This window comes from Sus scrofa, chromosome 14 (assembly GCF_054392235.1).
Source record: "Sus scrofa isolate SSC_HxYL_T2T_F1_AM1 chromosome 14, Sscrofa_HxYL_maternal_Yorkshire_Landrace_v2.0, whole genome shotgun sequence".
NCBI lineage: Eukaryota > Metazoa > Chordata > Mammalia > Artiodactyla > Suidae > Sus > Sus scrofa.
This window is the reverse complement of record NC_139396.1, coordinates 12,404,422-12,474,617: the sequence shown is the minus strand read 5'-3', so window position 1 is coordinate 12,474,617 and position 70,196 is coordinate 12,404,422. Positions and strand designations below refer to the sequence as shown.

The 70,196-nt window shown below is 51.2% G+C and overlaps 2 protein-coding genes across 2 annotated transcripts; both read right to left on the bottom strand.

The window, feature by feature from the left end:
* Positions 1 to 11,773: 11,773 nt before the first annotated feature.
* On the bottom strand, positions 11,774 to 16,024 carry LOC146396312 (NUT family member 2G-like). The gene is made up of 5 exons (XM_084993358.1): positions 15,698 to 16,024; positions 14,513 to 14,685; positions 13,789 to 14,084; positions 13,209 to 13,325; positions 11,774 to 12,818 (listed from the first exon to the last, which is right to left on the bottom strand). The coding sequence occupies exons 1-5, from the start codon at positions 15,787 to 15,789 to the stop codon at positions 12,033 to 12,035; spliced, it is 1,464 nt and encodes a 487-aa protein (XP_084849484.1). The 5' UTR covers positions 15,790 to 16,024; the 3' UTR covers positions 11,774 to 12,032.
* A 16,567-nt stretch (positions 16,025 to 32,591) lies between these two features.
* On the bottom strand, positions 32,592 to 46,815 carry LOC146396311 (NUT family member 2G-like). Its single transcript, XM_084995469.1, has 5 exons — positions 46,799 to 46,815; positions 44,890 to 45,222; positions 43,824 to 43,952; positions 42,641 to 42,813; positions 32,592 to 32,635 (listed from the first exon to the last, which is right to left on the bottom strand). The coding sequence occupies exons 1-5, from the start codon at positions 46,813 to 46,815 to the stop codon at positions 32,592 to 32,594; spliced, it is 696 nt and encodes a 231-aa protein (XP_084851595.1).
* Positions 46,816 to 70,196: the final 23,381 nt, after the last annotated feature.

Sequence of the window (70,196 nt, the reverse complement as noted above, 5' to 3'; positions counted from 1 at the left end):
AGAGACCAGCTGATAGATGCACAGGGTTAACCAGCTTCAAAGGGTTTAGCAAAACGTTGATGATCTTCACATGTGGAATGTACCATAAGTACAAACTGGAATCCCGCACATGAGTTTAACTCAGGTCACATCTGGCCTGGATGGATGAGGATGCTGATGATTTTGGAGAGATGGCAGAGAGTGATGGCTTGAAGTGAGATCTTAATTCTCTGCTCAGGAATGGAAGCTGGGAAGCCTGGGTGAAACAGGAATATTAGCCACTCGACCAGCTGGGGACTACCAACTGAATTGCCTTGATTCTCACCCCCTGTTGAAGGCAAGAATATTTAAAGCAAGCAAAGTCTGTGAAATCAGGTACAGAGTTTATTGGTAGAAACAGAGTACACTTAGCTATGTTGTCTGTTTGTCTAAGGCAGAGGCAAAGCAGTAGGATACACACAAAGGAGGAGTGAGAATGCAATCATCCCCATCATTGAGGAGTGTCCCAGAGAAGTGATTTAAAACATTTAGGGAAGTTCATCTGGGTCTTTGTTTCCCATTGGCCAAAGTTCTTATTTCAGTTTGCACACCTGATCGGACCCAGGCCCTCCCCAATATGCGTGCACATCTTTGGGTCAAGATGGATTCCTCACTGGCAGTAACATAGCCTAAGTTTTTATTGGCTGGTGACCCCTCCCTTTCTGACCCAGAGGAGTCTTTCTGTGCATGTGAAGTTGGTTCTCCTTTGCCCTAAGGATAGGAAGTGTGTGACCTCTTTATCTTTGACCCAAGCAGGGCTTAGGCCCTAAATGCCCATGATGTGTTCATTGCTTTAAGTGTCCAAAAAGGCCAATTCCACTTCTTTAACTTGTTCTTTGCATTTTTATCTTCAGGTATAAATAGGTGGCTGATAGGAAATGTTTATGCTCGATCCCATCTATCTCCTGACTCTTGGAGAGGCTGATTTGGGAGGAAAGTGTCCTCCATACTCCCAGAGAGACACTGTGAATTCCCCTATAAGGGATATGAGGCTTTATTATCTTCCCTCAGTAGAGCATTGGCATGAATCTACAAAGGCATAAGGCCATTGTCCTTAGTTACTATCCTCTTAGTTATTATTACCCAGGACTAAAGGATGACCTGGCCAGTGTCTGCACTTCATGGACAGTTACTGCTGAAGCACACCAGAGGTTAGGAATACTCCATACAACATACCCATGGAGTCATCCTTGCTTGTGTGCTAAAAGGTGATCCATTTCTAGAATTGCATGTGTTTCTTAGGACTCTTCTCATACCCAGTGCATTAGAGCAAGATCACCAGAAGCGAATCTTATAGATGGGGACACTTGGGAAAATCCTTGAAAATGTGCTCATGAACTGGGGACTGAGGAAAATAGGATAAGGCAGGGGACGAAACAGAACCTTATCCTGGTCCTCAAGGGACCTCTCTCTGGAACATGAAGAACACAGAGTTGGTCCCCCTGGAGATGAAAGGGCTCAATTTGACCCTACCCCCTGCCAGATACCAGTTTCTGCTGATAGCATAGACTTGTGACTTCTTGAATAAGGAAGTCTGTGCCTGGGTGTGGGTAATGCCCTGTGAAGGAAGCAGCTGTGAACCCTTAGCAACAACACTCAGCCACCAGGAAAGAGGCACCCCAGTGAAGGAAACCAGGTGCCACCAAGAGCCTCTGCCACAGACCTTTAAAGGGAAGGACAAAAACCATGGAGTTTGGAGTTCCCTCAGGCTCTGCAGGTTAAGGATCTGGTATTTTCACTGTTGTGGCCCTGGTTACAGCTGTGGCCCTGGTTACAGCTGTTCAGGTTCAATCCCTAGCCTAGGAAATTCCACATGCCATAAGAATGGAAAAAAAAAGTGAAGGAAAGAAAGAAGAAAAAAAGTAAATTCCCATTGTGGTTAAGCTATAAGGAGCCAGACAGGTATCTATGAGGAGGTGGGTTCCACCCCTGGCCTCCCTCAGTAGGTAAAGGACCAGGCATTTCCATGAGCTATGGTGTAGGTCACAAAGGCAGCTTGGATCTGGCATTGCTGTGGCTGTGCTGTAGACCAGCAGCTGTACTTCTGCTTCAACTCATAGCCCGAGAACTTCCATATGCAACAGGTCTGGCACTAAAAATAAAAATAAAGTAAAACAATGGAGCTCAAAAAACTTAGAGGAAGGGCTAAGGGCAGGACTAGAAGGAGCAAGCACTGTCTCAAAGTTAGCTTAAGCCCCCCATTCTCAATCCCCACTGTGGGCCTGGGCCTCTCATGCAAAGAAATGGTTCAGCCCCTGTAGCCATTGGAGTAAGAGATTCATGGTCTAAAAGCATAAATGAATACCCAATTCTTTCTCCAAAGCCTGCTATTCCCCCTTGTGGGAAACCCATGGGCCTCCTATATACTGGAGCTACATGTCCCTCTGTACCACCTCTTCTCCTCAGACCATTTCTTCAGAGGAGCCATGGAGGTAGGTGGCAGGGCAGGGTAGGTGCTATTCCTAACCCCCAGCCTCCCAAGAAGGAATAAAATGTGGCTTGGTGAGGAACCCAGAAACTTCCTACATAGACTGACCAGATAGACTGTTTATCCTGCCCTTGGCTGGGCACAGCCATAAACCAGGCATTACAGTGCCTCTAAAGGATTCTGCATATTTAACAGAAGAGTGTTGTTTCCTTTCATTCTACCATTTTAACAATGAAGTTGACAGGGTTTTTGTTCCTTTGCTTGATTCCATATGGAAGACAATTATCACCACTTGCTTAGAAGAAAGAGGTGCCACTTTCTCTTTGTATTGGCCCCAAAACACACCACACCACACATGCACAAGTATATACTAGCAAAGGGGTTCAAGTGCAGGTATACATGCATATAAGCGCGCACACACATACACATCCCTTCCCTTTTAGCTCTGGCTCTGGGAGACATGACTAAAGCCAAGAGGCTTCATTGGAAACAGGGTGCCCCAGTCTCCATCTCCAGGTATTCCCAAGCTGCCCCCACCAAAGCTGGCCAAGGTCCACTCAAATTCTCCACAACTCCAGTTGAGGTACTAGAACCAGTGTTTCATCTGTTCTTCTGAAATCCATCCAGTCAAGATTTTCTAATTTCCCCAAACTACAAACTCTGCTTTTATTCCATGCAAATCCCCCTGTACCACCAAAGCCTTCAGGCCTGTGGAGATTGATCGTGCATGATCATTCAGGGCCCAAGGCAAAAGAAAGTGGCCAGTCCCAGACTGAGCACTGGGGCACTGGCTGAGGAGGCATGGCCTGAGCTGGATATAGGAGTGGGTATCCAGCTCCTTAGCCTGTGACTAGATGACTGGGGAGGGTTTGCCTGAGGTCCTGGGTCTGGGTGGCTGGCACAGGGGCAAGACTCACAGGATGAGGCCAGTGATCACAGGGCTGGCAGTGGGGGAAGATGTCCTTCACTTGTGTTGTGGGAACATGAGTGTGCAGCTTCTGGCTCTCATTTAGCTGTTGGAAGACTGAGGAAGTGTTGAGAATGAAGGCCATTTTAAGACATATCTCCCTTCACACAGGGCCAGCAGTCAGAACAAAAACCCACTGATTCTTTTCATGTCTCCCAAGACAGCAAATACCATGGTGTTCTCCACAGTTGAGGGAATGAGTTATAGCAGTCTAAAAAAGGTGCTGAGAGGTGCGTGTTGGAAATGACCTGGAAGGTTTTTCCTCCATCCTTAACAAGTATTTCCTAGAGGATTACATCCTCGGTTCTCGATCGTGGCGTGTGGACTAGGTAGAGAAACTCAGAGACACAGTCTAGGCCAGCAATCCCTTTAAGGATTTTGGTTCGTGGTGACCCCAGTCAATCTAAGATCCTCTCTTTTCTTTTGTTCCCTTTACAAATTATTGTAAATGGGAGAATTTCCAGGAGTCACATTGTGGCACAGCAGAAATGAAGCTGACTACTATCCATGAAGTTGTAAGTTCCATATATGGCCTTGCTCAGTGGGTCAGGAACTAATGTTGCCATGAGCTACTGTGTACGTCTCAGATGTGGTTTGGATCCTGCATGGCTGTGGCTGTGGTATATGCCAGCCTCTGTAGCTCCAGCTCAACCCCCAGCCTGGGAGCTTCTATATGCCACAGGTGCAACCCTAAAATATAAAAAAAAAAAAAAAGAAAAAGAAATAATATTTTCACCCAAAAAAGCTCTTAAAGATATCAGATTTGCAGGCCTTGTTCCATTACACTGCTTTTTTTCACCCTAAGATGAGGAAAAATACTGTGAACTATAAGTGCAATATACCAGGCCTTGGCAGACCTACCTGACTCACCAAACATGATATGTGTTTAATAAACACTCTACAGAAGTGGTCAGCAAAGTCCAATTAACCACGGGTTTTGTGAGTGGAGTTCTGTTGGACCACAGCCACACTTGATCTTTCTGTACTGTTTATGGCAGTTTTCATATACAACAGCCAAGGTGAGTGCTTGCAACACTGACAATAAAGACTACAACACCTAAAATGTTTACAATCTGGTCCTTTACAGAAAATTACTCCTCCCATCTGGGGAAAGACCCTAGCTACCAATACTAACAAGAAGAGCTTCCAGGAAACCCCTTCCTCCATTACCTCCTCGGCAAGCCATCCAGTAAACTTAGTTTGTGTCCTCTCTCCTCCCTTCCTCAGTGATCTCCTCTCTCTCTCTGTATATGTGTGTAGGTGTTGCTAGATCTAGAGGCTCCTGAGAAATGGCCCTGATAGTCATCCATAAGTGCTGGCCCTGCTGGACTTCCACTGGGACTGTGCACGTCCTTTCAGTCTTGGTGTACAGATCTGGCCATCATGGGTCCCACCGTGGCTGGTCTCTCAGCATTGAATGTGCTCTAGTTCAGCTCACTGAACTCTCAGGGAATTTCCTTGTTAAGCATGGCTGCCCACGTGTTCAGAACTCATGGCGGGTGTGTGCATTTCTGACCAGCAGGTTCCATACTTAGTTGTGATGCTAAGGTTCTGACAGCTGATCTTTCAGCATTTCACTCTTGTCTCCTTGTCTGTGATGTGATGGGAAGAGAAGAGCACCCACTGCCTTCCTCTTGGCTTGTTTTTATTCCCAGCTGGGTTACCAAAATCTAAGGTTAGCAAGAAATTACACATCATTGCAGACGCCCTGTTCAGTGTCTTCTGTATTAAATATGGTGATGGGTTTAAAAACAGCTAACACTGCCCTTCTGGGAGCCAAAGCTTCTAATCAGACTCTTCACTCCTCATCATTTTTGTCCTTACTTCACAGTGTGGCAAAGTTTATCTAAAAGTGATTAAAAATGACAATATCCACTTTGAGAAACCCTAAACCTTAACACGGTTTTCCACATCCAGAAATTCCTCAATAAAAAGAGACCTAAAAATAGTTTTCAGTTAATCATACCATTTTCCAGAATGTAGGAAAAAATCAATTTTTAAACTCTGTTAAATAATCTAAAGCTGTTCTTGTACCAGTTGATATTTTCAAACCAATACGTACTTCAATAATTATACATAATCTCTAATGTTCCAAACAAAAAGCAAAAAATATCCATGCGAATTGGCTCCTTAAAGACACATCTCCTTCTCTAGCTGCAATTGTAATTGTGAGGAACTGTATAGCAGTGAGTTAAATGAATGACCACAGCACTAGGTTACAATAAAATCAAGAATGCTGTGCATTCACTGCTGTAAAACAATTAAAAAATTTTAAGACTTGGTCTATAAAGGGAAACATTTTTAGTACTAGACAACTTTCATAATATATCTTCATGATTATATCATAGTGTAAAATATACTGAGCATAATATACGTTATAATTGATTCTGACCTATTCTCCCATGAAAAGCCTAATTAACTGAAATATATCAAATTTCCAACATATGTTTTTTTGCTCAGATAAAACAACAGCAAATTTAAGATAAAATGCAAATATGCCTTATAACTGATCAGAAAATCAGTGGTTCAGTGATTTGCAGTGAGTGGTACAAATCATATGACCTTATACAGCTTCTCTATAAACAGTGTATATGAATTCTAAAAGTGTGGCCTTAAAGATTTTAACAGCAAAATTGACGTGTTGTTCTTTAAAAACTTTTTGAATTTGGAGATCCCTCTGTGGCACAATGGCTTCGGGATCTGGCATTACCTCAGCAGGCATAGGTTTCCTGGGAACTTCTGTAAGCTGTGGGAGTAGCAAACATGTTTTTTTTTTAATTTAATATGAAAGGTTTTAATTGAAACCTTGAGAAATCCCTAATAAATGTATTTTAGCTAACGTTTCTTACGGAAATCAGAATTTTTAAATTTAGTAAACAAATATATGTAGTTGCCATGCAATCATTTTACTTCTATTCTTTCCTACAAATATCAGGGGTCAGCAAAAATGTTCTGTAAAATATTTTAGGCTTTAAAGACGATACCTTACCTGTCACAAATAATCAACTCTGCTGTTGCAGCATGAAAGCAGGCCCAGGCAACACCCAAACAAGTGTGACCATGTTACAGTAAAACTGTATTTACCAAAACAGATAGTGGGCCAGACTAGACCCACAGTCTGGCCTGTGCCAACCCCTATGTGCATCATCTTTTGTCTTTTTTTTTTTTTTTTCTTGTCGTTTTGCCATTTCTTGGGCTGCTCTCATGGCATACGGAGTTTCCCAGGCTAGGGGTCCAATGAGAGCTATAGCCACCAGCCTACACCAGAGCCACAGCAACGTGGGATCCGAACCACATCTGTGACCTACACCATAGCTCAAGGCATTGCTGGATCCTTAACCCACTGAGCAAGGCCAGGGATCAAACCCACAACCTCACGGTTCCTAGGTGGATTCACTAAGCACTGCGACACGACGGGAACTCCCATAATCTTTGTTCTTTAAAAGCTTAAATTCTGGAGTCCTACATTCTCAATGCAGAATTTACATTTGCTTAATAAGTTTAAGTTTATTTATGATTGAAAATTAAAGTTTTACATATCTTACATCATTTATGCATGATTATAAATGCCTACATACACACATACACAGGAATGATGATAGAAGAAAATAAAGGTGGCATATGAAAAAAGGGAGGACATGAATACTGTGACTTTGTGTATACTAGCTGTTCCCCATATGAAGAAATTAATATTGTCGGCTTTTGTACACTCAAGGAAAATAAGCTTAATTGTGGCTCACAGGCATACTTTCAATTTCCAAGAATTGTTTTGGACTTTGATTCTGCCTGTAACCATATGCCTCAGAATTTGTGTTAGGTTTTCTAGCAGTATACTTTGCATTGGCTATGTTCCCAAGTTAAGAAGTACAGTTTCAGCAAGGTACAACCCTTGGCTCAGTTTTGCAGGATGAAGTCAGGAGTGACACAATGTCAACATGATGAAAAACACCGAATTGGCTGAGGTTTATTGGAGCATCCTTACATCAACCACATCTTCAAGAAATGCAACTGAGATTTGTTCTTGTGGAAATGGTAAGTAAGCCCACCACCTGTTGTGGCGGGGAGATCAGTGGTCCAAACACTCTGGCACCCAGCTATTCAGTTACAGAGGATGTCCATGTGTCTTGGGGATTCCTCCAGGTGATGACCTCTCTGTCTGCTTCCAGCTAGCTGAGGTCTGTGTGCTCTTATCATAGCTTCAAACCCTCATTATATTCCAAAAGCCATACAGCTCTGATTCCAGTCTGTAACCCATGGATTGTGGAGACAGCTGATGTATGGAGAGAGCACTTAACTTGCTATCACCTAGCTGCACCCTTGTAATTTCCCTCAAGGGTAGGGATAATTCGCACACTTGACAAAACTTGCAACTACTACCACCTAATTCTTTTCATGATGTTTTTCACAAATCGAAGAACATGGGACTGAAAGAAAGGAAAAGAGGAGGGAGGGAGAGAGAGACCAAACTTATTAAGACCCTAGAATGTCAGTGCATCTCTATGCAGAGGGAGATAAAGCAGTGAGTGTTTCTGAAAGGGAAAGGAAAGAAAAAAGAGGGGGAAGGGCAGAAATATGAAGTGTATTGGTCAGGGTTCTCCAGAGAAGGTTCAACCAATAGAAATGTGTATAGGGATAGATATTGGTTCATTTTAAGGAACTGACTCATGAGATTTTGGAGGCACAGTTAACCCAAAATCTGATGGGGAGTCCAGCAGGCCTGCAGACTCAGGAAAGAATTTTGATGAGTCCAAAGGCTGTCTGCTGGCAAAATTCCTTTTTGCTCAGGGAAGATCATTCTTTGTTCTTTTACAGCCTTCAGCTGCTTTGATGAAACCCACCCATATCATAGAGGGTAATCTTTTTTACTTATAGTGCCCAAGGATTTAAATGTTAATCTCATCCAAAACATACCTTCACAGAAACATCCAGGACATCTGATCATGTATCTGGGCACTGAGCCCCAGCCACATTGACACCTAAATTAACCATCATATAAAGAGAACTCGTGGTGAGGAGAAAGGCATGTGCACAGAGAGAGATGAAGTATGTTTTTCTTCGTTTCTGGTTACTCTGTTCCATCATGTTGTAGCAGGTATACTTGAGTTCCAACTAACTCAAATACTGTAAAATTTACACAAAGAAAATTTCCTGAAATATGTCATAAACTTTCTTTTCTAACCCTAAAGGGTTGGAAGATATGCAAGATCAAAGCAGGAGTCTCTATCTAGTTTTCGTACTTAAAATGTACCTTTCCTCTTTGAGAAATTTAAACTTAATTTTGAGATAGTTATACATCCACATACAATTGTAAGAAATTATAGCGCTCCTGTGTACCCTTCATGGTTTTCACCAGTGGCAACATCTTGCAAAATTATAGTACAAGAGTTTAACAAAATTAGTCACGTTGATACAGTCCATCGATTATATTCAGGTTTCCAAGTTTCTCATATATGAATTTTGTGTGTGTATATGTCTGTGTGTGTCTGTGCATGTATTTACCTCATGCAATTTTATCATATGGATTCACCATCAAAGTAAAGGCACAAAACAAGAGTTTCATTCCCATAAGGATCCCTCATGTTGCCCTTTTAGTCACACCCACTTTTCTTCTGTCCCCTTAACTTCATCTTTAATCAAAGGTAACCCTGACTATTTTCTTCCTAATTTTATCAGCTCGAGAGTATTATATAAGTGGAATCATACAGGATGTAACCTCTCGGGGTGGGCTTTTTCATTCAGTGTAACTTGCATGGTAATTTACCTAAGTTGTTATTTTTAGCAGCAGGGGACTCTTTTTCATTGCTGAGTTCCTAATATTGAATCAACCTTGCATATGAAGAATTAATTCTACTTGGTCATAAGGTATCATTCTATATATACATGATGGATTTAAAATGCTAAATGTTTTGAGAGAGCTTGTGTGTATCTTCATGAGAGATACTCATCTATACCTTTACAGTTTTGTACTTTCTTTGTCTGCTTTTGGTATCAAATTAGTACTGGCCTCATAAAAGATTAGGAAAAGTTTCCTCTTCTAATTTCTGGAAGAGATGATGGACAGTTCTACTTCCAATGTTTTGTAGAATACTTCAGGGGAATCATCTGGACCAGGACATTTCTTTTTCAGAAAAATTTAAATTATGAATTTAGTTTCCTTAATGATTATGTAACTTTTCAGATTATCTATTTTATAGGTATGTTGGTATCTGATTTTTGAGGGGTTGTTCCATTTTCTCTAGGACACAATTCATGAGAACAGTAAAACTGTTCATAGTAATCTCTCACTGGCATTTTAATGACTACAGGATCTATCATGAGAGCCCATTTCCCGCCTGATATTGATGATTTGTATCATGTCTATTAGTTTTGTCATAATTACAACAGGTTAATGAATTGTATTTTACCATTTGAAGAATGAAATTTTTTCCATATTTGCTGTTTTTCTGTGTGAATTACAGTGATTTCTGCTTTTATCTCTATTATTTCTATCCATCTCCTTTGAGTTTATTTTGCTCTTTCAATTTTCTTGAAGTACAAATTTAAACTACAGATTTGAAACATTTCTTAATCGCATAATGTGAGCATTTAGTGCTATAAATATTCCCCTCATCTTGGCTTCAGCAGGGTTCTACAAGTTTGATATGTTGCACTGTTTTCACTTAGTGCTATGTATTTTTTTGTTATTATCTTTGAAATGACTTCCTGCTTGGCCCATCGTTTATGACTATGTGGTTAACTTTCAACGTTTTTAGAGGTTCTCCTGTTGTGTGTTATTTAAAAGTGTAGTTTGATTCCATTGTGGTTGAAGAATGTATTCTTCATGATTTCATTTCTCTTGAATGGGTTGAAGTGTGTTTTATTGCTCAGGATAAGGCAGAAGATTCATGAGTACATTAAACAAAACATGTAGAAGTTCCTTCATGGCTCAGGAGGTGAGAGGATCTGGCATTGTCACTGTTAGGGTGTGTAGACATTCTATAATCATGCATAAATTATGTAAGCTATTTAAAGTTTACTTTTCAATCATAAATAAATTCCAACATAGGATATAAAGATAATGTAAATTCTACATTGATAATGTAAGATGCCAGAACTTAAGTTTTAAAAGACCAAGGATTGTGCATGTATGGGTGAGTGTATACCAGCCTTTGTGTCCAGTCTGGCCAACAGCCTGTTTAGGTAAATACAGATTTGTTTTCACATGGTCACACTTAAAAATAAGTGTTGCCTGTGGCTGCTTTCATCCTACAACAGCAGAGTTGACAATTTAAAACAGATGAAGTATAGTCTTTAAAGCCTGAAAATATTTACATTGTGATCCTTTACAAGACATTTTCGCTGACCCCCAATATTTGCAGAAAAGAATAGAAGTAAAGTTACTGCATTGCAAATACGTACATTTGTTTACTAAAAGTAAAACTTGATTTCCACAAGAAACATTAGATAAAATATATTCAGGTTTCACAAAGAATTGATCAAAGACCTTATGTATTAAATTAAAACCATTTTTTTCCCTCACTGACACTGTGGCATATGAAAGTTCCCAGGAAAAACCCTAGATCCTCAACCCTCTTCACTAAAATCAGAAAATTATCACTGGTTATATAAGGTCTTAGGACTTCTTCATCAAAAGCTACCTGGGGGTGGAAGCCAGTGGGCTGGTGAGGTTGGGACCACTGAGCTCAACATGATCTAAGTCTCCCCCAATACATTAACGGGCCATGAAATCTGAGTCACCCATTCCCCCGATTGTTTTGTCCTCACTGGGGTGAAGAGGAAGCTGCCTCCACCATTTTGAACATTGCAACAACACAACTAAGATGATAGGATGCTCCCCGACCCACAAGGCACTGAAGCAGAAAGTCCTATTCTTACAGCCAAGCCTTTTCCTCTCTGACCAGGCAAACCACACAGGACACCCTGGAGGAGTGGAGGATCACCCCAGCCTGTCATGTGGCCACTTCAGAGAGGCAAAGAGAAACTCTCTAGAGGTAAGGGCTGCCTCCAGCCTCCATTCTCACGACTGGTGAGTGTCCAGATGGCTGAACGGCACAAAAGCAGCTCTCCATCCCCAGAGTGTTCAGGGATGCAGAGCATGGAACCGATGCCCCAGAAGCCCCCTAGCCCAGCAGGCTGGAGAGACAGGGATGATGAGGCTGTCCCTGGGGCTAGTGAGAGCTGTGTACTCCCAGGAGCAGCCTGGGCATCCTTGTCTCTGTGGAGGAAAGACGTAGTCATTCACCTGTGGTTAGAGTCTGCCTGGGATCTCACACATGCTTCGTTCCTCTCAGATCCCATCTCTGTCTTCTGAGGACCCGTGTCTGAGGACACAGGCACATGCAAGATGACAGTGGACCAAGTGCATTTCACAACAGAACAATTTTATCCATGTTTTACATCCCCCATCGCAAAGGAGCTACTGTTCCCACCCACACAGACCCAGACCCAAGTCCCCACCACCTAAACCCACCCACCCCCACCCCCCTCCTGGCACTGGTCATTCTGTCTTTCCTCCCCACCCCTATGGCAGCCAGGATGGTTGCTGGTATCTGTAGGAGCCCAAGGCTTCCATGGGGGCTGCCCAGTTGGACTGACCCTGGAGGGCTGGCCCACCGTTTCCTACTGGCTGCAGTGCCACTTCCTCCTCCTCCGTGTGACACATGGGTCACACCGGTTCCTTTTTGGCTGGGAAGGGTCAACCAGCCCCAGAGCCAGGGTGTGCCCCCCAGAGCCTCGCAGGTCAGCCCTAGGCCTGGCCAGGTCCTCAGCAGCAGCCAGGCCTCCACACAGAGCCCGCTTTCTAGACTTGGCAGCTTCCAGGGGGCCTGAGCTGAGGCCAATTCTCTGGGGAAAGGGGGCCTGGGAAGCTTTCTGGGCCCTCTGCCCTGCAGTGCAGACAAGACCCGAGGCAGGGACAGGGCTCTGTGGCAGCCCCCAGGGCAGCAGGCTGTAGTGAAGGCCCAAGAGGAAGGCCAGGCTGGGGAGCTCCTCCTCATCCTCACTGAACCCGTGACCCAGCCCTGGGGCTCCACTAAGAGGAGAGGCCTCCCTGAGACCCTTGCTGGCCCTGGGTCCTGATGGAGGGCCCGAGGGGTTTGTGCCCTGGCGAGGAAATGGCTGTGCAGTTCCAGCCTGAAGGGGCTCCTGCTGTCCTGGAGAGGGCACAGAGCCTTTGTGCCTGAACAGGCCCCTTTCTGTTTCGGGGTGCCTTAGATGGCCATGGAAATCCATCTGGGGTGTACAGGGTTCATCTCTGACCCCGGGCTCTGGGCCTTGCTCGTTCCTCTGGGCATCTTGTTGGGCCACAGACTCTGAAGGTCTTGAGTCCAGATGTGGTGCCCTGTGATTGGGAGTGGCTGGCACCCCGTCGTCCTCCTCCGAGGCCAGAACGTGTGTCTGCACCAGCTGGTGGGAGAGAGGTGGACAGTGAAAGCTCTGTACCCTCCAGGGAGCGCCGGGGCTTATGGGCAGGGGGAGGTGAGATGGGACTCACATCCACAGACAAAGCCTGTGGCCCTCCTGCCTTCCTCCTGCACCTTCTCCCCAGCAGGGTCCTTGCCCTGTCCCCAGCTCCCCTCCTCCCCTTCCATTCCTCCTGCCCTGCAACCACCTGGGCAGCCTCACGGGTGCAGGGCCTCTCCGTCAGGGGAGGGAAGGACAGAGCCTTCAGGGCCTCCTGCTCTAGGGCCCTCCCCAGCCCTGGCTGACCTGGGTCCTTTCCTCCTGGATTTCCAGGGTCACCTGGGTTCCCCCCCTGCCCCCAGTCTCCCTAGTGTCAGTCCCTCCCCTGGCCACCTCTTCAGGGGAGAGTCCTTCCTCCTGCTGCAGCTCCTCAGCCAGGCCCGAGAGATCCAGCTCTGGTTCTGGGGAAAGCAACTCTGCCAGGAATCGGGGGTGAATGACCGCCTCCACCTGGAATGGAAGGGAGAGGCTGTGAGCAGCCTTGGCAGGAGTGCCCTGGGAGGCGGGAAGGCCTGGGAGAAATGTGACTCGCAGAGGCCAATCCAGAGCCCCCCTCACAAAGGGGGAGCTTTCAAACTCCCATAGGTATTGTCTACTCTCACATAAACACACACACACACTCACAAGCAGGTGCACATGCAGACACATGGGCTCCAAAGCACAAACACATAGGCACCGACACAGACACACAAAGGCCTACAAAGAGAGAGACAGACACCAACATGTACAACTTTCACATCCACATATACACATCCTATGCACCAAAGTACACTCAGACACACAGGAAGACACACAGATGTCAGGGTCAAGGACCAGAGCATAAATCCCATTATCCTGGGCCAAAGCCAGAACTAGGGTGCGAAGAGCATCTCTCCCTGGAATCCTGGAGTCTCAGACTCCAGGCCCAGCCCACCTTGGTGTCAAAGGCCTCCTGGGAACACAGCTTGTCCACGTAGCTGAGGAGATCCGGGTCTGGGAAGCAGCCGTCCTCGTCCTGTGGCAGCTCATATCCATCGTCTCGACATTCCATACCTGACTCCCCTGTGGCTGAGGGGCCAGGACCCACCAGTGCCTGCGGGATGTCCCCATGCTCCCTGCGAGCCTCAGGGGCAATCTCCTTGGGGGCCTTGTTCTCCAGCAGCTGCCAGGCTCTGCGTGGCCTTGGGTGGGTGTGCTGGACCCTGGGGCCGTGTTTCCTTGGAGCACAGGCTGAGGCAGAGCAGAAGGAAGGGAAAGTGAGGGGACCCAGCACCCAGATGCTGACCGCTGAGCAGGCACAGGGGAGGGTATTGTTGTGGGGCAATGGATATGCATGTGGGAAGGGGGAGGAGCAGCCAGAGCCTCAGGTTTTGTGGGAGGCCAGATTCAAGTCAGGGACAGGTAAAAGTCAGGTGTGAGAATGTGTGGAACATCTAATGATCAAGGGTCTCCCCACCAGCACACTTGTTAGGCAGATTTCACAGGGGCCCCTTAGACAGGGAGGAGGGTGATGAGGTTCTAAATGGACCAGGTCCACACCGCAGAGGGGAAAGGGGTGACTGAGACCCCCTCGGGGGCCATCCGTGTTGAAAGACCAATGCCCCCTTGAGGGAAAAGGACCAATCTGGGAACAGGGACCATGCTTAGGCCTCTCTTACCTGTGCTTTGACGTCCAGGGGGAAGGTGATTCACAGACTGAGTGCCCCTTTTGCGGGATGTGGGTTCCTGAGGAGCCAGCTTTGGTGGAGCAGGAGGAGGCATGCCCTGTGCCCACGTTGTGCAGGACACGTTCCCCATCCTGATCTCATCCTCTGCCTCAAATTGCATGAACCTGGGGGGTGTTGAGGGACAGGCCCCAGTGAGAAAACCACCTGGGCTCTGGAGCCCACCCAGGGCAGCAGGACCGAGGGGGTGAGGAGAGGGTGTCCTTGGGGCTATCAGGGCCCTGTGAGGTGCTGTTGCATCAGGGAGCTGTTCTGGCGCAGGTCCAAGATCTGGGCCTCTTCCTGCCTGACGAGCCCTGGAGCTGGAGGGCATGGCCCAGCAGAGACCCAGGTCAATCTCTGGGACCAGGCTTAGGGGACACCTGGTGGGCGGTGGGGGCCCCTGCTCATGTGCCCCCGGACCTTGTCTGACCCAAACTATGGAGATGGCCAGTGGTCTGGTCTGGCATGTGTCCCCACAGAGCCCTTGCCCAAACCCAGAACCTGGGGCTGGGAGTGAGAGTCCGGGAAATCACGCATGAGTCAGGACCGAGCACAGGCTGGAGTGGTGATCCTACCCTTAGAGGTGAGGCATCTCTTGCCACTGAGAGCTAGCTGCTCCTTTGGTTTTGTTTGGAAACTAGGAGATTCAAATGCAGAAATGACAGGGAGGACCAGAGACCCTTGGGCTTCCCCAAGGATGGCCGGTTGCCCATTCCAGCCACCACTGATGAGGAGAGGCTTAACACATGCTAGGTCAGTGATGGCCAGGCACCCAGCATGAAGGGGTGCCAGGCTGCCAGGTGGAGTCCTCACCCCTGCACAGCCCCCATGCCTTCAGGGGACCCCCTCCTGGGCTGCCGTGCTCCCCAAGGCCATCCTGAGGCCTCCCCACATCAGCATCACGGTAGGGCAGAGCTCCTGGGACAGGCAGGCTGGAAGAGCCAAGCTCTCCAGGTGGCAGAGGGGATTCTGGAGGCCAATAGGATTAGGGGATTCAGGGAACAGGAGGTGTCAGGTGCCAGCCTCCTCTTGCATCCTCTCTGATTGCTAGCACCATAGCCAGATCCTGCCCTGGGGCCTGCCCATCACCCACCACCCACCCCACCATATCGCCCATGGCCCAGGACCCTGACTCACTTTGCTGCCATTTCATAAAAGGCCATCCTCTCAACGGTGCTCATGTGCTGCCATTCCTGCATGGCCTGCCGCATTCCCTCCTCCAGCGTCATGGTGGGCTTCAGGCGAGCCAGGGTGCGAAGCACTGGGCTGTAAGCCCTCAGGGTCAGTCTCTTGGTACAGCCCAGCCCCCAACTGCCCAAACCCACCCAGCTCCAAGGCCTCCATTGGCCCCACCCCTGCCAAACCCAAGCTCAAGAGGGGGAGACGAGGGTGTCTGCAGAGAAAGGCAAGCCTTCCTGGTGCCTGGTGCCACCACCTCCCACTCACCAGAGGATGCTTGTCCACTCCCTGGCTATAGATGGGACCCTGTGGCTGGGGGGGTTTGCCATCTCATATAAAATGCAGCCCCATCAATGCGGGAGGGCAGGCGCCAGTCTACCAGGTAACAGGTCTGAGAAGCCCAAGGATTCTTCTGCCCAGGTCTCTGCACTAGATGGCCTAGTCCCCCTTTTCGGAGGGACCTCGGGTCTAGGAGGGATGTTCCTGCCAGGTTCACAGCTCTAGGAGGATAGACCCTTGCCCTTAGGACAGCTCGACCACCTCCCCGTTCACACTGGACTTCTTCAGAACAACAAGGACCGGGCATGCAGAAAGCTCCGTCCTGGGCCTGAATGTCCTAAGCCTCATCTGAAGTGATACCCACTGGCTGCCAGAGGCCCAGGTCCATGGTGAAAGGAGGTAGCACCAGAGAAGCAGGTCCCATTCAAACTCTGGCTCCTCACATCCGAGCAGGAACCTCTCGGACTGCTCTCCTGCACTCCATGTTATCATGGCAGTGCAGAAAGTGGGACAACTGGTCTTGCACGGTGGTGGTAGCTGAGCTAAGGCATGGACGGGATGTCATGGACTGGACATGGGACACATCTGAGTGCAGACGTGCCTCCTCATAGCATGGACATTGCTGTCAACCCTCCTTCTTTTGAGGTGAAAGGATGCCTGGAAACCTAAGCAGGGAGGCCATGCCAAGGTCCTGTATATGCGAAGGCTCCAGCTGAGCTAATGAGGGCCTGAGAGGTCACTTACATGAGAAAGCAGGAGAGAGCTTCCGCATCGGGGCTCTGGGGCAGGTGGCTGCGGGCCAGGGACTTGAAGCGCTGCCAGCGTCGGAAGTTCTGATAGACGCTCTTATGGTGAGAGGCGTCCTCCTGAGGGCCCTTGTGCTGGGAGGCATGCAGGCTGCCTGCCCCAGAGGTGCCATGTGGCCACGGCCCAGAGCTCCCTGGGGGCAGGATGAAGGCCATCTGGGCAGCTGGCGGTGCTGCTTGAGGAGGAAGGCCTGGGGCCAAGCCTCCCTTGCCAGCCTGAGCTGCTGCAATAGCTGGGGCAGCCACCCCGCTGTCCCCCACAGGGCTTGCTATGCAAAGGGGTGCAGGACACAAAGCACTCCCCATGAGGGCACTGGAAGCATTCCCATTGAGGGGGGCCTGAGGGCGCCCAAAGGCCTGAGACTGGTGGGGCAATGCTGACCTCCCTCCTGACCAGACTGGGACAGGGATATTGCCAAGCCCTGGGGCAATGGGGCAATGGTCAGCAGGAGTAACCTGAGGTGTCATGGGATGAGCTGGCTGCAATAGGGTGCTGCCAGGCAGGAGTAATGGGGCCATGGGTGGTGGCAGGTGCTGCTCCCAAGCTGGCTGGGGTTGGGAGCCAGGAGTGGGGGGAGGATAGGAGCGTGAGGCCCCAGGGTGCATGACCACATCCGTGCCCAGCAGTGGAAATGCTGTGGAGAGAAAGGAAAGGGGTGAATGGAAGAGGAGAATGGGCGACATGGACGGAAGCTCTCTGGGGACTCAGAGGGCACACCTCAGTGGGAGAAGGCATTTGGCACGGGAACCTGTGTGATGTGCAGATGTCCTGGCGGGATGTTCATGGTCTGACCTGCGGTTGAGAATGACTTCCCTTGTGACCTTGATCACCCACACCAAGTTGCCTGCCCCTGTCTCCCGAGAAATGCTCAACCCAGCAGCAGGGATGGGAGAACCTCCCTGAGGAGCTCCCTGACACCTCGTCCTCACAGGCTGTCCCCACGTCCTGGACATGAGCATGTCCCTCAGCAAGGTCACTGGCAGGTAAGGGCCTTCTCCAAGGTCCTTCCAGGCACCGTGAGGCCTTTGATGGACCTCCACTGTCTAAAGTCGAAGGGCCTCACCTCCTCCTCAACCCTTCCTCTCGGGATGCTCAGCACACATCTGTTCTGTCTTTAGTTCCTGACTTCGCACAACACCTCTCAAAGGCTGAGAAGATCGCTCTGCACACAGAACCCTTAGACAAACACAGAACAGCCCCACCAAGCATGCACCTGCCTCTCCGAACCACCCAGAGTGGACACTTCACGGGGGCTAAGGTGTGCCACCCCATCCCGATGGCCCTGAATCCCTCACACCATGCAGTTCTGCTCCTCAGAGAGAAGTCTGAGAAGTCGGTTTGTGTCCCCTGCATTTTTGCCACTTCCCATCCAGGGTTGGCTTCCGAAGATGAGCACCGGCCCAGGGCGGCTCATTTGACAAAGGTCATGGGAGTAGAGGCTGCCTGGGGTCCTTCCCCTTCCAGCTCCCAATAATGGAAAGTGAGGAGAAACTGAGAATCAGGCAGGAGTCAGGTGCCATTGTGAGAAAACCGCCCATTCAGGAGGAGGAGGTACATACCACGAGGCACCGAATTGACCTCCACAGGTATTCTAGGAGGTTTGAGAGTAGCAGACTAGATCATCTTCCTGCTTCTGTGCTACACTGCTTCACCCCCCCCTTTACAAAGGAAGCAGCCTTCCTAGGCATTCCACCTGCACCAGCCTCTCTCCACATGTAGTAGTAGTGACTTGAAATAGGAACACACTCTTCATCTCAAAGTCAGGCCTCAGCTTCTGCTGTGAGACACCTGACACGCTGCGCCATGTCTGCAGAGACGTATTTCCACAAAAGGGAAACCAATACAGAACACCTCAGGCCCACGAGTCCTAGCTTGGGTGAAGTCACTTGGTTGCCCATCCCTTGTGGAATCCAAGGCCACAGTTGCCTGACCTGAGAAGTGAGTTCTGGGCGGGATGGAGGGAAACGTTCTGGGCTGTGGCAGTGAGAGTCACATCCTGCCCAGCTCAGAGCAGACCCTTTCCTGAGCATGTGGCCACAGACAACACCCACCAGCACTGAATCATTTTCTGACTATACCCTCCCATTCCACGCCCCCATTAGCCAGAGTATGCTCCAGTTCCAATCCCTTAGAGAGGTCTGGTGAGGCGAGCTTCAGATGCCTGAGGACCACAAAGCGGGGCTAGGCTTTCCCCATGGCCCACCCAGGGCCAGCCACAGGACACCGGCTCCACACACGTTCCAAGTGGCTTGTCTCCCTTCTAGAAACCGCCAACCTGCCTGCTGCCATCCTGCCTCCCCAACCAGAGCAAGGCCTCTTGAACCACCTCCAAGCAGCTGTCCTCCCCAGGGCAGCCTCAGGTTTCTACAGGCTCCCCAGCTGAGATGTCCCTGGGGTGCAGTGCTCTCGCCTTCCTCTCCTTCGGTCCAACTCGATGTCCACAGTGAAGGATCCCAACGGAAACCCAGGGATTTGAGGGAGGCCCTTTCTCTTGGAAAACAGCCCCTGTCTAGAGGCTTACCGCCTTCTGAAGCCATTCCCACAGGCATGGGCCTGGGCCATCACGGGCTGGTGGCCTCAACGTGGACAGTCCAGAGCAGGACCCAGCGAGGGACCTGCCCCAACAGATGCTCAGGAGGCAAGTAAAGGAGCCCAAGTTTGAATCTCAACAGTAGAATGCGGGCCTCCAGTCATTCTGCAGTGGGGGAGGGGCCGAGGGCAGGTGAGCCTGGGTGGGGGTGGGGTGCCATTCCATGCTGGCCTCTGCAGGGAGGCAAGAACCAGACGTTTCTTCCACCTTATGCAGGGGCCAGACAATTGTCCAGTGCCTCTTCAGACAATGTATGTGGTGGTTTTCAGAGTCACAGCACCAAGGTTTGTCTTGATGTTCCCTTTCCCTTTGTTATTCATCAACTTGTTTATTGTCCTTCAACCCCCTCAGCTTCCGTCCTGGCTCCAGGCTCCCTTCCCAGGAGGCCAGATTTCTGAACAAAATTCACCTTTTATCATCTGATAACCACGTGGGTTTTCATGGCCACCTGAAACCCAATGTTTATGGTTTGGCTTCTCTCAGCAGACCCACCATTTGTGATTGGTGTGTGTCCGTCTTTCCTAAGGAAGCCGTCCTTGTGTGCCAAGCAGCATCCAGCAGGACCCACCTTCCTCATGTTCCCTTGTGCTGGAAAGGCCCAGCCTATCCAAAAAGCCACTGCACAGCCCACGTGTCCAAGACCAGAGATCAGTCTGTGGTGTCTCCCTTATGATGACATTGCTGGTAAGTCTTCTAGCTTTTCCCTGTTAAATGTTTGAATGTAACATTTTCCACAAATCCTCCCTTCTCAGGGATCACAGTCCACGTGTGCCGAATAGCATATGGAGTGCTGAGTCCTCCTCTCCCCTCTTTCCCCTGTCCACTCAGTCCTCGTTCCCACCAGGGATCAGAGATGCCTGTTTCATTCCCATCTTTTCAGAGATCTTTTGGGCAAGCAACTTTGAATGCCATCCGTTGGCCTTTGCAGGTAGTATTCCTTTGTCTCTGGTTGAAATGTACCATGTGCACAGGGAACTCCATCTTGGACTTGTGATGGAAAAGGTTGGGGGATAATGTGAGAAAGTGATTACATATGTATCCTACATAGATATATATGTATCATATATCATATATACATACATCTGTCTGTAGGACAGGGTCCTTCGGCTACGCAGCAGAAGTAGACCAAACATTGTAAATCAACTGCAGTGGAAAACCTAACCTCTTGTAAGATCAAAGAGTTCCTCTTGAGAAAGAGTGAAAAAGGAAACGAGAAAATTAAATTGCGTCCCCGTAGACCTGAGTATCTTTCCTTTTGTTGCCTTCCTACTGATATCGTGGCTCCTCTGTTACTGGATGCATTTTTAACATGGGAGTTCCTCCATTCTCTTGAAATTCAATGTACTGAAAGGGCAGAGTGCTCAAAGCCAGGCAAAATCAATAGTAAATGTGCAGGCCCATTTGAGTTTTTCATTTCCCATACACAGTGCCTGCATTTAGCCTGACCTGTGTCCCATGCACCATTTTGGACATCTCTTTACTGCAAGTACTTTCCCTGTGTATCTGAAATTTACCTTTCCCTCGGAATCAGCATGCATCTGGCAAGACTCGCCCATAAGGGTACCATATTAGGCTACAGGGAGTGGGCAGTTCTTGAGGGGAGGAGAACTTGGAGTGGAGACCAAAAGGTGCCTTTTGGTCCAACCCAAAAGAAAATGGCAAAGGGACCCCAAATCTGCAGGCTCTTTGGATGAAATGGCAATGGAAGAGCGAAGATATACTATTGCGTCTTTGAGCTTTATGTGGTTAAGGACAGAAGTAAGGGAGGAGAAGACAAAATCTTCTCTTTCCTTATGTGAAAGAACCAGAAGTGTGTGTGTTGGGGGGGTCTCTTGGTTTAATTGCTTTCTCCTTTGGGGGACACACGTGCTGCCTATGGATGTTCCTAGGCTAGGAGTCACATCAGACCTGCACGAGCACGCCTCTGCCATAGCCAGAGCAATGTGGGATCCAAGCTGCATCTGGGACCTACAGCACAGCTCAGGGCAACTCCGGATCCTTATTCTACTGAAGGAGGCTGGCATGGAGTGTGAATCCTCACAGATCCTAGGGGGGTTTATGTCTGCTGAGCCATGATGGGAATTGCTGGCTTTTGTAGGTGTGAAAACATCGAGTGCCCGTGATGTGGGTGTGCCCTTTGACACAGTGCCAGCTTTTTATCCACCAATGTCCAATCTCCACGTGTCCAAACCCACTCGCATCAACGTCCTCCCCAGCAAGCCCTGCTTGAAAGCTGGTGCATTTCCTGTCTGCATCCCATACTCTTTCTCTTTAGAATCGAGGCTCGTCCTTGCCTGTGGTGCTGTCTGCATGGGAATCAACGTAGCATCCCTGACACAGCCAAATGGAAACACACCTGAGGAAACGTTCAGATTGGGAGTTAAGATCAGCTTATCACGATGCAAATGATAGGAATGCGTATGTCTGTCTTGAGTGGTGAGAGGCGAGGTCTCGGGAACATCATCAAGGGAGGTGAGGGGTGAAAACCTCCTAGGACTGCAAGCAAATCTCTTGGGAGGCAAGAGTCCCTGTGTGCAGTAGCAGAACTACAATTGCTCCTGCTGTTAGGGTGTTGGGCAAGGAAGGAGAGGTTGAAAGGATTGTTGCAGATTGAGAAAAAGGACTTGTGTGGGTGCTTCCAAAGCTTCTTGCCCCTTGCAAAGGAACATGGACTCCAAAGAGGGTGAGAAGCTGAGGCGAGAGTATTTCCTGCAATGCCATGGTGAGCTTTGTAGGAAGAAACTCTGGATGGGGCACTGCAAAACTGAGCACCATGGGAATAGGGCTCTCTATTGGAGCTTTTACACTGAAGAAACATTTCAAGGGTTTTCAAACAAGACCTTCATAGGAGAAGATTGCTGAGGCACCCATTGTACCCAGGCATTCAGGAAGGCCAGGCTTCCTTGTTGCTTCCTCCCCTTCTTCAGCCACTCCTGCAATTTGTTACAAGATTCTCACGCATAGCTCAGATGTAGTATTTGTGGGGGTTTCTTGTTTGGTTGGTTTTGAATCGTTCTTCCCCCAAGACAATGGTTTTGCTACTGTACAGCATGGTGACCCAGGTACACACACATGTACACATTCTAGTCTCTCCCATGAGCATGCTCTATCACAAGTCCTCAGTGCTACACAGCAGGATCTCATTGCTAATCCACACCAAAGCCAATCCTTTGCATCCCTTCACCCCAAGCTCCTAAGCCACCCCACTCCCTCCCCAGATGTCGTATTAGCATGAGTCTTCTCAGGGACATTGATACAAAAGTTGCACTGTGGAAACGAGGTGCTCCCAATTCTTCCATCATTTTTGACTGACTTTCGACTTCTGAGGGCCGCATCCATGGCATCGGGAGATTCCCAGGCTAGGGGTCCAATCAGAGCTGTGGCCCCTGGCCTATGCCAGTGCCACAGCAATGCCAGATCCCAGCCGTGATGGCAACCTACACCGCAGCTCACATCAACACCCGAACCTTAACCCACCGGGCGAGGCCAGGGGTGGAACCCGCAACTTCATGGTTCCTAGTCAGATTCGGTTCTGATGCACCATGACACGAACGCCTTCTGTTGTTCATTATCTTATACTACCTCAGAACCCTACATCCCGACATCGGAGAGGCAGAGGTTGTCAAATCAGCGGCACTGTAATGAGGGAAACCAGTCAGGGAACTGGGTGTCTCAACGTCCTTTGGACCATGAGCTCTGATTGTTCCTGCAGAGAGCTTCGGGGCCGGCACTGGCGGCTGAGGAGAAACATCTCTGGAGATGGATCACTAGCATCAGGAGACAGTGAACCTTCCACTCCCACATGGAAATTGAAAGGCACTGAGAGATCCCAGGTTTGTGTCTTGTGGACGTTTCAAGTCTGTGCCCTTGGGAGCTCTGGGTGTCATCAGATAGATGTAAGGGTCTTGAGAGGTATCCTGTGGAGGAAGAAATGCTCTGATGTTGCCACGGACCAGAAAAGGGATCTGAGGGTTCAAGTTTCTTTGGCGAGCATTACCAAGTCAGGTCGGTATGTTGAATCTGCTGCTACTTCTTTGTGGGTGGATGGCCACCTGAACTTCCATGATGTCGTGCCAGACGTAGGGAGGGAGAGGAATAGTGTTCCCAAAGTACCTGCTGTCTTGTGACTGGCAAAGAGGGTCAAGTTTAGCTCACCAGCATAACCAGGACAACCAGAACCGTACAAAGGAGACACACATGTGCACCAACCTTTATTGAACAAGCTCCATGTATTAAAGAAAGACATGAAGAACAAACATGCGTGGAGAATCGAGGCATTTGGAAATTCTGTAGGCACGGTGACAGGAGCACCATCTCTGAAGAGAGGTTCCCAGATCTCCAATTGCGTGCTAGAATGGTTCTTTAAGGGATCCATCCAATTTGCTAGGGGAAAGACCCTTCTCTTTGTAGACAAGCAAATCCCAACCCAAAGAGTCCACACAGCCTAAGGTACTGTGGCCCAAACGGCATGAATGTCCTTGGCCCACTTTGAGGATTCTGTGCTTAGGCTGGATCTCTGCAAACTCTTGTATGGGGATCCTATCTAAATGCATGGGTTTCACCGATGCAGTGTGACCGTGGGGGCTCATCTCCCAAGAGAAAGGGTTTAAGAAGAGATGGCCACAGAAGCTCCCAGGGAGAAGACAGGAAGACAACCCCAGAGAGCTTTCCAGCGAATGCAAATCCTCCATGACATTCCTGTCTTGGAGGGAGCTCCTGGGCCAGCTCTTCTGATGCTTCCTTCCCTCCCTCCTCTTCCCACCTGTCCCCTGCTGACTGAGCTGTTGTGCACAGAGACTACCATCCTCCAACCGCTCCTAGTGTCTGTTGAGGAGGGTCCGCTTGGGTAGTCAGTAGTGCACGTGGGAGCAAAGAGGGTGGTTTCCCAAGGGGTGGCCTGCCTGAGGATGGGGCCCATCCTGGTGGCCTTTAGCATTCATTCCATGACAGCCCTGCTAAGGAATATGGGGACTCTTCAGCCATTGGGTGTGACCGCTCTGTGCTCTTGTGCACGCTGCAGACGCCTTGTGACCTCCTCCATGTGGGTTCATGCCCGCATGGAGCTCAGGTCCGGAGCAGTGTTTCCACCACAGCTTTTAGCAGCACTGTGGATCAGGCTGCTGGGAGACTTGAGGGACTGTGCGGCCTATGCAGGCAGGGGACTAAAGTGTGTGAGTGATTAAAATGGGTGGCATTCCAGTGTGCCTGCCGTTCCAAAGCGTAGGAAAGCTCGAGGGAAGAATTTCCAATTTGAAAACCCTCATGGGGTTCACAAGAAGTAGCTCAGGGCACGGGAAAAGGAGTGAAGATGTACCATCCAGGCTGCTAGTTTCACTGGTGTCTTCCTTTTTCACATACCAATGTCGGTCAGCACTTCTGTTCAAAGGGCATGCTTGGGTCTCTGTTGGGGGCAGCCTTGCTGAATGTAGTGCTGACCACCTAGTTGGAGTCGGATGTAAATCGTGATGGATTTGCAAGCCTAGGGGGGATTGGTACAAGGCCACCTGGTTGTCAGGAATCTGGTAATGCGTCAAATGTGAGGGTTGGTTGGGTTTTGTCTATGGATATGTGTGTAAGGGGAGATCATGCCTGTGTTTGGGTGAGCGTTTGTCTTTGGAGGGTGCTGAGATGTAACAGAGGCATAGTCCAGGAGCTGGCGTTTAGGTGTTTGTAAGTTGGTGTTCAGGGGCCTATTTTTCATGGATGTTTTCCACCGTGAAGTTGGGGATTGTGTGTCTCAGGGTGGACTTGGTAGGATTATCTGCCTAGGCCTCAGGGCAATGTTAGGGAAGTCCAGGGGCCGATCTGTGTATTTGTACCTTTGGGGCCTGTAGTGAAACTTCGTGGTTGGGACTTGACCCCAGCCAAAATTGAGAGTGGGACTGGAATCTACCTTGCCCTCAGCTTGGCACCTGAATCCAGGTTCCCAGGTTCAGAGAGGATTCGAGCGCACAGACTTCTTCTTTTTGGTGGCATCTGCCCCATGTGGAGTTTCCCCGTCCACGGACGGAGTGCCACAGCAGCAATCGGGACCACTGCAGTGAACACTCAGAATCCTTAGCCTTCCGTGCCACAAAGGAATGCCACGACCTGCTCAAACCCACTGTCTTTGCACTGTCAGACCCCTCACCAGGTGTCAGGATTTGATGAAGCTCTGGATCTTCTGCTTCGTGGCAGGAAGAATTTGGCATGAAGCGAAGCCCCAGGTAAAGAGTGAGTTTCGGAGCATAAGACCCTGGGGGGAGATACGCGTAAGCTGGCCAGGGAGCAGAGCAGCCCCAAGAACCAAGAGAGCTACATTTCTAGAATCCAAGGCCCAGTGGGGAGGGGAGAAGACTGCCTTCTTCCTCATTGGAGGGTGGATATCAAGGCTTCCATCTCCAGCTCCTCATTGTGCCCTATATGGATGGTGTGCCCTGGGCTGTCACAGTGCTTGTTCAAATCGGTGTGTATTCCCAGGAGTTTGGTCATATATCAACTGGGGTAATTCATCTCAGGTTTCCATTTCCTGTCCTGTTTTACCTAGTCGTGTCCCCTCTCCCCTGTGTTTCTGTCTGGGTGAGGTGCAGAAATGCTCCTTGTCCAGGACACTTCTCTCCTTGATCTCATGCAGCAGGACTCGATCTCCACATCTGTTGTCTTGTGCTTGAAGTCTTGGGGGTTGTGTCTTGAGCGTGTCTGGCACTTCGATGCATGCGGCCTTCCTTCAAGTCGGGTAAGTCATGGCTGGGTTCCTTTTCTTGAGTGATCATCAGCTTTAGACCATTTCGAAGACCCCGTGAAAGCTTGTCCTTAACCCATCCCCGGTGGGTGGTTTCTGCTCTTTAAGGATCCTCCTCTATCCTTCCCTTTAGGATGATTCTTTGTGTGTTCATGGCCTGTCATATGGCTCTTTGCTTTTTTGTGTGTAGCACATGTTCCAGAGCCGTGCATGTGTCTTTTGATGTGTAGAGGGCGAGTCGGCCTATCTTCTGGGACTGGTGAATGCTATATAGGTCAGCGTGCCGTATTGGCATGCTTCTGGATTCTGCATGCTGGAAGAGTGCATGCCCTTGGATGGAGCCTTGGGGAGTGTGGGTTTATGGATATGCGGAGAGTGTGTTATATGCGTGTTTGGAGGAAAGGACGTAGGGTGCTAGGTTTGCAATTGTGTCGTTTACTGACTGAGTAATTGCGGGTCTGCTTGGGTCTTTTGGAGAGTTGTGTGTAGAATGCGTTTGAGTGTGTATTCCAGGGGCATGGGCATTTGGAGGCATATTCGCTGGGGCTATGCCCTTGTAGTTTTCAGGAGGGACATGTTAGGCTTATATATGTGGGGACGTGGGGAAGTGTGTGTCTGCTGGAGAGATGAGGTTCTGTGTTTCTACAGGGGCGTGGGAGACGTGCATTTCTTGGTGTGAGAAATATGTGCTGTGGTTATGTGTTACGAGTTTGCAGATGGATGAGCTGGGTCCTAGGATCATTGGATATGTGGAAGTCATTTCCTATGTGGTTTGCTGGTGATAGGTCCATGTGTCGTACGTGTGTATACTCGTTTGTGTGTCTATCACCAGGTGCATGACCAGGTTGTGTTCCTATGGTATGGAGGTGTTGGGAGTGTGCCACGTTGCTTCTTGGCAGAATGCCGAGGTGTTTCTACAGGTCCTAGGTACGAAGAGATGGTGTATCCACATTGAGGGTGAGGGCTGAAATACATATGCAGTTGACCCACACACAGGTGCAGCGTCCTGGCAGGGCGGTTGTCTTCTGGAGAGGTGGCACCATGTGTAGTGTTTGGGGCATCTGTATGTTCAAGGGTTGGGAATATTTGTCTGTGTGTGTCCATAGGTGTTTGAGACGTGTACATGTGTATTAGTACGTGTAGGCGGATTGTGGCTGTGTGTGTATTTGAGGTCCTGGGGCTTCTGTAGTATGTATTTGGAGGGATGTCAGAGGTAGGTGTGTGTGTTTGGAAACAAAGAAATCTCATAGGCGACGTGTGTGTGTTCTGGAATCCTGGCCTAGAAGTCCTGTAGGGCTGTGGTCTTGCCTATGGGGTGTGCGTGAGACGACTGTGTAGGAGCTGGTGGTAGTGAGCCTGTATATGAAGTAGTCATTGTGTACCACTGGTCGGTGTTTGCGTTCAGGCCCCTGTTGGGTATGTGCATGTGAAGACCTCAGGTGGTATAGTTTTGTTTGTGGGGAAGTGGGTGGAGTGGGGGGTGGCCGTTTCTTGTCTTTTCAGGGCAGACCCATGGCATTGGGAAATGCCCTGGCTATGGTGGAATTGGCGCTGCAGCTGCAGCTGCCAGCCACAGCCACAGCAAGGCCAGTTCCGAGCTGCATCTGGGACCTGCTCCATATCTGAAGGCAATCCTGGATCCAGGGATTGCACCTGCCTTCTCTCCTATACGGGTCAGGTTCATTCCAATGTAGCCACGACGGGAATGCCTGCTGGAAGTTTTTTCCTCACAACGTCATTTTCAGTTCTTGGCATCAGCCCAGTCATCTTTTCTAGGTCATCGGAGTTTAGTCTTGGCAGATTGTACTTTGCTAGGAAGGTGTCCATTTCGTCTAGGAAGTCTGTTTTCTTGGCATAGAGTTGCTTTTAGTAGTCTCTTCTGATCCTCTGTATTCTGGGATGTCCATTGGAAGCTGGTGTGCATTTTGATGGTTATTGATTTGAGTCCACTCTTTTTTCCCTGATGAGTCTGGCTAAGGGTTTATCCATATGGTGGATGTATTCAAAGAAGCAGTTGTAGCTGCATTGATCTTTCCGATGGTTTTCTTCGCTGCTCTTTCCTTTCTGCTCTGATCATTAGGATGTCTTTCCTTGTGTTTGTCTTTCTCTGGTTGCTTTGGGCGTAAGGCCAGGTTGTTTGTTGGTGGTTTTCCTTGTTGGCTGAGGTAGGCTTGTATTGCTGGAAACGTCCCTCTTCGATCTGCCTTTGGTGCATCCCATAGGCTTTGGATTGTTATGTCTTTGGTGTCACTTGCTTCTTGGGATCTTCAGATTTCCTCTTTGGTTTCTCCAGCACTCCCTTGTTTGTTGAGTAGCATGTTGTCGAGTTCCCGTGCGTTGGTGTTTGTTGCCATTGTTTTCTTTGTGGTTGATTTCGAGCCTCATAGCGTTGGGTTCATACAAGCCGTGGGACAGGATTTCAATTTCCTTCCATGTACAGTGGCTTGCTTAGTGACGCAGCATGTGATCTGTCCTAGGGAATGTCAGGTGTGCCCTTGAGAGGAGTGTGTATGCTGCTTCATTGGGATGGAAAGCGCTCTACATATGGAGGAAGTGCCCTGTGGTCCAATGCATTATTGAAGGCCTGGGTTCCCTTGTTGATTTTATGTCTGGAGGACCCGTGCGTTGATGGGAGTCAGGTGTGAAGGCCCCCTGCTCTGACTGTGTTAGTGTCCATTTCTCCTTTTACGGTTGTAGCAGTTGCCTTCTACATTGCGGGGATCCTGTATTGGGTGCATATAGGTTTCCAATTCCCATCTCCTCTCCTTGGATTGATCCTTGACCATTACTTAATGACCTTCTTTGTGTCTTATTAATATGCTTTATTTGAATGTCTCTTTTGTGTGATGGGGGTGTTTCTACTCCATCTCTCTTTTAATTCCCACGCACGAGGAATATTTTCTTGTATCCTCTCACTATCAATTTGTGTATGTCCCTCAAACTGAAGGGGGTCTCTTGAAGACAGCAGGTCTACCTATCTGTCTATCCCTCTACCTATCTGGATCGAGATCGAGATGGAGATCGAGATGGAGAACGAGACGGAGCTCTCGATGTAGACCCAGAGAGAAGGAGATGCGTCTTCTTTTTGTATGCATGCAGCCAGTGGATGTCTTTCGGTTGGGGCATTTTGTGCATTTCCATTGAAGGTGCTTCTTGATCTGTATGTTCTTATGGCCATGTTATTAGCTGTGTCAGATTGGGTTTTGTTGGTCTTTTCCCGTCCTCCCTTGTTCTCTGCTCTTGTGGTTTGATGACTGCCTCTAGTGGGGTGTTTGTTGGGTGTTTTTTGATTGTTCTTTCCCCGAGACAATTTTTTCCACTGTCCAGCATTGTGAATTATACAAAGATGTATAATTCATCTTTGTGCCATTATCATGCTCCATCATAAGTGATTCGACCTCGTTCTCAGCGCTACACAGCAGGATCTCCTTGCTAATCCCTTCCAAAAGCAGTCGTTTGCATCCAATAACCCCAAGCTCCCCATCCATCCCACTCCCTCCCCTCGCTCTAGGCAACCACAAGTCTATTCTCCAAGTCCATGAGTTCCTTTAGGTGGAAAGGTTCCTTTGGGCTGTATATGAGACTCCTCATATGAGTGATGTCGTATGGTAGTCGTCCTTCTCTTTCGGACTTCCTTCACTCAGGATGAGAGGGTCTCGTTCCATCCATGTTGCTGCAGATGGCATTAGGGTGCTCTGTTTTATGGCGCAGGAGTATTCCATTGTGTGTATATACCGCATCCTCTTTGGCTCTTAATTGTTATTTCCCCGATACAATCTTGTTTTCTACTGTACAACGTGGTGACCCAGTTACACATACATGTAGGCATTCTATGTTCTCACATTATCATGCTCCGTCAAACATGACTAGACATTGTACCCAGTTCTACACAGCAGGATCTCATTGATAATCCATTCCCAAGGCAATAGTGGGCAGGCATTAACCCCAAGCTCCCCATCCACCCCACTCCCTCCCCCTCCCCTCCCCCTTGGCCACCACAAGTCTATTCTGCAAGTCCATGAGTTGCTTTTCTGTGGAAAGGTTCATTTGTGCCTTATATTTGATTCCAGATATAAGTGTGTGGTATCCTCTTCTGGAATGGATCCCTTAACCGTGAACTAGTGTCCTTCTTTGCCTTTCTCGATGGCCTTCGTTTTAAAGGCGATTTTGTTGGATATGAGCAGCGCTTCTCCTGATCTCCTGTCTTGTCCATTGGCATGAAATATCTTTTCCCATCCCCTCCCTTTCAATCTATACGTGTCCTTTGCCCTCGGGTGAGCTTGTCTAGGCAGCAGATTGAAGGTTTTTGCTTTGGTACCCAATCTGGCACTCTGTGTCTTTTGATGGCAGCATTCGGTCCTGGAACAATTCAGGTGTTCATTGATAGATGTTTCTTGATTGCCATTTGAAGCCTTGTTTTCCCGTTGAGTCTATGTTTCTCTTTTCTTCTTTCTTTTCCTTTGGGTGGATGGGTTCTGTTGATTCTCTGCTGGAGTCCTTTCCTTTTCCGATTTTTGAATGTAGTGTTGGCTTTTGGTTTGTGGTTGCCCTGTTTTGTTATTATGTTAACCCCTTCGTTTGTCTGCTCACTTTAGCCTGACTGTTACATAGGACCAAACGCGTCATTGAAACAAGAGAAAGGATCTACATTTTCTTCCATTCCTCGCCCTCATTGTATGATTTGATGTAGTTTATTTCATTTTATGCTTTTGACATCTTCATGGTTAGATGTGTATGCTGGTTTCTCTAAGTCACTGTTTTCCAATGGTTTTTTTCTTTTTTCTTTTTTTGAATTGGAGAACCCTTAGAGTATTTCTTTCAGAATGGGTTTTGTATTGCAGTACTCTTTCAGTGTTGGTTTGTTGGAGAAATTCTTGCTTTCCCCTTCGATTTGAAATGATAGTCTTGCTGGATAGGGTATTTGGAAGAGGCAGATTATTTGTTCTTTCTTTCAGTGTTTTCAATGGGTCTCGCCACCCCCTTCTGGCCTGGAGTGTTTCTGTAGAGCAAACTGCTGATAACCTTATTGGGGTTCCCTCATCATGAATGCCTTGCTTTTCTCTTGCTTCCTTTAGCCTCCTCCCTTTCTGTTTAACTTTGGCCATATTGATCAGCATAGGTCTTGCTGCGTGCCTGTTTGGGTTCAACTTGTTTGGGGCTCTCTGTGCTTCCCGTATCTTGCTATCACTCTCCTGTAGTTGTTGCTTTAAAACCTCGATTGCAGGACTCCCTGTTGTGGTGCCCTGGAAACTGGCCATGGCCCCTGCCCCTCTCCCCCAGCCACAAGGACCAGACCCTCCCTTTGGCTGATGACATGAGGAGATTTCCCCCCAGATGGCCCGGCCCTGAGCGCACTAACTCTAGGAAGTCCCAGCCACTCTGTTTCTAAGCCCCACTGACCCCCTGAGCAAGACCGGCTGCCTCCAACAGGCCTGGGTATGGGCATCTTCTGAAAAGGCTGAACCAAGACCTTGAGAGAACACCAGATGTCTAAAGGAATGAGAAAGGAAGAGGGTCCCGGTTAGGGGTGTGCTGGTGCAGCCCAGGGCCTTGCCAGAGCTGAGGTCTGCAGGGGCTTGAGCTGGCCAGGCTCCACTCCCACACCAGCTCTCTTGGGCCCTGTTGGTACATATGTCCCTTCTCGGCCTTGGACAGTGCCTTCTCCTGGACCTCCAGGGGTTCTCCAGGCACAGAGGCCCATCTGCTGTTAGATTGAAACCTGCGATTGTCCTGAGGGTCGGTCAGTCAAGAGCTTCCTCCATCAGGACGCCCGTGCCTGCCTGCATGGCTTACACAGGCTCACCAGCCATGGGATGCCAGGGTTTGGAACTTCCCAGAAGTACAACTGAGTGACCGTGCATGGCAGAGACTCAGCTCTGACCTAGCTCTGTTGCTTGCAGCCTAAGTCCCCTGTCCTCCGGAGGGTGGTCCCAGGGGGGTGCCCTCATCTGTGACCTCCCTTTTTCAGGGTGTCTCGTGGGGATGGCCCGCTGGGGCTTAGACGCTTGACATGCCCCCTACCCCACCATCTTCACCAATATCACCTGCTTCTCCCATGGGACCAATGAGATCCAGAAGCACATGCCTCTCCCTGAGCCCACAGTCCCTCCTCCTCACACCCAGGTGCCATCGCAGTCTCTGCAGGCTGCTGGCTCTCCTGGGCCTGGCACAGGCTTTGTGCCCCCAGAGACTGGCCCCTGCTGCTGTTCATGCTCGAGGTCCTGCAGCAGGCCTGGTGCAGACCCCCCAAGCTCCTGTGCTCCTGTCTCTGCCTCAGACTCCAGTCTCCATTTGGCAAACAGCCACCCCTCCCCCACCAGCTCCATCAGCTGTCCAGGGCCCCATTTTGGCCTTCCTGTGCAACAGTGGCCACCCCATGAACCAAGCCTGCAATCTCCAATAACCAAAGGAAAGTCTCCTCCCGCTGCTGCCTTGGGGCCCTACGGCCCCTCCTGTCATCCGTCCTTCCTTCTTCTGTTGGAGTCCTCCATCTGACTTCCTGGACAAGGGGAGAGGACATGAGAGGGAGAGTGTCCCAGGAGGAAGGTAGGAGTGGGGATGCTGGTGGAGCCCAGCTGGGGACAGAGAGGGTTTCTTCCCTTGAGACTCCTTCCTGCCCTGGGAGTGCCCAGGCCTTCAGAGGGAATCGGTCAGCTCCAGCTGCCATCACCAATCCCATGGGCAATGGGGCTTAAATAACAAGAATGTATCAACTCACCGTTTCAGAGCCCAGCCTTCTGAGATCCCGGTATAAACAAGCTGGGTTGGCCCTGAGGCCTCTCTCCTTGGATTCCAGATGCCCATCTCCGGCCTGCGCCCTCCCATCAGCTCCCTCTGTGGGACTCAGGGTCTAAATTTGCCCTTTCTATAGGGGCACCCATCCTATTGTATTCGGGGCCACCTTAGTGACCTGATTTCAGCTCTTTCTGTACAAACTCTGCTGCAGGGCTTGCGGTGGTGTTGCCCTGGAACTGAACCCGAGAAGGAACCAGGAGTGTTCAGGTTCGATCCCTGGCCTCGCTCAGGAAGGGAAGGATCCAATGTGGCCATGAGCTGTGGTGTAGGTCTCAGACCCGGCTTGGATGTGGCATTGCGGTGGCTGTGGTTTAGGCCAGCTGCCAAAGCTCCGATCAATCGATGGATCGTTTGGATGCCAAGCCTGGGAACTTCCATATGCCGCCCCAGCAGCCCCATCCAAACAAACAAACGTAGGCAATGGAAAGACAACGAAAAGCCTGCTCCACCTAAGGTCATGTTCAGAGGTCCTGGGGGAGAAGCCTTCCACATATGAACTTCGGGTAATAGAGCTTTAGCCCCTTTTGGCAGGTGTCTCCAGTGCCAGGGATGAAGGGTCTTTTGTAAAGTAAAGGAACATCAGTCCTGGGGTTGGGATGAAGGAGGATCGACTCCCCAAAGTGAGGGAGGGACGTTTCCAGAGTGCAGGGCACTCGAGCCGGATCAGAGCCCATGACCCAAGGCCATGGGGCAGTGGGTGCCAGCCAGTGTCATATAAGGCTCTTGAAGGAATGGAGTCTAGGCAACTGAGAGGGAAGCTGAGAGAGGAGCTCCAGCCACAGAGTGTGAGATGAGGTCCAGGCCTCACAGCACTCTGCTCCTACATTGGATTCCCAGCACCCTCTTTCAGCATGCCCACGGCCCCGCTCTCCATATCCTGAAGGGGAACAACTCACTGCCCACCTTTCCGGCCCCCACCCCCACATGAACACCTGCCTTCGGTCCAAGGGCCTCAGCCAGCCTGGCCCAAGGGGTCCACACCTCCAGCACTTGGAGCCTGATGTCTCCTTTTCGGCTTAGCTGGCTCAGGCCAACCCGAGGGAGTTCCTGGAAGCAGTGTTGTTGCAATCCTTCCTGCCCTCTGCCTGACCCAGTGCTCTCATGTAGCCAGCAGGATCCCGGGAAGCCTCACAGTGGACCCAGCCTTCAGGACTCACAGTGCTGTGGTGGGTGACCCATCCCTTCCTATCGTTTGCCCATTTTCTGGTGGAATAGGTCCCGCTGTTATGGTCGTGTCTTGGCAGTGCCTTATTCCCTCGAGACACCAGACTTGGGTCAGATGTGTGGTTGGCAGGTAGTTTCTCCAAACCTGTAGCTTCTTTTCACCTAGGAAAATGTTTCCATTTGATGAGGTCCGTTTTCTGTCTGGGGTAGTGTTTTGGCTGTCATGGGGGAGAACGCTTATCTTTTCATTGTTGCTGATGTTGTTGTTGCCTATTCCAGTGGTATTGATGTAGTTATCTTCCGTTTGATTGAAAGGACAGTGAGGTAGCATGTTGTGCTATTTCCTGCTGTGTCGCAAAGTGAGTCGGTCATACATACACACACACCCCTTCTCTCTCAGATTCTATGCCCATATCGACTATCACTAACTGTGGGCTAGAGTTCCCTGGGCTCCACCACAGGTTCCTGTTGGCCGGTCATTCCATGTACTCCGTGTGCAGAAGCCAGTCCCAAACCCCCAGTCCCTCCTGCTGTGGACTTGGCTCCTTTGGGACCCATCCGGTTTTCCAAGGCTGGGAGTCTGTTTCTGTTCCGTGCACACGTTCATTTGTGTCCTCTCTTTCGGTTCCACTTAGAGGTGGTATCATACTATGTTTGTCTTTCCCTGTCCACCTTCACTTAGGATGATAATTTCCAGGTCCATCCTTGCTGCTGCAGCGTTCATGATTCCATTCTCTTGTATGATTGTGTGATGTCCCCCCGTACATATGAACCTTATCCTCTTTATCCATGCCTCGGCCGATGGACATTTAGCTTGCTCCCTTGTCTTGGCTATTGCAAATGGTGCTTCAGTGGACATTGGGGTGCATGTATGTTTTGAAGGGCCTTTCTTTCCTTTTGATGAAGTCCAACGTTCTGTTCTTTCCTTCCCTTTTGAGATAATGTTTCTCTTGTCATGTGGAAGACCCCTTTGCCAAGCCCGAGGACCCAGAGGTTTGCTCCAATTGTTTTTTCTTAGGTGTGGTAAACGTTGCATCGTTTGTATTTATACACATGTTACATTTGCACTGAATGTTCCATGATGAGTTCATTTTCGTATCAGATAAAAACCCTATCCCTATTCCATTCTACTGCCCTTGAGCTTCCGTATTAGAACCTCCCAGGTTGGTGTATTGCTATGGATCTATTTCTGCATTCTCTATCTGTACACTGAACTCTGTCTGCCTCTATCCTGCCAGCAATGCCAAGCTGCCCTACATAGTGCGTTCTCATAAGCCGAATAACCTCCCACTTTAATGTGCTTTCTCGTAACTATGTTTGATGTTCTGGCTCTTTATCTTTTCTTTATACATTTTAGAATAATTTCATCCATGTGGGCCAAAAAAAAATCAAAAAAAAACTTCTGTTGGAATTTGGCCGTATTCTGTGTTGAGTCTTCCCATCCATGAGTATAATAGGTGTCCGCATTGTTGTAGGCCTTGTTTCGTTTTATCATACAGATGCTCTATCCCAAATATGTATCCCCGGATTTCCCATTGTGGCTCAGTTTGTGACGAACCTGAAAGAGTGTCCAGGAGGATGTGGGTTCAATCCCTGACCTGGCTCAGTGGGATGAGGGTCCCGTGGTGCCACCAGCAGCAGTGTGGCTTGGACCTGGTGTTGGTGGGGCTTTGCTGTAGGCTGGTAGCTGTAGCTCCAGGTTGACCCCCTTGCCTGGGACCTTCCATATGCCGTGGTGCAGCCATAGAATGACCGATGGAACCAAATGCTTCAAGGTTTTGGCAAGTCTTGTGTATTGCATGGTGTTTTTCATTTTGGTGCCATGTTCTTTTGTGGGATTTACACACATGATGAAGGTTTTTGTGTCGACCTTGTATACTGAGACTTTGATAAAGTGACCTCCATCTCTTCCGTGTGTCTTGGAGATTCGGTGGGCCTTCCCGTGGAGGTAGCCATGCTATCCATGAGCATGGAGAATTATGTTTGTGCCTGTCTCATCTGTAGGTCTTTCTTTGTTTTTCCTGCCATGCTGCCCTGGCTCGTAGCTACAGTACTAAGTAGAAAAGGAGAAATGAGGAAGAACTTTCTGACCTGTTTTGGATGGAGGAGGAAGACGTTCATTCTTTCACCATCACGCAGGAGGCTTGGTGTAGCTTTTTGTCGAGATGTTCTTTACGGGGTTCAAGGAGTGTCCTTCTCTTCCTAGACTTCTGAGGGTTTCTTACATGAGTGGGCGTGACACATGTTCTGCAAGCGCCATGGTGACCATGTAGGTTTTCCTCAGTAATGTCTTCATGGAGCCTATAAAGTTGATGGTTGTGCATAGTAAGCCAAGCTAGTGTTCCTTGGCTAGAGTCCCTCTGAACATAGGGTATTGTCGTGAGCTTCTTTGTTCCTGCGTTTGTTGTATTTTGTGATTTGTATTTTCTCAATGCCTTGTGTGAAAACGTAGGTTGTTGATGGGCAACCTGGCATCTTTTGTATTCTATAAGCATTTCGTGCCATTTGCTTCCCTCTTAACACCAGTTTGTCTGGATCCTACCACCTGTTAGGTACTGCACGTTCCTTTGCCTACCGTTCTATATATTTTCCAAGTTCTCCTGGAGAGGCCTCTTTGAGCATGGAGTCGTTCGAAGGGTGCATCTCCATGTCCACATATCTGGAGGCTTCCTTTCTTCTCATTCTCGTTGTTCTGCAATGGACAGCATATGCTTTGGAGTGAAAGGCAGTGGCTCTTTGTTTCCTTATCGTAGAGGTTCTCCAAACATCCCAGGCAGGAACGGCTCCAATATGACTGTGACAGAGGAGTGCTCTGCCTATTTCCCTTACACTGTAACCATAAGGGGATTACCTGAACATGGAAATGCCAGGCTTCTGAAGATGTGTCTGACAGGGCCAGTTCACAGCCACCCCTGCCCATTGTTGTCTGGATCAGCTTACAAGTAGAGAGAGAGCCAGGGTACAGGAGGGGGTCCAGATGCAGCACTCTGCTGCTTTCTATGGCCGTGGTCCCATGTGGGCATTGGCTACCACCAGAAGGCTGACATGCAGGAGCCGGGTGCAGTCCCTGGCTGGGGGATAAGCACTCCCAGTGGGCAAAGCTCCAGCCTCTCTCCTACTGCCCAGGGCAGGTCTGAGCTGTGGGTGCAGCCACCAGGCTCTGAAGGCCGATGACAGAGGCACCAGGAGGCACTCCCCAGCTCTGTCAGCCACAGTCCCTGGCTGTTGGCAGGGACCGTGATGTCCCAAGGAAGAAGGCCCACCTCCCAGCTGCAGGGAGGTGGTCTTGAGCAAGTCAGAACTGCCCTTTCTCGTCTTCAGCAAGCAACATTTTCATCCCTGCCTGTTGCTTCCTCCCAACCCATGTGGTTGCCAGTCTTTCTTTGTCAAACCTCTTCCAAAGCACTTCGTGAAAGGAAGGGCATCCTTACCCCGACTGACTAAGAAGCACCTCTTGAAAATAAGCAAGTTTCCCCTCACCCAAGACTCTTAGCTCCTTCCAAGGACCATCCTTGCTCTCTCCTGCATGCTGCTGAGTAGCAAAATGTTGGGGATCCAGAACTCCTCCAATGACTGGTATGCTAGCAATAGCTTCTGTGACAACAGGAAGCTCCTCCACCCCCCCAGGCAGAGGCACTCAGGACACCGTAGGTGATGGCTCTGTGCTCTGTGCCCCCTTTCAAACCCTCTGCATCCCTGCCATCTGAGGAAGGAAGGCAGTGCCTGGGAAATCACCCTGGTTACAGATGCGTCACTTGGCCTGTCTGGCAAGAGGTCACCTGTGAGCCAGAGGGCCTGAATCCCCTCTGGAACACACTGCTGCGTCCCCACCACCCAAACAGGCCCTTCCAATAAGGCACGATGGCCTGGCCGTTGGAATGGCTGGACACTGAAGGAATGCTGTCTGTGACTGGGACACAGGGGACGCGGTGCCTTGGTCTTGGAGACACATGGCATTGGAAAGGCAGAACCCAGGCCAGGGGCCCCACCTCCTAAGTCAAATGGGTTTCTTCAGCCAATGCTTTGACTCCCCCTTGAGGGGTTTGGAGATGAGCCTTTCCCTGGTATCAGAGGGTCAGCTTCCCCTTGGTGTCTGTCATAGACAAAGAGTGGCCAGCCACTGTCTCTGTCTCACACAAGCAGCACCAATCCAGCCCCCAAAATTGGGAAGCTCCTTCACCCACGCTGGGCATGGCAGCCATTTCTGTGATGCGGTGAATGTGCCATCCATGAAGTCACGGTTTCCTTGTTGGATGGAGGGATGCGTGGATAGATGGAGTCTCTGATTGGCATTGGAGGGCCCCACCGGCAGCATAGCGAAGTTCCCCGACTCGGGGTCGAATCAGAGCTGGCATTGCTGTTCTACGCTACAGCCACAGCAATGGCAGATCCAAGCCACATCCGTAGCCCACACCACAGCTCAAGGCAATGCTGGATTCCTTAACCCACTGCACAAGGCCAGGGATCAAACTCATGGATAGCAGTCAGATTCTTCATCTTCTGAGCCATAATGGGATCTCCCTAAAATACGATTTGGTGATGGTCTGTACATCTTTCCTTCCTGCAAATTCTATTGCATTCTTTTCTTTTCCATTTTGAGTCGGCTGCATTGGGGCCTGTGGGCTGTTCCAGGCCAGGGGTCGAGTCCAAGCTGCACCTGCTGGCCTATGGCACAGCCACAGCAATACAGGATCTGAGGCATGTCTCATACCTACACCACAGCTGACGGCAATGCCAGAACCTTAGCCCAGTAAGCCATGCCATGTCTCATACCCGGGTCCCCATGGATCCTAATCCGTGTCCTTAGAGCTGAGCCACACGAACTCCTGCTCTTTCATGTTTTAATGGATTGAAAAGCATGAGTAAATGGCTCACTTTAAGTGTGCCTGCACTTGGCATTAATCCTAGAGTTTTGGCGTTTGGGGTATTTTGCTTTTTCTTTTTTTTTGTTTGCTTGTTTTTTATTTTGTAAGTGTTGGCTGCCCCTGTGGCACACAGACGTTCCCAGGGACAACCCAAGATCCTTAACCCTCCTCACCCCAATCGAAAAATTATCCCTGATCACGTAATGTCCCAGGTCTTCTTGTATCAAAAGCTCCCTGGGGGTGGATGCCAGTGGGCTGGTGAGGTTGGGACCACTGAGCTTCACATGATGGAACCTCCCCCCAAGCCATTAACAGGTCATGAGATTACAGTCACTCACTCCCTCCTTTGTTTTGTCCTCACTGGGACTAAGAGGTCCCTGCCTCCACCATTTAGCACATGGCAATAATCCCACCAAGACGATAGGATGGTCCCCCACCCACAAGGCACCAAAGCAGAAAGTCCTGTCCCTACAGCCAAGCCTTTTCCTCTCTGGACAGGCCACCCCCACGGGACACCCTGGAGGAGTGGAGGATCACCCCAGCCTGTCATGTGGCCACTTCAGAGAGGCAGAGAGAAACTCTCTAGAGGTAAGGGCTGCCTCCAGCCTCCATTCTCATGACTGGTGAGTGTCCAGAGGGCTGAACAGCACAAAAGCATCTCTCCATCCCCAGAGTGTTCTGGGATGCAGAGCATGGAACTGATGTCCCAGAAGCCCCCTAGCCTAGCAGGCTGGAGACACAGGGATGATGAGGCTGTCCCTGGGGCTAGTGAGAGCTGTGTACTCCCAGGAGCAGCCTGGGCATCCTTGTCTCTGTGGAGGAAAGACTTAGTCATTCACCTGTGGATCCAGACTACCTGGGATCTCACACATGCTTCGTTCCTCTCAGATCCCCTCTCTGTCCTCAGACGACCCATCTCTGAGGACACAGGCACATGCAAGATGACAGTGGACCAAGTGCATTTCACAACAGAACGATTTTATCCGTTTCACATCCCCAATTGCGAAGGAGCTACTATGCCCACCCACACACACCCAGACCCAAGTCCCCACCACCTAACCCCACCCACCCCCACCCCCTCCTGGCTCTGGTCATTCTGTCCTTCCTCCCCACCCCTATGGCAGCCAGGATGGTTGCTAGGACCTGGAGGAGCCCAAGGCTTCCATGGGGGCTGCCCAGTTGGACTGACCCTGGAGGGCTGGCCCACCGTTCCTTACTGGCTGCAGTGCCACTTCCTCCTCCTCCGTGTGACACATGGGTCACACCTGCTCCTTTTGGGTTGGGAAGGGTCAACCAGCCCCAGAGCCATGGTGTGCCCCCCAGAGCCCCGCAGGTCAGACCTAGGCCTGGCCAGGTCCTCAGCTGCAGTCAGGCCTCCACACTGAACCTGCTCTCTAGACTTGGCAGCTTCCAGGGGGCCTGAGCTGAGGCCCATTCTCTGGGGAAACGGCGCTTTCTGGGCCCTCTGGCCTGCAGTGCAGACAAGACCCGAGGCAGGGACAGGGCTCTGTGGCAGCCCCCAGGGCAGCAGGCTGTGGTGAAGGCCCAAGAGGAAGGCCAGGCTGGGGAGCTCCTCCTCATCTTCACTGAACCCGTGACCCAGCCCTGGGGCTCCACTAAGAGGAGAGACCTCCCTGAGACCCTTGCTGGCCCTGGGTCCTGATGGAGGGCCCGAGCGCTTGGTGCCCTGGCGAGGAAATGGCTGTGCTGTTCCAGCCTGAGGGGGCTCCTGATATCCTGGAGAGGGCACAGAGCCTTTGTGCCTGAACAGGCCCCTGTCTGTTTGGTGGTGCCTTAGATGGCCATGGAAATCCACCTGGGGTGTACAGGTTTCATCTCTGACCCCGGGCTGTGGGCCTTGCTCGATCCTCTGGGCATCTTGTCGGGCCACAGACTCTGAAGGTCTTGAGTCCAGGTGGGGTGCCCTGTGATTGGGAGTGGCTGGCACCCCGTCGTCCTCCTCCGAGGCAAGGACTTGTGTCTGCACTAGCTGGTGGGAGAGAGGTGGACCGTGACTGCTCTGCACCCTCCAGGGAGCGCCGGGGCTTATGGGCAGGGGGAGGTGAGATGGGACTCACATCCACAGACAGAGCCTGTGGCTCTCCTGCCTTCCTCCTGCACCTTCTCCCCAGCGGGGTCCTTGCCCTGTCCCCGGCTCCCCTCCTCCCCTTCCATTCCTCCTGCCCTGCACCCACCTGGGCCGCCTCCTGGGTGCAGGGCCTCTCTGTCAGGGGAGGGAGGGACAGAGCCTTCATGGCCTCCTGCTCTAGGGCCCTCCTCGGCCCTGGCTGACCTGGGTCCTTTCCTCCTGGATTTCCAGGGTCACCTGGGTTGCCCCCCTGCCCCCAGTCTCCCTAGTGTCAGTCCCTCCCCTGGCCACCTCTTCAGGGGAGAGTCCTTCCTCCTGCTGCAGCTCCTCAGCCAGGCCCGAGAGATCCAGCTCTGGTTCTGGGGAAAGCAACTCTGCCAGGAATCGAGGGTGAATGACCGCCTCCACCTGGAATGGAAGGAAGAGGCTGTGAGCAGCCTTGGCAGGAGTACCCTGGGAGGCAGGAAGGCCTGGGGGAAACATGACTAGCAGAGGGCAATCCAGAGTCCCCCTCACAAAGGGGGAGCTTTCAAACTCCCATAGGTATTGTCTCCTCTCACATAAACACACACACACACTCACAAGCAGGTGCACATGCAGACACATGGGCTCCAAAGCACAAACACATAGGCACCGACACAGACACACAAAGGCCTCCAAAGAGAGAGACACACACATGTACAACTTACACATCCACATATACACATCCTATGCACCAAAGTACACTCAGACACACAGGAAGACACACAGATATCAGGGTCAAGGACCAGAGCATAAATCCCATTATCCTGGGCCAAAGCCAGAACTAGGGTGCGAAGAGCATCTCTCCCTGGAATCCTGGAGTCTCAGACTCCAGGCCCAGCCCACCTTGGTGTCAAAGGCCTCCTGGGAACACAGCTTGTCCACGTAGCTGAGGAGATCCGGGTCTGGGAAGCAGCCGTCCTCGTCCTGTGGCAGCTCATATCCATCCTCTCGACATTCCATATCTGACTCCCCTGTGGCTGAGGGGCCAGGACCCACCAGTGCCTGTGGGATGTCCCCATGCTCCCTGCGAGCCTCAGGGGGAATCTCCTTGGGGGCCTTGTTCTCCAGCAGCTGCCAGGCTCTGCGTGGCCTTGGGTGGGTGTGCTGGACCCTGGGGCCGTGTTTCCTTGGAGCACAGGCTGAGGCAGAGCAGGAGGAAGGGAAAGTGAGGGGACCCAGCGCCCAGAAGCTGACCCCTGAGCAAGCACACGGGAGGGCATTGTTGTGGGGCAATGGATATGCATGTGGGAAGGAGGAGGAGCAGCCAGAGCCTCAGGTTTTGTGGGAGGCCAGATTCAAGTCAGGGACAGGTAAAAGTCAGGTGTGAGAATGTGTGGAACATCTAATGATCAAGGGTCTCCCCACCAGCACACTTGTTAGGCAGATTTCACAGGGGCCCCTTAGACAGGGAGAAGGGTGATGAGGTTCTAAATGGACCAGGTCCACACCGCAGTGGGGAAAAGGGAGATTGAGACCCCCTCGGGGGCTATCCGTGTTGAAAGACCAATGCCCCCTTGAGGGAAAAGGACCAATCTGGGAACAGGGACCAGGCCTAGGCCTCTCTTACCTGTACCTTGACCTCCAGGGGGAAGGTGATTCACAGACTGAGTGCCCCTTTTGCGGGATATGGGTTCCTGAGGAGCCAGCTTTGTTGGAGCTGGAGGAGGCATGCCCTGTACCCACGTTGTGCAGGACACGTTCCCCATCCTGATCTCATCTTCTGCCTCAAATTGCATGAACCTGGGGGGTGTTGAGGGACAGGCCCCAGTGAGAAAACCACCTGGGCTCTGGAGCCCACCCAGGGCAGCAGGACCGAGGGGGTGAGGAGAGGGTGTCCTTAGGTCTGTCAGGGCCCTGTGAGGTGCTGTTGCAGCAGGGAACTGCGGTGGCAGTAGTCCAAGATCTGGGCCTCCTCCTGCCTGAGAAGCCCTGGAGCTGGAGGGCATGGCCCAGCAGAGACCCAGGTCAATCTCTGGGACCAGGCTTAGGGGACACCTGGTGGGCAGTGGGGGCCCCTGCTCATGTACCCCGGACCTTGTCTGACCCAAACAATGGAGATGGCCAGTGGCCTGGTCTGGCACGTATCCCCACAGAGCCCTTGCCTGAGCCCAGAACCTGGGGCTGGGAGTGAGAGTGAGGGAAAGCATGCATGAGTCTGGGCCCAGCACAGGCTGGAGTGGGGATCCTACCCTTAGAGGTGAGGCATCTCTTGCCACTGAGAGCTAGCTGCTCCTTTGGTTTTGTTTGGAAACTAGGAGGTTCACATGCAGAAATGACAGGGAGGGCCAGAGACCCATGGGCTTCCCCAGGGATGGCCGGTTGCCCATTCCAGCCATCGTTGATGAAGAGAGGCCTACCACATGCTAGGTCAGTGATGGCCAGGCACCCAGCATGAAGGGGTGCCAGGCTGCCGGGTGGAGTCCTCACCCCTGCACAGGCCCCATACCTTCAGGGGACCCCCTCCTGGGCTGCCGTGCTCCCCAAGGCCATCCTGAGGCCTCCCCACATCGGCATCAGGTAGGGCAGAGCTCCTGGGACAGGCAGGCTGGAAGAGCCAAGCTCTCCAGGTGGCAGAGGGGATTCTGGAGGCTAATAGGATTTGGGGATTCAGGGAACAGGAGGTGTCAGGTGCCAGCCTCCTCTTGCATCCTCTCTGATTGCTAGCACCTCAGCCAGATCCTGCCCTGGGGCCTGCCCATCACCCACCACCCACCCCACCATGTCGCCCATGGCCCAGGACCCTGACTCACTTTGCTGCCATTTCATAAAAGGCCATCCTCTCAACGGTGCTCATGTGCTGCCATTCCTGCATGGCCTGCCACATTCCCTCCTCCAGCGTCATGGTGGGCTTCAGGCGAGCCAGGGTGCGAAGCACTGGGCTGCAAGCCCTCAGGGTCAGTCTCTTGGTACAGCCCAGCCCCCAACTGCCCAACCCCACCCAGCTCCAAGGCCTCCATGGGCCCCACCCCTGCCAAACCCAGGCTCAAGAGGGGAAGACGAGGGTGTCTGGAGAGCAAACGCAAGCCTTCCTGGTGCCTGGTGCCACCACCTCCCACTCACCAGAGGATGCTTGTCCACTCCCTGGCTATAGCTGGGACACTCTGGCTGGGGGCAGGTTGCCATCTCATATAAAATGCAGCCCCATCAATGCGGGAGGGCAGGCGCCAGTCTACCAGCTAACAGGTCTGAGAAGCCCAAGGATTCTTCTGCCCAGGTCTCTGCACTAGATGGCCCAGTCCCCCTTTTCAGAGGGACCTCGGGTCTAGGAGGGATGTTCCTGCCAGGCTCACAGCTCTAGCAGGATAGACCCTTGCCCTTAGGACAGCTCGACCACCTCCCCGTTCACACTGGACTTCTTCAGAACAACAAGGACCGGGCATGCAGAAAGCTCCGTCCTGGGCCTGAATGTCCTAAGCCTCATCTGAAGTGATACCCACTGGCTGCCAGAGGCCCAGGTCCATGTTGAAAGGAGGTAGCACCAGAGAAGCAGGTCCCATTCAAACTCTGGCTCCTCACATCCGAGCAGGACCCTCTCGGACTGCTCTCCTGCACTCAATGTTATCATGGCAGTGCAGAAAGTGAGACAACTGGTCTTGCATGGTGGTGGTAGCTGAGCTAAGGCACGGACGGATGTCATGGACTGGACATGCGACACATCTGAGTGCAGACATGCCTCCTCATAGCATGGACATTGCTGTCAACCCGCCTTCTCTCGAGGTGAAAGGATGCCTGGAAACCTAAGCAGGGAGGCCATACCAAGGTCCTGTATATGCGAAGGCTCCAGCTGAGCTAATGAGGGTCTGAGAGGTCACTTACATGAGAAAGCAGGAGAGAGCTTCCGCATCAGGGCTCTGGGGCAGGTGGCTGCGGGCCAGGGACTTGAAGCGCTGCCAGCGTCGGAAGTTCTGATAGACGCTCTTATGGTGAGAGGCGTCCTCCTGAGGGCCCTTGTGCTGGGAGGCATGCAGGCTGCCTGCCCCAGAGGTGCCATGTGGCCACGGCCCAGAGCTCCCTGGGGGCAGGATGAAGGCCATCTGGGCAGCTGGTGGTGCCGCTTGAGGAGGAAGGCCTGGGGCCAAGCCTCCCTTGCCAGCCTGAGCTGCTGCAATAGCTGGGGCAGCCACCTCGCTGTCCCCCACAGGGCTTGCTCTGCAAAGGGGTGCAGGACACAAAGCACTCCCCATGAGGGCCCTGGAAGCATTCCCATTGAGGGGGGCCTGTGGGCACCCAAAGGCCTGAGACTGGTGGGGCAATGCTGACCTCCCTCCTGACCAGACTGGGACAGGGATGTTGCCAAGCCCTGGGGCAATGGGGCCATGGTCAGCAGGAGTCACCCGAGGTGTCATGGGGTGAGGTGGCTGCAAGAGGGTTCTTCCAGGCAGGAGTAATGGGGCCATGGGTGGTGGCAGGTGCTGCTCCCAAGCTGGCTGGGGTTGGGAGCCAGGAGTGGGGGGAGGATAGGAGCGTGAGGCGCAAGGGGGCATGACCACATCCGTGCCCAGCAGTGGAGATGCTGTGGAGAGAAAGGAAAGGGGTGAATGGAAGAGGAGAATGGGTGACATGGACGGAAGCTCTCTGGGGACTCAGAGGGCACACCTCAGTGGGAGAGGGCATTTGGCCCGAGGAAGCTGTGTGTTGTGCAGATGTCGTGGAGGGATTTTCATGTTCTGACCTCAGTGAGAGAGGGCATTTGGCCTGAGGAACCTGTGTGTTGTGCAGATGTCGTGGCGGGATATTCATGGCCTTGACCCCTGCACCCAGTTCCCTGCCCCTGTCTACCGAGAAATGCTCAGCTCAGCAGCAGGGATTGGAGAGCCTCCCTGAGGAGCTCCCTGACACCTCGTCCTCACAGGCTGTCCCCACGTCCTGGACCTGAGAGGCCATCTACTCAGAGCATGCCCCACAGCAAGGTCGCTGGCAGGTAAGGGCCTTCTCCAAGGTCCTTCCAGGCACCGTGAGGCCTTTGATGGACCTCCACTGCCTAAAGTCGAAGGGCCTCACCTCCTCCTCAACCCTTCCTCTCGGGATGCTCAGCACACATCTGTTCTGTCATTCTTTCCTGACCTCACACAACACCTCTCCAAGGCTGAGAAGATCGCTCTGCACACAGAACCCATAGACAAACGCAGAACAGCCCCACCAAGCATGCACCTGCCTCTCCGAACCACCCAGAGTGGACACTTCACAGGGGCTAAGGTGTGCCACCCCATCCCGATGGCCCTGAATCCCTCCCAACATGCAGTTCTGCTCCTCAGAGAGAAGTCTGAGAAGTCGGTGTGTGTCCCCTGCATTTTTGCCACTTCCCATCCAGGGTTGGCTTCCGAAGATGAGCACCGGCCCAGGGCGGCTCATGTGACAAAGGTCATGGGAGTAGAGGCTGCCTGGGGTCCTTCCCCTTCCAGCTCCCAATAATGGAAAGTGAGGAGAAACTGAGAAGCAGGCAGGAGTCAGGTGCCATTGTGAGAAAACCGCCCATTCAGGAGAAGGAGGTACATACCACGAGGCACTGAATTGACCTCCACAGGTGTTCTAGGAGGTTTGAGAGTAGCAGACTAGATCATCTTCCTGCTTCTGTGCTACACTGCTTCACCCCCCCTTTACAAAGGAAGCAGCCTTCATAGGCATTCCACCTGCACCAGCCTCTCTCCACATGTAGTAGTAGTGACTTGAAATAGGAACACACTCTTCATCTCAACGTCAGGCCACAGCTTCTGCCGTGAGGCACCTGACATGCTGCGCCATGTCTGCAGAGACGTATTTCCACAAAAGGGAAACCAATACAGAACACTTCAGGCCCACGAGTCCTAGCTTGGGTGAAGTCACCTGGTTGCCCATCCCTTGTGGAATCCAAGGCCACAGTTGCCTGACCTGAGAAGTGAGTTCTGGGCGGGATGGAGGGAAACGTTCTGGGCTGTGGCAGTGAGAGTCACATCCTGCCCAGCTCAGAGCAGACCCTTTCCTGAGCATGTGGCCACAGACAACACCCACCAGCACTGAATCATTTTCTGACTATACCCTCCCATTCCACGCCCCCATTAGCCAGAGTATGCTCCAGTTCCAATCCCTTAGAGAGGTCTGGTGAGGCGAGCTTCAGATGCCTGAGGACCACAAGGCGGGGCTAGGATTTCCCCATGACCCACCCAGGGCCAACCACAGGACACTGGCTCCACACACGTTCCAAGTGGCTTGTCTCCCTTCTAGAAACCGCCAACCTGCCTGCTGCCATCCTGCCTCCCCAACCAGAGCAAGGCCTCTTGAACCACCTCCAAGCAGCTGTCCTCCCCAGGGCAGCCTCAGGTTTCTACAGGCTCCCCAGCTGAGATGTCCCTGGGGTGCAGTGCTCTCGCCTTCCTCTCCTTCGGTCCAACTCGATGTCCACAGTGAAGGGTCCCAACGGAAACCCACGGATTTGAGGGAGGCCCTTTCTCTTGGAAAACAGCCCCTGTCTAGAGGCTTACCGCCTTCTGAAGCCATTCCCACAGGCATGGGCCTGGACCACCCCGGGCTGGTGGCCTCAACGTGGACAGTCCAGAGCAGGACCCAGCGAGGGACCTGCCCCAACAGATGCTCAGGAGGCAAGTAAAGGAGCCCAAGTTTGAATCTCAACAGTAGAATGCGGGCCTCCAGTCATTCTGCAGTGGGGGAGGGGCCGAGGGCAGGTGAGCCTGGGTGGGGGTGGGGTGCCATTCCATGCTGGCCTCTGCAGGGAGGCAAGAACCAGACGTTTCTTCCACCTTATGCAGGGGCCAGACAATTGTCCAGTGCCTCGTCAGGCAATGTATGTGTTGGTTTTCAGAGTCACAGCAGCAAGGTTTGTCTTGATGTTCCCTTTCCCTTTGTTATTCATCAACTTGTTGTCCTTCAACCCCCTCAGCTTCCGTCCTGGCTCCAGGCTCCCTTCCCAGGAGGCCAGACTTTCGGAACAAAATTCACCTTTTATCATCTGATAACCACTTGGGTTTTCATGGCCACCTGGAACCCAATGTTTATGGTTTGGCTTCTCTCAGCAGACCCACCATGTGTGATTGGTGTGTGTCCGTCTTTCCTAAGGAAGCCGTCCTTGTGTGCCAACCAGCATCCAGCAGGACCCACCTTCCTCATGTTCCCTTGTGCTGGAAAGGCCCAGCCTATCCAAAAAGCCACTGCACAGCCCACGTGTCCAAGACCAGAGATCAGTCTGTGGTGTCTCCCGTATGATGACGTTGCTGGTAAGTCTTGGAGCTTTTCCCTGTTAAATGTTTGAATGTAACATTTTCCACAAATCCTCCCTTCTCAGGGATCACAGTCCACGTGTGCCGAATAGCATATGGAGTGCTGAGTCCTCCTCTCCCCTCTTTCCCCTGTCCACTCAGTCCTCGTTCCCACCAGGGATCAGAGATGCCTGGTTCATTCCCATCTTTTCAGAGATCTGTTGGGCAAGCAACTTTGAATGCCATCCGTTGGCCTTTGCAGGTAGTATTCCTTTGTCTCTGGTTGAAATGTACCATGTGCACAGGGAACTCCATCTTGGACTTGTGATGGAAAAGGTTGGGGGATAATGTGAGAAAGTGATTACATATGTATCCTACATAGATATATATGTATCATATATCATATATACATACATCTGTCTGTAGGACAGGGTCCTTTGGCTACGCAGCAGAAGTAGACCAAACATTGTAAATCAACTGCAGTGGAAAACCTAACCTCTTGTAAGATCAAAGAGTTCCTCTTGAGAAAGAGTGAAAAAGGAAACGAGAAAATTAAATTGCGTCCCCGTAGACCTGAGTATCTTTCCTTTTGTTGCCTTCCTACTGATATCGTGGCTCCTCTGTTACTGGATGCATTTTTAACATGGGAGTTCCTCCATTCTCTTGAAATTCAATGTACTGAAAGGGCAGAGTGCTCAAAGCCAGGCAAAAACAATAGTAAATGTGCAGCTCCATTTGAGTTTTTCATTTCCCATACACAGTGCCTGCATTTAGCCTGACCTGTGTCCCGTGCACCATTTTGGACATATCTTTACTGCAAGTACTTTCCCTGTGTATCTGAAATTTACCTTTCCCTTGGAGTCAGCATGCATCTGGCAAGACTTGCCCATAAGGGTACCATATTAGGCTACAGGGAGTGGGCAGTTCTTGAGGGGAGGAGAACTTGGAGTGGAGACCAAAAGGTGCCTTATGGTCCAACCCAAAAGAAAATGGCAACGGGACCCCAAATCTGCAGGCTCTTTGGATGAAATGGCAATGGAAGAGCCAAGATATACTATTGCGTCTTTGAGCTTTATGTGGTTAAGGACAGAAGTAAGGGAGGAGAAGACAAAATATTCTCTTACCTTATGTGAAAGAACCAGATGTGTGTGTGTGTGTGGGGGGTCTCTTGGGTTTAATTGCTTTCTCCTTTGGGGGACACACGTGCTGCCTGTGGATGTTCCTAGGCTAGGAGTCACATCAGACCTGCATGAGCAGGCCTCTGCCATAGCCAGAGCAATGTGGGATCCAAGCTGCGTCTGGGACCTAGAGCACAGCTCAGGGCAACTCCGGATCCTTATTCTACTGAAGGAGGCTGGGATGGAGTGTGCATCCTCACAGATCCTAGGGGGGTTTATGTCTGCTGAGCCGTGATGGGAATTGCTGGCTTTTGTAGGTGTGGAAACATCGACTGCCCGTGAAGTGGGTGTGCCCTTTGACACAGTGCCAGCTTTTATCCACCAATGTCCAATCTCCACGTGTCCAAACCAACTCGCATCAACGTCCTCCCCAGCAAGCCCTGCTTAAAAGCTGGTGCATTTCCTGTCTGCATCCCATAGCCTTGCTCTTGAGAATCGAGGCTCGTCCTTGCCTATGGTGCTGTCTGCATGGGAATCAACGTAGCATCCCTGACACAGCCAAACGGAAACACACCTGAGGAAACGTTCAGATTGGGAGTTAAGGTCAGCTTATCACGATGCAAATGATAGGAATGCGTATGTCCCTCTTGTGTGGTGAGAGGCGAGGTCTCAGGAACATCATCAAGGGAGGTGAGGGGTGAAAACCTCCTAGGACTGCAAGCAAATCTCTTGGGAGGCAAGAGTCCCTGTGTGCAGTAGCAGAACTACAATTGCTCCTGCTGTTAGGGTGTTGGGCAAGGAAGGAGAGGTTGAAAGGATTGTTGCAGATTGAGAAAAAGGACTTGTGTGGGTGCTTCCGAAGCTTCTTGCCCCTTGCAAAGGAACATGGACTCCAAAGAGGGTGAGAAGCTGAGGCGAGAGTATCTCCTGCAATGCCATGGTGAGCTTTGTAGGAAGAAACTCTGGATGGGGCACTGCAAAACTGAGCACCATGGGAATAGGGCTCTCTATTGGAGCTTTTATACTGAAGAAACACTTCAGGGTTTTCAAACAAGACCTTCATAGGAGAAGATTGCTGAGGCACCCATTGTACCCAGGCATTCAGGAAGGCCAGGCATCCTTGTTGCTCCCTCCCCTTCTTCAGCCACTTTTGCAATTTGTTACAAGATTCTCACGCATAGCTCAGATGTAGTATTTGTGGGGGTTTCTTGTTTGGTTGGTTTTGAATTGTTCTTCCCCCAAGACAATGGTTTTGCTACTGTACAGCATGGTGACCCAGGTACACACACATGTACACATTCTAGTCTCTCCCATGAGCATGCTCCCTCACAAGTTCCCAGTGCTACACAGCAGGATCTCATTGCTAATCCACACCAAAGCCAATCCTTTGCATCCCTTCACCCCAAGCTCCCAATCCACCCCACTACCTCCCCAGATGTTGTATTGGCATGAGTCTTCTCAGGGACACTGACACAAACGTTGCATTGTGGAAACGAGGTGCTCCCAATTCTTCCATCATTTTTGACTGACTTTCGACTTCTGAGGGCCTCATCCATGGCATCGGGAGATTCCCAGGCTAGGGGTCCAATCAGAGCTGTGGCCCCTGGCCTATGCCAGTGCCACAGCAATGCCAGATCCCAGCCGTGATGGCAACCTACACCGCAGCTCACATCAACACCTGAACCTTAACCCACCGGGCGAGGCCAGGGGTGGAACCCGCAACTTCATGGTTCCTAGTCAGATTCGGTTCTGATGCACCATGACACGAACGCCTTCTGTTGTTCATTATCTTATACTACTTCAGACCCCTACATCCCGACATCGGAGAGGCAGAGGTTGTCAAATCAGCGGCACTGTAATGAGGGAAACCAGTCATGGAAGTGGGTGTCTCAACGTCCTTTGGACCATGAGCTCTGATTGTTCCTGCAGAGAGCTTCGGGGCCGGCACTGGCGGCTGAGGAGAAACATCTCTGGAGATGGATCACTAGCATCAGGAGACAGTGAACCTTCCACTCCCACATGGAAATTGAAAGGCACCGAGAGATCCCAGGTTTGTGTCTTGTGGACGTTTCAAGTCTGTGCCCTTGGGAGCTCTGGGTGTCATCAGATAGATGTAAGGGTCTTGAGAGGTATCCTGTGGAGGAAGAAATGCTCTGATGTTGCCACGGACCAGAAAAGGGATCTGAGGGTTCAAGTTTCTTTGGCGAGCATTACCAAGTCAGGTCGGTATGTTGAATCTGCTGCTACTTCTTTGTGGGTGGATGGCCACCTGAACTTCCATGATGTCGTGCCAGACGTAGGGAGGGAGAGGAATAGTGTTCCCAAAGTACCTGCTGTATTGTGACTGGCAAAGAGGGTCAAGTGTAGCTCACCAGCATAACCAGGACAACCAGAACCGTACAAAGGAGACACACATGTGCACCAACCTTTATTGAACAAGCTCCATGTATTAAAGAAAGACATGAAGAACAAACATGCGTGGAGAATCGAGGCATTTGGAAATTCTGTAGGCACGGTGACAGGAGCACCATCTCTGAAGAGAGGTTCCCAGATCTCCAATTGCGTGCTAGAATGGTTCTTTAAGGGATCCATCCAATTTGCTAGGGGAAAGACCCTTCTCTTTGTAGACAAGCAAATCCCAACCCAAAGAGTCCACACAGCCTAAGGTACTGTGGCCCAAACGGCATGAATGTCCTTGGCCCACTTTGAGGATTCTGTGCTTAGGCTGGATCTCTGCAAACTCTTGTATGGGGATCCTATCTAAATGCATGGGTTTCACCGATGCAGTGTGACCGTGGGGGCTCATCTCCCAAGAGAAAGGGTTTAAGAAGAGATGGCCACAGAAGCTCCCAGGGAGAAGACAGGAAGACAACCCCAGAGAGCTTTCCAGCGAATGCAAATCCTCCATGACATTCCTGTCTTGGAGGGAGCTCCTGGGCCAGCTCTTCTGATGCTTCCTTCCCTCCCTCCTCTTCCCACCTGTCCCCTGCTGACTGAGCTGTTGTGCACAGAGACTACCATCCTCCAACCGCTCCTAGTGTCTGTTGAGGAGGGTCTGCTTGGGTAGTCAGTAGCGCACGTGGGAGCAAAGAGGGTGGTTTCCCAAGGGGGGGCCTGCCTGAGGGTGGGACCCGTCATGGTGGCCTTTAGCGTTCATTCCATGACAGCCCTGCTAAGGAATATGGGGACTCTTCAGCCATTGGGTGTGACTGCTCTGTGCTCTTGTGCACGCTGCAGACTCCTTGTGACCTCCTCCATGTGGGTTCATGCCCGCATGGAGCTCAGGTCCGGAGCAGTGTTTCCACCACAGCTTTTAGCAGCACTGTGGATCAGGCTGCTGGGAGACTTGAGGGACTGTGCGGCCTATGGAGGCAGGGGACTAAAGTGTGTGAGTGATTAAAATGGGTGGCATTCCAGTGTGCCGGCCATTCCAAAGCATAGTAAAGATCGAGGGAAGAATTTCCAATTTGAAAACCCTCATGGGGTTCACAAGAAGTAGCTCAGGGCACGGGAAAAGTAGTGAAGATGTACCATCCAGGCTGCTAGTTTCACTGGTGTCTTCCTTTTTCACATACCAATGTCGGTCAGCACTTCTGTTCAAAGGGCATGCTTGGGTCTCTGTTGGGGGCAGCCTTGCTGAATGTAGTGCTGACCACCTAGTTGTAGTCGGATATAAATCGTGATGGATTTGCAAGCCTAGGGGGGATTGGTACAAGGCCACCTGGTTGTGGAATCTGGTAATGCGTCAAATGTGAGGGTTGGTTGGGTTTTGTCTATGGATATGTGTGTAAGGGGAGATCATGCCTGTGTTTGGGTGAGCGTTTGTCTTTGGAGGGTGCTGAGATGTAACAGAGGCATAGTCCAGGAGCTGGCGATTAGGTGTTTGTAAGTTGGTGTTCAGGGGCCTATTTTTCATGGATGTTTTCCACCGTGAAGTGGGGAATTGTGTGTCTCCTGGTGGACTTGGTAGGATTATCTGCCTAGGCCTCAGGGCAATGTTAGGGAAGTCCAGGGGCCGATCTGTGTATTTGTACCTTTGGGGCCTGTAGTGAAACTTCGTGGTTGGGACTTGACCCCAGCCAAAATTGAGAGTGGGACTGGAATCTACCTTGCCCTCAGCTTGGCACCTGAATCCAGGATCCCAGGTTCAGAGAGGATTCGAGCGCACAGACTTCTTCTTTTTGGTGGCATCTGCCCCATGTGGAGTTTCCCCGTCCACGGACGGAGTGCCACAGCAGCAATCTGGACCACTGCAGTGAACACTCAGAATCCTTAGCCTTCCGTGCCACAAAAGAACGCCTCGACCTGCTCAAACCCACTGTCTTTGCACTGTCAGACCCCTCACCAGGTGTCAGGATTTGATGAAGCTCTGGTTCTTCTGCTTCGTGGCAGGAAGAATTTGGCATGAAGTGAAGCCCCAGGTAAAGAGTGAGTTTCGGAGCATAAGACCCTGGGGGGAGATACGCGTAAGCTGGCCAGGGAGCAGAGCAGCCCCAAGAACCAAGAGAGCTACATTTCTAGAATCCAAGGCCCAGTGGGGAGGGGAGAAGACTGCCTTCTTCCTCATTGGAGGGTGGATATCAAGGCTTCCATCTCCAGCTCCTCATTGTGCCCTATATGGATGGTGTGCCCTGGGCTGTCACAGTGCTTGTTCAAATCGGTGTGTATTCCCAGGCGTTTGGTCATATATCAACTGGGGTAATTCATCTCAGGTTTCCATCTCCTGTCCTCTTTTACCTAGGCGTGTCCCCTCTCCCCTGTGTTTCTGTCTGGGTGAGGTGCAGAAATGCTCCTTGTCCAGGACTCTTCTCTCCTTGACCTCATGCAGCAGGACTCGATCTCCACATCTGTTGTCTTGTGCTTGAAGTCTTGGGGGTTGTGTCTTGAGCGTGTCTGGCACTTCGATGCATCTGGTCTTCCTTCAAGTCGGGTAAGTCATGGCTGGGTTCCTTTTCTTGAGTGATCATCAGCTTTAGACCATTTCGAAGACCCCGTGAAAGCTTGTCTTTAACCCATCCCCCGTGGGCGGTTTCTGCTCTATAAGGATCCTCCTCTGTCCTTCCCTTTAGGATGAATATTTGTGTGTTCATGGCCTGTCATATGGCTCTTTGCTTTTTTGTGTGTAGCACATGTTCCAGAGCCGTGCATGTGTCTTTTGATGTGTAGAGGGCGAGTCGGCCTATCTTCTGGGACTGGTGAATGCTATATAGGTCGGCATGCCCTATTGGCATGCTTCTGGATTCTGCATGCTGGAAGAGTGCATGCCCTTGGATGGAGCCTTGGGGAGTGTGAGTTTATGGATATGCCGAGAGTGTGTTATATGCATGTTTGGAGGAAAGGACGTAGGGTGCTAGGTTTGCAATTGTGCTGTTTACTGACTGAGTAATTGCGGGTCTGCTTGGGTGTTTTGGAGAGTTGTGTGTATAATGCGTTTGAGTGTGTATTCCAGGGGCATGGGCATTTGGAGGCATATTCGCTGGGGCTATGCCCTTGTAGTTTTCAGGAGGGACATGTTAGGCTTATATATGTGGGGACGTGGGGAAGTGTGTGTCTGCTGGAGAGATGAGGTTCTGTGTTTCTACAGGGGCGTGGGAGACGTGCATTTCTTGGTGTGAGAAATATGTGCTGTGGTTATGTGTTACGAGTTTGCAGATGGATGAGCTGGGTCCTAGGATCATTGGATATGTGGAAGTCATTTCCTATGTGGTTTGCTGATGATAGGTCCATGTGTCGTACGTGTGTATACTCGTTTGTGTGTCTATCACCAGATGCATGAATGACCAGGTTGTGTTCCTATGGTATGGAGGTGTTGGGAGTGTAACACGTTGCTTCTTGGCAGAGTGCTGAGGTGTTTCTACAGGTCCTAGATAAGAAGAGGTGTGTCCACATTGAGGGTGAGGGCTGAAATACATATGCAGTTGACACCCACACAGGTGCAGTGTCCTTGCAGGGCGGTTGTCTTCTGGAGAGGTGGCACCATGTGTAGTGTTTGGGGCATCTGTATGTTCAAGGGTTGGGAATATTTGTCTGAGTGTGTCCATAGGTGTTTGAGACGTGTACATGTGTATTAGTACGTGTAGGCAGATTGTGGCTGTGTGTGTATTTGAGGTCCTGGGGCTTCTGTAGTATGTATTTGGAGGGATGTCAGAGGTAGGTGTGTGTGTTGGGAAACAAAGAAATCTCATAGGCGATGTGTGTGTGTTCTGGAATCCTGGCCTAGAAGTCCTGTAGGGCTGTGGCCTTGCCTATGGGCTGTGCATGAGACGACTGTGTAGGAGCTGGTTGTAGTGAGCCTGTATACGAGGTAGTCATTGTGTACCACTGGTCGGTGTTTGTGTTCAGGCCCCTGTTGGGTATGTGCATGTGAAGACCTCAGGTGGTATAGTTTTGTTTGTGGGGAAGTGGGTGGAGTGGGGGGTGGCCTTTTCTTGTCTTTTCAGGGCAGACCCATGGCATTTGGAGATGCCCTGGCTATGGTGGAATTGGCGCTGCAGGTGCAGCTGCCAGCCACAGCCACAGCAAGGCCAATTCCGAGCTGCATATGGGACCTGCTCCATATCTGAAGGCAATCCTGGATCCAGGGATTGCACGTGCCTTCTCTCCTATACGGGTCAGGTTCATTCCAATGTAGCCACGACGGGAATGCCTGCTGGAAGTTTTTTCCTCACAACGTCATTTTCAGTTCTTGGCATCAGCCCAGTCATCTTTTCTAGGTCATCGGAGTTTAGTCTTGGCAGATTGTACTTTGCTAGGAAGGTGTCTATTTCGTCTAGGAAGTCTGTTTTCTTGGCATAGAGTTGCTTTTAGTAGTCTCTTCTGATCCTCTGTATTCTGGGATGTCCATTGGAAGCTGGCGTGCATTTTGACGTTTATTGATTGAGTCCACTCTTTTTTCCCTGATGAGTCTGGCTAAGGGTTTATCCATATGGTGGATGTATTCAAAGAAGCAGTTGTAGCTGCATTGATCTTTCCGATGGTTTTCTTCGCTGCTCTTTCCTTTCTGCTCTGATCATTAGGATGTCTTTCCTTGTGTTTGTCTTTCTCTGGTTGCTTTGGGCGTAAGGCCAGGTTGTTTGTTGGTGGTTTTCCTTGTTGGCTGAGGTAGGCTTGTATTGCTGGAAAGGTCCCTCTTCGATCTGCCTTTGGTGCATCCCATAGGCTTTGGATTGTTATGTCTTTGGTGTCACTTGCTTCTTGGGATCTTCAAATTTCCTCTTTGGTTTCTCCAGCACTCCCTTGTTTGTTGAGTAGCATGTTGTCGAGTTTCTGTGCGTTGGTGTTTGTTGCCATTGTTTCCTTGGTGGTTGATTTCGAGCCTCATAGCGTTGGGTTCATACAAGCTGTGGGATAGGATTTCAATTTCCTTCCATGTACAGTGGCTTGCTTGGTGACGCAGCATGTGATCTGTCCTAGGGAATGTCCGGTGTGCCCTTGAGAGGAGTGTGTATGCTGCTTCATTGGGATGGAAAGCGCTCTACATATGGAGGAAGTGCCCTGTGGTCCAATGCATTATTGAAGGCCTGGGTTCCCTTGTTGATTTTATGTCTGGAGGACCGGTGCGTTGATGGGAGTCGGGTGTGAAGGCCCCCTGCTCTGACTGTGTTAGTGTCGATTTCTCCTTTTACGGCTGTAGCAGTTGCCTTCTACATTGCGGGGATCCTGTATTGGGTGCATATAGGTTTCCAATTCCCATCTCCTCTCCTTGGATTGATCCTTGACCTTTACATAATGACCTTCTTTTTTGTCTTATTAATATGCTTTATTTGAATGTCTCTTTTGTGTGATGGGGGTGTTTCTACTCCGTCTCTCTTTTAATTCCCACGCACGAGGAATATTTTCTTGCATCCTCTCACTTTCAACTTGTATATGTCCCTCAAACTGAAGGGGGTCTCTTGAAGACAGCAGGTCTACCTATCTGTCTATCCCTCTATCTATCTGGATCGAGATCGAGATGGAGATCGAGATGGAGAACGAGACGGAGCTCTCGATGTAGACACAGAGAGAAGGAGATGCGTCTTCTTTTTGTATGCATGCAGCCAGTGGATGTCTTTCGGTTGGGGCATTTTGTGCATTTCCATTGAAGGTGCTTCTTGATCTGTATGTTCTTATGGCCATGTTATTAGCTGTGTCAGATTGGGTTTTGTTGGTCTTTTCCCGTCCTCCCTTGTTCTCTGCTCTTGTGGTTTGATGACTGCCTCTAGTGGGGTGTTTGTTGGGTGTTTTTTGATTGTTCTTTCCCCGAGACAATTTTTTCCACTGTCCAGCATTGTGACCCAGTTCCCCATACATGTATAATTCGTCTTTGTGCCATTTTCATGCTCCATCGTAAGTGATTCGACCTCGTTCTCAGTGCTACACAGCAGGATCTCCTTGCTAATCCCTTCCAAAAGCAGTCGTTTGCATCCAATAACCCCAAGCTCCCCATCCATCCCACTCCCTCCCCTCGCTCTAGGCAACCACAAGTCTATTCTCCAAGTCCATGAGTTCCTTTAGGTGGAAAGGTTCCTTTGGGCTGTATATGAGACTCCTCATATGAGTGATGTCGTATGGTAGTCATCCTTCTCTTTCGGACTTCCTTCACTCAGGATGAGAGGGTCTCGTTCCATCCATGTTGCTGCAGATGGCATTAGGGCTCTCTGTTTTATGGCGCAGGAGTATTCCATTGTGTGTATATACCGCGTCCTCTTTGGCTCTTAATTGTTATTTCCCCGATACAATCTTGTTTTCTACTGTACAACGTGGTGACCCAGTTACACATACATGTAGGCATTCTATGTTCTCACATTATCATGCTCCGTCAAACATGACTAGACATTGTACCCAGCGCTACACAGCAGGATCTCATTGCTAATCCATTCCCAAGGCCATAGTGGGCAGGCATTAACCCCAAGCCCCCCATCCACCCCACTCCCTCCCCCTCCCCTCCCCCTTGGCCACCACAAGTCTATTCTGCAAGTCCAAGAGTTGCTTTTCTGTGGAAAGGTTCATTTGTGCCGTATATTTGATTCCAGATATAAGTGTGTGGTATCCTCTTCTTGAATGGATCCCTTAACCGTGAACTAGTGTCCTTCTTTGCCTTTCTCGATGGCCTTCGTTTTAAAGGCGATTTTGTTGGATATGAGCAGCGCTACTCCTGATCTCCTGTCTTGTCCATTGGCATGAAATATCTTTTCCCATCCCCTCCCTTTCAATCTATACGTGTCCTTTGCCCTCGGGTGAGCTTGTCTAGGCAGCAGATTGAAGGTTTTTGCTTTGGTACCCACTGGCACTCTGTGCCTTTTGATGGCATCAGTCGGCCCCGGAACAATTCAGGTGGTCATTGATAGATGTTTCTTGATTGCCATTTGAAGCCTTGTTTTCCCGTTGAGTCTATGTTTCTCTTTTCTTCTTTCTTTTCCTTTGGGTGGATGGGTTCTGTTGATTCTCTGCTGGAGTCCTTTCCTTTTCCGATTTTTGAATGTAGTGTTGGCTTTTGGTTTGTGGTTGCCCTGTTTTGTTATTATGTTAACCCCTTCGTTTGTCTGCTCACTTTAGCCTGACTGTTACATAGGACCAAACGCGTCATTGAACCAAGACAAAGGATCTACATTTTCTTCCATTCCTCGCCCTCATTGTATGATTTGATGTAGTTTATTTCATTTTATGCTTTTGACATCTTCATGGTTAGATGTGTATGCTGGCTTCTCTAAGTCACTGCTTTCCAATGGTTTTTTTCTTTTTTCTTTTTTTGAATTGGAGAAGACTTTGAGTATTTCTTTCAGAATGGGTTTTGTATTGCAGTACTCTTTCAGTGTTGGTTTGTTGGAGAAATTCTTGCTTTCCCCTTCGATTTGAAATGATAGTCTTGCTGGATAGGGTATTTGGAGGAGGCAGATTATTTGTTCTTTCTTTCAGTGTTTTCAATGGGTCTCGCCACCCCCTTCTGGCCTGGAGTGTTTCTGTAGAGCAAACTGCTGATAACCTTATTGGGGTTCCCTCATCATGAATGCCTTGCTTTTCTCTTGCTTCCTTTAGCCTCCTCCCTTTCTGTTTACCTTTGGCCATATTGATCAGCATAGGTCTTGCTGCGTGCCTGTTTGGGTTCAACATGTTTGGGGCTCTCTGTCCTTCCCGTATCTTGCTATCACTCTCCTGTAGTTGTTGCTTTAAAACCTCGATTGCAGGACTCCCTGTTGTGGTGCCCTGGAAACTGGCCATGGCCCCTGCCCCTCTCCCCCAGCCACAAGGACCAGACCCTCCCTTTGGCTGATGACATGAGGAGATTTCCCCCTAGATGGCCCAGCCCTGAGCGCACTAACTCTAGGAAGTCCCAGCCACTCTGTGTCTAAGCCCCACTGACCCCCTGAGCAAGACCGGCTGCCTCCAACAGGCCTGGGTATGGGCATCTTCTGAAAAGGCTCAACCAAGACCTTGAGAGAACACCAGATGTCTAAAGTAATGAGAAAGGAAGAGGGTCCCGGTTAGGGGTGTGCTGGTGCAGCCCAGGGCCTTGCCAGAGCTGAGGTCTGCAGGGGCTTGAGCTGGCCAGGCTCCACTCCCACACCAGCTCTCTTGGGCCCTGTTGGTACATATGTCCCTTCTCGGCCTTGGACAGTGCCTTCTCCTGGACCTCCAGGGGTTCTCCAGGCACAGAGGCCCATCTGCTGATAGATTGAAACCTGCGATTGTCCTGAGGGTCGGTCAGTCAAGAGCTTCCTCCATCAGGACGCCCGTGCCTGCCTGCATGGCTTACACAGGCTCACCAGCCATGGGATGCCAGGGTTTGGAACTTCCCAGAAGTACAACTGAGTGACCGTGCATGGCAGAGACTCAGCTCTGACCTAGCTCTGTTGCTTGCAGCCTAAGTCCCCTGTCCTCCGGAGGGTGGTCCCAGGGGGGTGCCCTCATCTGTGACCTCCCTTTTTCAGGGTGTCTCGTGGGGATGGCCCGCTGGGGCTTAGACGCCTGACACGCCCCCTACCCCAGCATCTTCACCAATATCACCTGCTTCTCCCATGGGACCGATGAGATCCAGAAGCACATGCCTCTCCCTGAGCCCACAGTCCCTCCTCCTCACACCCAGGTGCCATCACAGTCTCTGCAGGCTGCTGGCTCTCCTGGGCCTGGCACAGGCTTTGTGCCCCCAGAGACTGGCCCCTGCTGCTGTTCATGCTCGAGGTCCTGCAGCAGGCCTGGTGCAGACCCCCCGAGCTCCTGTGCTCCTGTCTCTGCCTCAGACTCCAGTTTCCATTTGGCAAAGAGCCACCCCTCCCCCACCAGCTCCATCAGCTCTCCAGGGCCCCATCTTGGCCTTCCTGTGCAATAGTGGCCACCCCAAAACCAAGCCTGCAATCTGCAATAACCAAAGGAAAGTCTCCTCCCACTGCTGCCTTGGGGCCCTACCGCCCCTCCTGTCATCCATCCTTCCTTCTTCTGTTGGGGTCCTCCATCTGACTCCCTGGACAAGGGGAGAGGACATTAGAGGGAGAGTGTCCCAGGAGGAAGGTAGGAGTGGGGATGCTGGTGGAGCCCAGCTGGGGACAGAGAGGGTGTCTTCCCTTGAGATTCCTTCCTGCCCTGGGAGTGCCCAGGCCTTCAGAGGGAATCGGTCAGCTCCAGCTGCCATCACCAATCCCATGGGCAATGGGGCTTAAATAGCAAGAATGTATCAACTCACCGTTTCGGAGCCCAGCCTTCTGAGATCCCGGTATAAACAAGCCGGGTTGGCCCTGAGGCCTCTCTCCTTGGATTCCAGATGCCCATCTCCGGCCTGCGCCCTCCCATCAGCTCCCTCTGTGGGACTTAGGAACTAAATTTGCCCTTTCTATACGGGCACCCATCTGGGACTTTGGATCTAAATTTGCCCTTTCTATAGGGGCACCCATCCTATTGTATTCGGGGCCACCTTAGTGACCTGATTTCAGCTCTTTCTGTACAAATTCTGCTGCAGGGCTTGAGGTGGTGTTGCCCTGGAACTGAACCCGAGAAGGAACCAGGAGTGTTCAGGTTCGATCCCTGGCCTCGCTCAGGAAGGGAAGGATCCAATATGGCCATGAGCTGGGGTGTAGGTCTCAGACCCGGCTTGGATGTGGCATTGCGGTGGCTGTGGTGTAGGCCAGCTGCCAAAGGTCCGATCGATCGATGGATCGTTCGGATGCCAAGCCTGGGAACTTCCATATGCCGCCCCAGCAGCCCCATCCAAACAAACAAACGTAGGCAATGGAAAGACAAAGAAAAGACTGCTCCACCTAAGGTCATGTTCAGAGGTCCTGCGGGAGAAGCCTTCCACATAGGAACTTCGGGTAATAGAGTTGTAGCCCCTTTTGGCAGGTGTCTCCAGTGCCAGGGATGAAGGGTCTTTTGTAAAGTAAAGGAACATCAGTCCTGGGGTTGGGATGAAGGAGGATCGACTCCCCAAAGTGAGGGAGGGACGTTTCCAGAGTGCAGGGCACTCGAGCCGGATCAGAGCCCATGACCCAAGGCCATGAGGCAGGCGGTTCCAGCCCGTGTCATATAAGGCTCTTGAAGGAACGGAGTCTAGGCAACTGAGAGGGCAGCTGAGAGAGGAGCTCCAGCCACAGAGTGTGAGATGAGGTCCAGGCCTCACAGCACTCTGCTCCTACATTGGATTCCCAGCACCCTCTTTCAGCACCCCCATGGCCCCGCTCTCCATAGACTGAAGGGAAACAACTCACTCCCCACCTTTCTGGACCCACCCCCACATGAACACCTGCCTTCGGTCCAAGGGCCCCAGCCAGCCTGGCCCAAGGGGTCCACACCTCCAGCACTTGGAGCCTGATGTCTCCTTTTCGGCTTAGCTGGCTCAGGCCAACCCGAGGGAGTTCCTGGAAGCAGTGTTGTTGCAATCCTTCCTGCCCTCTTCCTGACCCAGTGTTCTCATGTAGCCAGCAGGATCCCGGGAAGCCTCACAGTGGACCCAGCCTTCAGGACTCACAGTGCTGTGGTGGGTGACCCATCTCTTCCTAACATTTGCCCATTTTCTGGTGGAATAGGTCCCGCTGTTATGGTCGTGTCTTGGCAGTGCCTTATTCCCTCGAGACACCAGACTTGGGTCAGATGTGTGGTTGGCAGGTAGTTTCTCCAAACCTGTAGCTTCTTTTCACCTAGGAAAATGTTTCCATTTGATGAGGTCCGTTTTCTGTCTGGGGTAGGGTTTTGGCTGTCATGGGGAAGAACGCTTATGTTTTCATTGTTGCTGATGTTGTTGTTGCCTATTCCAGCAGTATTGATGTAGTTATCTTCCGTTTGATTGAAAGGACAGTGAGGTACCATGTTGTGCTATTTCCTGCTGTGTCGCAAAGTGAGTCGGTCATACATACACACACACCCCTTCTCCCTCAGATTCTATGCCCATATCGACTATCACTAACTGTGGGCTAGAGTTCCCTGGGCTCTACCACAGGTTCCTGTTGGCCGGTCATTCCATGCACTCAGTGTGCAGAAGCCAGTCCCAAACCCCCAGTCCTTCCTGCCCCGGACTTGGCTCCTTTGGGACCCATCTGGTTTTCCAAGGCTGGGAGTCTGTTTCTGTTCCGTGCACACGTTCATTTGTGTCCTCTCTTTCGGTTCCACTTAGAAGTGGTATCATACGATGTTTGTCTTTCCCTGTCCACCTTCACTTAGGATGATAATTTCCAGGTCCATCCTTGCTGCTGCACCGTTCATGATTCCATTCTCTTGTATGATTGTGTGATGTCCCCCCGTACATATGAACCTTATCCTCTTTATCCATGCCTCGGCCGATGGACATTTAGCTTGCTCCCTTGTCTTGGCTATTGGAAATGGTGCTTCAGTGGACATTGTGGTGCATGAATGTTTTGAAGGGCCTTTCTTTCCTTTTGATGAAGTCCAACTTTCTGTTCTTTCCTTCCCTTTTGGGATAATGTTTCTCTTGTCATGTGGAAGACCCCTTTGCCAAGCCTGAGGACCCAGAGGTTTGCTCCAATTGCTTTTTCTTAGGTGTGGTAAACGTTGCATCGTTTGTATTTATACACATGTTACATTTGCACTGAATGTTCCATGATGAGTTCATTTTCGTATCAGATAAAAACCCTATCCCTATTCCATTCTACTGCCCTTGAGCTTCCGTATTAGAACATCCCAGGTTGGTGTATTGCTATGGATCTATTTCTGCATTCTCTATCTGTACACTGAACTCTGTCTGCCTCTATCCCTCCAGCAATGCCAAGCTGCCCTACATAGTGCGTTCTCATAAGCCGAATAACCTCCCACTTTAATGTGCTTTCTCGTAATTATGTTTGATGTTCTGGCTCTTTATCTTTTCTTTATACATTTTAGAATAATTTCATCCATGTGGGCCAAAAAAAAAAAAATCAAAAAAAAATCTTCTGTTGGAATTTGGCCGTATTCTGTGTTGAGTCTTCCCATCCATGAGTATAATAGGTGTCCGCATTGTTGTAGGCCTTGTTTCGTTTTACCATACAGATGCTCTATCCCAAATATATATCCCCAGATTTCCCATTGTGGCTCAGTTTGTGACGAACCTGAAAGATTGTCCAGGAGGATGTGGGTTCAATCCCTGACCTGGCTCAGTGGGATGAGGTTCCAGTGGTGCCACCAGCGTCAGTGTGGCTTGGACCTGGTGTTGGTGGGGCTTTGCTGTAGGCTGGTAGCTGTAGCTCCAGGTTGACCCCCTTGCCTGGGACCTTCCATATGCCATGGTGCAGCCATAGAATGACCGATGGAACCAAATGCTTCAAGGTTTTGGCAAATCTTGTGTATTGCATGGTGTTTTTCGTTTTGGTGCCATGTTCTTTTGTGGGATTTACACACATGATGAAGGTGTTTGTGTCGACCTTGTATACTGAGGCTTTGATAAAGTGACCTCCATCTCTTCCGTGTGTCTTGGAGATTCGGTGTGCCTTCCCGTGGAGGTAGCCATGCTATCCATGAGCATGGAGAATTATGTTTGTGCCTGTCTCATCTGTAGGTCTTTCTTTGTTTTTCCTGCCATGCTGCCCTGGCTCGTAGCTACAGTACTAAGTAGAAAAGGAGAAATGAGAAAGAACTTTCTGACCTGTTTTGGATGGAGGAGGAAGACGTTCATTCTTTCACCATCACGCAGGAGGTTTGGTGCAGCTTTTTGTCGAGATGTTCTTTATGGGGTTCAAGGAGTGTGCTTCTCTTCCTAGACTTCTGAGCGTTTCTTACATGAGTGGGCCTGGCACATGTTCTGCAAGCGCCATGGTGACCATGTAGGTTTTCCTCAGTAATGTCTTCATGGAGCCTATAAAGTTGATGGTTGTGCATAGTAAGCCAAGCTAGTGTTCCTTGGCTAGAGTCCCTCTGAACATAGGGTATTGTCGTGATCTTCTTTGTTCCTGCGTTTGTTGTATTTTGTGATTTGTATTTTCTGTATGCCTTGTGTGAAAACGTAGGTTGTTGATGGGCAACCTGGCATCTTTTGTATTCTATAAGCATTTCGTGCCATTTGCTTCCCTCTTAACACCAGTTTTTCTGGATCCTACCACCTGTTAGGTACTGCACGTTCCTTTGCCTACCGTTCTATATATTTTCCCAGTTCTCCTGGAGAGGCCTCTTTGAGCATGGAGTGGTTCAAAGGGTGCATCTCCATGTCCACATATCTGGAGGCTTCCTTTCTTCTCATTCTCGTTGTTCTGCAATGGACAGCATATGCTTTGGAGTGAAAGGCAGTGGCTCTTTGTTTCCTTATCGTAGAGGTTCTCCAAACATCCCAGGCAGGAACGGCTCCAATATGACTGTGACAGAGGAGTGCTCTGCCTATTTCCCTTACACTGTAACCATAAGGGGATTACCTGAACATGGAAATGCCAGGCTTCTGAAGATGTGTCTGACAGGGCCAGTTCACAGCCACCCCTGCCCATTGTTGTCTGGATCAGCTTACAAGTAGAGAGAGAGCCAGGGTACAGGAGGGGGTCCAGATGCAGCACTCTGCTGCTTTCTATGGCCGTGGTCCCATGTGGGCATTGGCTACCACCAGAAGGCTGACATGCAGGAGCCGGGTGCAGTCCCTGGCAGGGGGATCAGCACTCCCAGTGGGCAAAGCTCCAGCCTCTCTCCTACTGGCCAGGGCAGGTCTGAGCTGTGGGTGCAGCCACCAGGCTCTGAAGGCCGATGACAGAGGCACCAGGAGGCACTCCCCAGCTCTGTCAGCCACAGTCCCTGGCTGTTGGCAGGGACCGTGATGTCCCAAGGAAGAAGGCCCACCTCCCAGCTGCAGGGAGGTGGTCTTGAGCAAGTCAGAACTGCCCTTTCTCGTCTTCAGCAAGCAACATTTTCATCCCTGCCTGTTGCTTCCTCCCAACCCATGTGGTTGCCAGGCTTTCTTTGTCAAACCTCTTCCAAAGCACTTCGTGAAAGGAAGGGCATCCTTACCCCGACTGACTAAGAAGCACCTCTTGAAAATAAGCAAGTTTCCCCTCACCCAAGACTCTTAGCTCCTTCCAAGGACCATCCTTGCTCTCTCCTGCATGCTGCTGAGTAGCAAAATGTTGGGGATCCAGAACTCCTCCAATGACTGGTATGCTAGCAATAGCTTCTGTGACAACAGGAAGCTCCTCCACCCCCCCAGGCAGAGGCACTCAGGACACCGTAGGTGATGGCTCTGTGCTCTGTGCCCCCTTTCAAACCCTCTGCATCCCTGCCATCTGAGGAAGGAAGGCAGTGCCTGGGAAATCACCCTGGTTACAGATGCGTCACTTGGCCTGTCTGGCAAGAGGTCACCTGTGAGCCAGAGGGCCTGAATCCCCTCTGGAACACACTGCTGCGTCCCCACCACCCAAACAGGCCCTTCCAATAAGGCACGATGGCCTGGCCGTTGGAATGGCTGGACACTGAAGGAATGCTGTCTGTGACTGGGACACAGGGGACGCGGTGCCTTGGTCTTGGAGACACATGGCATTGGAAAGGCAGAACCCAGGCCAGGGGCCCCACCTCCTAAGTCAAATGGGTTTCTTCAGCCAATGCTTTGACTCCCCCTTGAGGGGTTTGGAGATGAGCCTTTCCCTGGTATCAGAGGGTCAGCTTCCCCTTGGTGTCTGTCATAGACAAAGAGTGTCCAGCCACTGTCTCTGTCTCACACAAGCAGCACCAATCCAGCCCCCAAAATTGGGAAGCTCCTTCACCCACCCTGGGCATGGCAGCCATTTCTGTGATGCGGTGAATGTGCCATCCATGAAGTCACGGTTTCCTTGTTGGATGGAGGGATGCGTGGATAGATGGAGTCTCTGATTGGCATTGGAGGGCCCCACCTGCAGCATAGCGAAGTTCCCCGACTCGGGGTCGAATCAGAGCTGGCATTGCTGTTCTACGCTACAGCCACAGCAATGGCAGATCCAAGCCACATCCGTAGCCCACACCACAGCTCAAGGCAATGCTGGATTCCTTAACCCACTGCACAAGGCCAGGGATCAAACCCACGTACTCATGGATAGCAGTCAGATTCTTCATCTTCTGAGCCATAATGGGATCTCCCTAAAATACGATTTGGTGATGGTCTGTACATCTTTCCTTCCTGCAAATTCTATTGCATTCTTTTCTTTTCCATTTTGAGTCGGCTGCATTGGGGCCTGTGGGCTGTTCCAGGCCAGGGGTCGAGTCCAAGCTGCACCTGCTGGCCTATGGCACAGCCACAGCAATACAGGATCTGAGGCATGTCTCATACCTACACCACAGCTGACGGCAATGCCAGAACCTTAGCCCAGTAAGCCATGCCATGTCTCATACCCGGGTCCCCATGGATCCTAATCCGTGTCCTTAGAGCTGAGCCACACGAACTCCTGCTCTTTCATGTTTTAATGGATTGAAAAGCATGAGTAAATGGCTCACTTTATGTGTGCCTGCACTTGGCATTAATCCTAGAGTTTTGGCGTTTGGGGTATTTTGCTTTTTCTTTTTTTTTGTTTGCTTGTTTTTTATTTTGTAAGTGTTGGCTGCCCCTGTGGCACACAGACGTTCCCAGGGACAACCCAAGATCCTTAACCCTCCTCACCCCAATCAAAAAATTATCCCTGATCACGTAAAGTCCCAGGTCTTCTTGTATCAAAAGCTCCCTGGGGGTGGATGCCAGTGGGCTGGTGAGGTTGGGACCACTGAGCTTCACATGATGGAACCTCCCCCCAAGCCATTAACAGGTCATGAGATTACAGTCACTCACTCCCTCCTTTGTTTTGTCCTCACTGGGACTAAGAGGTCCCTGCCTCCACCATTTAGCACATGGCAATAATCCCACCAAGACGATAGGATGGTCCCCCACCCACAAGGCACCAAAGCAGAAAGTCCTGTCCCTACAGCCAAGCCTTTTCCTCTCTGGACAGGCCACCCCCACGGGACACCCTGGAGGAGTGGAGGATCACCCCAGCCTGTCATGTGGCCACTTCAGAGAGGCAGAGAGAAACTCTCTAGAGGTAAGGGCTGCCTCCAGCCTCCATTCTCACGACTGGTGAGTGTCCAGAGGGCTGAACGGCACAAAAGCCGCTCTCTATCCCCAGAGTGTTCCGGGAGGCAGAGCATGGAACCGATGCCCCAGAAGCCCCCTAGCCCAGCAGGCTGGAGACACAGGGATGATGAGGCTGTCCCTGGGGCTAGTGAGAGCTGTGTACTCCCAGGAGCAGCCTGGGCATCCTTGTCTCTGTGGAGGAAAGACTTAGTCATTCACCTGTGGATCCAGACTGCCTGGGATCTCACACATGCTTCATTCCTCTCAGATCCCCCCTCTGTCTTCTGAGGACCCATCTCTGAGGACACAGGCACATGCAAAATGACAGTGGACCAAGTGCATTTCACAACAGAACGATTTTATCCAAATTTCACATCCCCCATTGCGAAGGAGCTACTGTGCCCACCCACACACACCCAGACCCAAGTCCCCACCACCTAACCCCACCCACCCCCACCCCCTCCTGGCTCTGGTCATTCTGTCCTTCCTCCCCACCCCTATGGCAGCCAGGACGGTTGCTAGGACCTGGAGGAGCCCAAGGCTTCCATGGGGGCTGCCCAGTTGGACTGGCCCTGGAGGGCTGGCCCACCGTTCCTTACTGGCTGCAGTGCCACTTCCTCCTCCTCCGTGTGACACATGGGTCACACCTGCTCCTTTTGGGCTGGGAAGGGTCAACCAGCCCCAGAGCCAGGGTGTGCCCCCCAGAGCCTCGCAGGTCAGCCCTAGGCCTGGCCAGGTCCTCAGCTGCAGCCAGGCCTCCACACAGAACCTGCACTCTAGACATGGCAGCTTCCAGGGGGCCTGAGCTGAGTCCCATTCTCTGGGGCACGGGGGCCAAGGAAGCTTTCTGGGCCCTCTGCCCTGCAGTGCAGACAAGACCCAAGGCAGGGACAGGGCTCTGTGGCAGCCCCCAGGGCAGCAGGCTGTGGTGAAGGCCCAAGAGGAAGGCCAGGCTGGGGAGCTCCTCCTCATCTTCACTGAACCCGTGACCCAGCCCTGGGGCTCCACTAAGAGGAGAGGCCTCCCTGAGAACCTTGCTGGCCCTGGGTGCTGATGGAGGGCCCGAGCGCTTGGTGCCCTGGCGAGGAAATGGCTGTGCTGTTCCAGCCTGAGGGGGCTCCTGATATCCTGGAGAGGGCACAGAGCCTTTGTGCCTGAACAGGCCCGTCTGTTTGGTGGTGCCTTAGATGGCCATGGAAATCCACCTGGGGTGTACAGGTTTCATCTCTGACCCCGGGCTGTGGGCCTTGCTCGTTCCTCTGGGCATCTTGTTGGGCCATAGACTCTGAAGGTCTTGAGTCCAGGTGGGGTGCCCTGTGATTGGGAGTGGCTGGCACCCCGTCGTCCTCCTCCAAGACCAGGATTGTGTCTGCACTAGCTGGTGGGAGAGAGGTGGACAGTGACTGCTCTGCACCCTCCAGGGAGAGCCGGGGCTTATGGGCAGGAGGAGGTGAGATGGGACTCACATCCACAGACAGAGCCTGTGGCCCTCCTGCCTTCCTCCTGCACCTTCTCCCCAGCAGGGTCCTTGCCCTGTCCCCGGCTCCCCTCCTCCCCTTCCATTCCTCCTGCCCTGCACCCACCTGGGCAGCCTCCCGGGTGCAGGGCCCCTCTGTCAGGGAGGGAGGGACAGAGCCTTCAGGGCCTCCTGCGCTACGGCCCTCCCCGGCCCTGGCTGACCTGGGTCCTTTCCTCCTGGATTTCCAGGGTCACCTGTCTACCCTCCTGCCCCCAGTCTCCCTAGTGTCAGTCCCTCCCCTGGCCACCTCTTCAGGGGAGAGTCCTTCCTCCTGCTGCAGCTCCTCAGCCAGGCCCGAGAGATCCAGCTCTGGTTCTGGGGAAAGCAACTCTGCCAGGAATCGGGGGTGAATGACCGCCTCCACCTGGAATGGAAGGGAGAGGCTGTGAGCAGCCTTGGCAGGAGTGCCCTGGGAGGTGGGAAGGCCTGGGGGAAACGTGACTAGCAGAGGCCAATCCAGAGTCCCCCTCACAAAGGGGGAGCTTTCAAACTCCCATAGGTATTGTCTACTCTCACATAAACACACACACACTCACAAGCAGGTGCACATGCAGACACATGGGCTCCAAAGCACAAACACATAGGCACCGACACACACAAAGGCCTCCAAAGAGAGAGAGAGACACACACATGTACAACTTACACATCCACATATACGCATCCTATGCACCAAAGTACACTCAGACACACAGGAAGACACACAGATGTCAGGGTCAAGGACCAGAGCCTAAATCCCATTATCCTGGGCCAAAGCCATAACTAGGGTGCGAAGAGCATCTCTCCCTGGAATCCTGGAGTCTCAGACTCCAGGCCCAGCCCACCTTGGTGTCAAAGGCCTCCTGGGAACACAGCTTGTC

What these genes read in the sequence shown, in the direction of transcription:
- LOC146396312 (XM_084993358.1), bottom strand. Translation starts at nt 15,789, where the DNA reads ATGACGCTGGAGGAGGGAATGCGGCAGGCCATGCAGGAATGGCAGCAC. An exon ending in CCCTGGACGTCAAAGCACAG is followed by an intron (nt 14,085 to 14,512) that starts GTAAGAGAGGCC and finishes GCTCTGCCTCAG; the next exon opens with CCTGTGCTCCAAGGAAACAC. An exon ending in AGGAGGCCTTTGACACCAAG is followed by an intron (nt 13,326 to 13,788) that starts GTGGGCTGGGCC and finishes CTTCCATTCCAG; the next exon opens with GTGGAGGCGGTCATTCACCC.
- LOC146396311 (XM_084995469.1), bottom strand. An exon ending in GCTCTCTCCTGCTTTCTCAT is followed by an intron (nt 43,953 to 44,889) that starts GTAAGTGACCTC and finishes GAGGGCTTGCAG; the next exon opens with CCCAGTGCTTCGCACCCTGG. An exon ending in CCCTGGAGGTCAAGGTACAG is followed by an intron (nt 32,636 to 42,640) that starts GTAAGAGAGGCC and finishes CCCCTTGTCCAG; the next exon opens with GAAGTCAGATGGAGGACTCC.